A 72,089-nucleotide genomic window follows, 5' to 3' on the forward strand; every position below is an offset into this window, starting at 1 on the left:
ATCAATAAAATAAAAATGAAAAGGGAGAAGTTACAACAGACATCACAGAAATACAATGGATCATAAGAGACTACTACATGCAACTATATTCCAATGAAACAGAAAACCTAGAAGAAATGGTCAAAGTCTTAGAAATGTACAATATTCCAAGCCCAAACCAAGATGAAATAGAGAAGATGAACAGTAAATCACAAGTACTGAAATTGAAACTGTGTTTTAAAAACTTGCAACAAATAAAGCCCAGGACCAGGCTTCACAGGTGAATTCTATCAAACATGTAGAGAAGAGATAACAACTAGCTTTATGAAATTATTCCAAAACATGGAAGAGGAAGGAACATTCCCAAACTCATTCTATGAGGCCACCATGACCCTGATACCAAAACCAGACAAAGATACCACAAAAAAACAGAAGTACAGGCCAATTCCACTTATGAACATAGATGCAAAAATTCTCAACAAAACACTAGCATACAAAATCCAACAATACATTCAAAGGATTGTACATCATGATCAAGTGGGATTTATCCCAGGAATGCAAGTGTCCTTCAATATCCGCAAATCCATCAGTGTGATACACCACATTAACAAACTGAAGAATAAAAACCATATGATCCTCTCAATAGACACAGAAAAAGGCTTTGACAAAATCCAACACCCATTTCTGATAAAAACTCTTCATAAAGTAGGCATAGAGGGAACCTACCTCAACATAATAAAGGCCATATATGATGAAACCAGAGCTAACATCATTCTCAATGGTGAAAAGCTGAAAGAATTCCCTCTGAGATCAGGAAAAAGACAGGGATGTCCATTCTTGCCAATACTATTCAACTTATTTTTGGAAGACCTAGCCACAGCAATCAGAGAAGTAAAAGAAATAAAAGGAATCCATGTCAGAAAGGAAGAAGTAAAGCTATCACTATTTGCAGATTACATGATACCATACCCAGAAAATCCTAAAGATGCTACAAGAAAACTCTTAGAACTCATCAATGAATTTGGCAAAGAACACCAGCCTGAATGGTGCTTTGCAATGAAAAGCAACCCTTGCATTTTTCCCACTTAATCCTCTCTTCTAACTAAGGTGATGGAGCTGTTCCACTAAAATTCTCTGTTGGCACTACATTTTTGCAGTTGGCTTCAGTAGCTTGAAACCCATTCAAAAAGTGTTCTCTTTCTGGAGAAGCATTTTTTGGTATTAAAAATATGCTCTTTTCCAAAATGGGGCAAAGTTGCACATAGCAATTCTAGGGCAATCAGCACAGCACAACAATTTCACAATGAAAAAAAGAAAAAAAGAGAGAGTCTTGAAGCTTCCAACTTGGAAAGTTTACTCCATTTAGTGAAGGAACTTCAGTACCACTTGTGGTTTGCAATGAAAAGGAACCCTTGCCTTTTTACCACCTAAGCCTCTCTTCTAACTAGGCTAATGGAACTGATAAACTGCCAAAATTATGTCGGCCCTAGGTGTTTGCATTGGGATTAAGTAGCTTGTAACCAACTCCAAACATGTTTTCCTTTCTGGAGAAGCCTGATTTGGTATGAAAATTTGCTCTTTCACCAACAGGGTCAAATCAGCACATGGAGATACAAATGATACAATGATACAAAACAAGAGGCTTGAAGCTTCCAACTTGCAAAATATACTCTACTCATGCAAAGAAACCCAGACCAAATGGGGTTTTGCAATAAAAAGCAATCTTGGTCTTTTAACAACTCTTGTAACTAGGCCAAGAGAGACACTAAACCTGAAGCTAAGTGGGCACTAGGTGTGTTCAGAGGGCTTCAGTAGTTTGAAATCCACTCCAATTGTGTTCTCCTTTCTAGAGAAGCATGATTTTGTAGGAAAGTGTATTCTTTTCCCAAATGGGGCAAAGCAGCACATAGCAATGCTAGGGTAATAAGTCCCCTTTATCAGTATCATATATGAGACAAAACAAAAAACTTGAAACTTCCTACTTGCAAAGTATACTCCACTCAGTGATAGAACACCCAGCCCCATTGGTGTTTTGCAATGAAAAGATACCTTTGCCTTTTCACCACCTAGGCCTTTCTTCTAAATAGACTGATAGTGACAGTACCCTGCCAAATGCTCTGTAGGCACTAGGTGCATGCTGTGGGCTTCCAAGACCTGAAACACATGGCAATCATATTCTTCTTTCCTTTTTCAGCCTGATTTGGTTAGACAAGTTGGTTTTTTTTCCCCAAACAGGCAAAGCAGCACATAGCAATGTTTAGGGTATCAGCACCCACATAGAAATCTCAGAAATGACACAAAATTAGAGACTTGAAACTCCCTTCTGGAAAGGATACTCCACTCAGTGAAAGAACACCATCCACAATGGTGTTTCACAATGGAAAACAATCCTGGCATTTTTAAATTTTCTTCTAACTAGGCTGATAGAGACAAAAATTCCAAAAACCCTGTGGGCACTAGGTGTTTGCACTGGGGACCAATAGCTTGAACCCCATTTCAAATGTGTTCATCTTTCTGGAGAAGCCTGATTTGGTAGGAAAAATGTCTTTTCTTAAAAGGGGCAAAGCATCAGATTGTAATGTTAGGGTGATAAGCCCCCCATAGAAATCTCAAAAATGGCAAAAAATAAGTGGTATGAAGCTTCCTGTTTGTAATGTAAAATCCACTAAGTGAAAGAAGATTAGCTATGATGGTGGTTTGAAATGAAAAGCAACGCTTGCCTCTTTTCAACCTAGGCCTCTCTTATAACTTGGCTGATGGTGTTGCTCCACTGCCAAATGCTCTGTGGGCACTAGCTGTTTGCACTGGGCTTTATTATCTTGAAACCCACTCCAGCATGTTCTGTTTTCTGAAAAAGGATGCTTTGGTAGGAAAAAGTGCTTTTCTCTCACACACAGGGAATGAAGCACATGACAATTCTAGGGTGATTGGCACCCCATATCAATCTCACAAATACCACAACACATTGCTATTGAAGGTTCTAACTGACAAAGTACACTCTACTCTGTGAAAGAACACCTGTACCATTGGTGTTTGGCAATGAAGAGGAACACTTGCCTTTTTACCACATAGGACTTTTTTCTAATTAGGCCGATGGAACCACTAAAACTGCCAAAACTATATCAGCCCTATGTTTTTTGCAGTGGACTTCAGTATGTGCAAACCCACTAAAAATGTGTTGCCCTTCCTGGAGAAGCAAGTTTTGGTAGGAAAAGGTGCTATTCTAACAAATAGGGAAAGTAGTACATAGTGATTCTAGGGTGATCAGTGCCCCATAGCAATGTCACAAATGACACAATACAAGAGGCTTGAAGCTTCCAACTTGCAGAGTATATTCCACTCAGTTAAGAACAGAGACCCATAGGTAGTTTGCAATAAAAATGGTCCCTTGCCTTTTTATTACCTATGCCTCTCTTTGAAATAGACCAATAGAGCTGTTACACTACCAAATGCTCTCTCTCTGTGGGCCCTAGGTGTTTGCATTGGGCTTTAGTATCTTGAAACCCACTCCAAATGTGCTCTCCTTTCTAAAGAAGTCTGATACTATTGCAAAAGTTGATCTTTTAGCAAATAGGGCAAAGCAGTACATAGTGATGCTAGGGCAATTAACCCCACATAGCAATCTCACAAATGACACAACATGAGACTTGAAGCTTCCAATTGGCAAAGTACACTCCATTCTATGAAAGAACACCAGACCCAATGGTGGTTTACCATGAAAAGCTACCTTGACTTTTACACACTTAGGCCTTGATCGTAACTAAGCTAATGCTTCCAACCCACTGTCAAATTCTCTCTGTGCCCTATGTGTTTGCACTGAGGTTCAGGAGCTTGAAACCCACTGTAAGCATGTTTTCCTTTCTGGAGAAGCAAGCTTAAGTAGGAATTGGCACTCTTGTCACACACAGGTAAAGAAGCACATAGCAATGGTAGGGCAATAACCACCTGTTAGTAGTCTCACAAATCAAAAAAAGAGGCCTAAAACTTCCTCCTTGAAAAGTGTACTCCACTCGGTGAATGAACACCAGCCCCATTGGTGGTTTGCAATGAAAAGCAACCCTTGATTTTTCCCAGTTAGGCCTCTCTTCTAACAATGGCAATGGAGCTGCTTTTCTGCCAAAAGCTCTTTGGGCACTAGGTATTTGCAGTGGGCTTCAGTAGCTTGAAACACAGTCCAAACATCATCTACTTTATAGGAAAAGTTGTTCTTTTCACAAATAGGGCAAGTAGCCAAAAGCAATGCTAGAGTGATAAGCACCCCATAGCAATTTCACAAATGACACAAGAGGCTTGAATATTGCTACTGGAAAAGTTGACTCTACTCAGAGAAGGAACAGGACACATAATGATGGTTTTCAAGGAAAAGAAACCCTGGCATTTTTCCCACCTAGGCCTTTCTTCTAACTAGCCCCGTGGAGACTCACCCACCAAATGCTCTGTGGGCACTAGGTGTTTGCAATGAGGTTCAATAGATTGAAACCCACTCTAACATGTTCTTCATTCTGGATGAGACTGATTTGGTAGGAAAAGTTACTTTATTCACAAATGGGGCCAACAGCACATAGTGATGCTAGGACAATAATCACCTAGGAACACAATGACGCAAAACAGGAGGCTCAAAGATTCCAACTTGCTAGGTACACGCTACTGAATGAAAGAACACCAGCCAGAATGATGGTGGGCAATGAAAATGAACCCTGGACTTTTTCTCACTTAGGCCTCTCTTCTAACTAGGCCAATGGAGCCGTTCCCATGCCAAATACTCTGTGAGCACTAGGTGCTTTCAAAGATCTTCAGCAGCTTAAAACCCATTCCAAACTTGTACTTCTTCTTGGTGAAGCCTGCTGTGGTAGGAAAAAGTTGTCTTTTCACACAGGTGGAAAAGGTGCACAGAGCAATGCTAGGGTGATAAGTCCCTTGTGGCAATCTCACATATGACACACAAGAGGCTTGAAGCTTCTTTCTTGCAAAGTATACTCCACTCAGTGAAAGAATACCAGCCCCTATGGTCATTTGTAATTAAAATCAATCCTGGCCTTTTTACCACCTAGGCCTCTCTTCTACTAAGGGCTAAGGGACCTCTCCCTTGCCAAAAGCTCTGTGGGAATTAGGTGTTGCCTCATTAGGCATTAGGCAGTTGGCCTCATTACCTTTAAACCCACTCTGAACTTGTTCTTCATTCTGGTGAAACCTGATTTGGTAGGACAAGGTGCTCCTTTCACACATGGGGAAAATTAGCACTTAGCAATGCTAGAGCAATAAGAGCCTAAAGGCAATATCACAAATGACACAAAACAAGAGCTTTGGTGCTTCCTACTTGCAAAGTAGACTCCATTAATTGAAAGAATACCAGCCTCAATGGTGCTTTGCAATGAAAAGCAAACACAACCTTTACAACACCTAGGCCTCTCTTCTAACTAGGCTGGTGGAGGCCCTCCCCTGCCAAATGCTCTGTGGTACCTATTTGTGTGCAGTGGCCTTCAGTAGATTGAAAACTGAAACTGACAGCATTAACAGCCTGAATCTAGTGAGAACAGAGTTTGGCACTTGAACCCACATGAAGGGACATAAAACCAGATTGGGACTTGAATCTATGTGCTGGGACTTGAACACAACCTAAAGCTAGACTGGGATTTAAACCCACAATTTTAAATTAGAGTTACCTTGTTTGTGGATTCACTAAGATTCAGGTTCTTTACACATCCACACAGAAATAATACAGCAGGAAACAAAGTGATAGGCAAGAAACAGATTTATTATGATAGGATGCTTATAAGTGATGCAAGCTGGAGGCAAGGAAGCTCTGCCCAAGGATGCTGTGGGCCACAGTTTTATCATTCAAGGGGCATAGGGCTTGGAAAGGACCACCTATTACTTTCCAGGAGTAGTAGCTCCTGCTTAGTATCAGATAAGATATATATTCAAATCAGCTGAAAGTTGTCTTCAAAGTCTTGCCCTTGGTCTGAATCTGAACACAGGCCTCATCACATCCCCCACCCTATGATCTGAGGCAACTCTTACACACCACTAATTAAGCAAGCCTGCCTTATTCTGATGGCCTTCTTGAACTTACATGGTTCTCTGGATATCCCCCAGGTTTCCCTCTTTATCTACAATCCCCTATTGGGATATCTACAACCATCTGTGCCTACACTATCCCTATCAAAACTACACCAAATATTCTAATTTCTGGAGAAATATGATTAGGTAGGAAAAGGAAATATTTTCCCAAAAGGGGAAAAACAGCACATAATGATGCTAGGGCAATAAAGGCCCCACATAGCAATCTCACAAATGACACAATACAAGAAACTGGTAGCTTCCGACTTGCAAGGTATATGCCATTCCATGAAAGAATACCAGCCCTAGTGGTTGTTTGCAATGAAAAGAAACCCTTGCCTTTTTCCCACTTAGGACTCATTTATTACTAGGCCAATGGTGCCACTACCAAGCCAAAATCACTGTGGGTACTATCTGTTTGCTGTGAGCATCAGTAGCTTGAAACCTACTGCAAACATTTTCTCATTTCTGGAGAAGCCTAATTTGGTAGGAAAAGGCACTTCTTTCCCATAGGCTGAAAAGCAGTACATAGTAATGCTAGGGCAATATGCTCCTCAAAGCCATCTCAAAAATGACACAAAAAAAGAGGCTTGACAATTCCTCCTTGCAAAGTATACTCCACTCAGAAAGAACACCAGTGCCAATGGTGCTTTTATTTTTTTTACCATTCATATATATATATATATTTTTCTGCTGTACAGCATGGTGACCAACTACACATACATGCATACATTCCCTTTTTTCACATTATATGTTCCATCATAATTGATTAGACAGAATTCCCGGTGTTACACAGCAGGATCGCATTGCTAATCCAACCCAAGGGCAATATTCTGTATCTATTTACCCCAAACTCCCAATCCCTCCCACTACCTCCCTCTCCCCCTTGGCAACCACAAGTCTATTCTCTAAGTCTATGATTTTCTTTTCTGTGGAAAGTTTCCTTTGTGCCATATATTAGATTCCAGATATAAGTGATATCACATGGTATGTGTCTTTTTCTGACTTACTTCACTCAGTACTAGAGTCTCTAGTTCCATCCGTGTTGCTGCAAGTGGCATTATTTTATTATTTTTATGGCTGAGTATTATTCCTTTGTGTGTTTATACTTCATCTTCCTGATCGAATCATCTATCACTGGACATTTGGGTTGATTCCATGTCTTGGCTATTGTGAATAGTGCTGCAATGAACAAGCCAGTGCATGTGTCTTTTTTAAGTAGTGTTTTGTCCAGATATATGCCCAAGAGTAGGACTCCTGGGTCATATGGAAGTTCTAGGTATAGTTTTCTAGGATGCCTCCATACTGTTGTCAATAGTGGTTGTACCAGCTTACATTCACACCAACAGTTAAGGAGGGTTCCTTTCCTCTGTACCCACTCCAGCATTTGTTATTTGTGGACTTATTAATGATGGCCATTCTGACTGGTGTGAGGTGGTATCTCATGGGTGGTAGTTTTTATTTGCATTTTTCTAATAATCAGTAATGTTGAGCATTGTTTCATGTGCCTGTTGGTCATCTGTATATCTTCCTTGGAGAAATATCTATTCAGGCTCTTTGCCCATTTTTCCATTGAGTTGTTGGCTTTTATGCTGTGGAGTTGTATATGTTCCTTGAATAATTTAGAGATTAGGCCCTTGTCAGTTGCATCATTTGTCACTATTTTCTCCCACTCTGTAAGTTGTCTTTTTGTTTTCTTTTTGGTTTCCTTTGCTATTTAAAAGCTTGTCAGTTTGATGAGGTACCATTGGTTTATTTTTGCTTTTATTTCTATTGTTTTGGGAGACTGACCTGAGAAAACATTTGTAAGGTTGATGTCAGAGAATGTTTTGCCTATGTTCTCTTCTAGCAGTTTGATGGTGTCTTGGCTTATACTTAAGTCTTTCAGCCATGTTGAGTTTATGTTTGTGCATGGTGTGAGGGTGTATTCTAGTTTCATTGATTTGCATGCAGCCGTCCATATTTCCCAGCAATACTTGTTGAAAAGACTCTTTTTCCTACTTTATGTTCTTCCTCCTTTGTCAAAGATTAATTGACCATAGGCATCTGGGTTTATTTCTGGGTTCTCTATTCTGTTCCTTTGGTCTGTCTCTCTGTGTTGGTACCAGTATCACACTGTCCTGATGACTGTGGCTTTATAATATTGCCTGAAGTCTGGGAGAGTTATGCCTCCTGGTGTTTTTTTTTTCCCCTTAGAATTGCCAAAGCAACTCTGGGTCTTTTGTGGTTCCATATAAAATTTTGGATTGTTTGTTCTAGTTCTGTGAACAATGTCATAGGCAATTTTGTAGGGTTTGCATTGAGTCTGTAGATCACTTTGGATAGTATGGCCTTTTTAAAAATATTAATTTTTCCAACCCAGGAGCATGGAATATCTTTCCATTTCTTTACATCTTCTTTAATTTCCTTGATTAGTGTTTTATAGTTCTCAGCATATAAGTCTTTCACCTCCTTGATCAGGTGTATACCCAGGTATTTGATTTTCTGGGGTGCAATTTTAAAAGGTATTGTATTTTTGCATTCTTTTTCTAATTATTAGTATACAGAAATGCAACTGATTTCTGAATGTTAAACTTATATCCTGCTACTTTGCTGAATTTGTTAATCAGTTCAAGTAGTTTTTGGGTTGAGTCCTTGGGCTTTTCTGTGAATAGTTTCTTGATATCTGCATACAGTGACAGTTTTACCTTTTCTCTTCCTATTTGGATGCATTTTATTTCTTTAATTTGTCTGATTGCTGTGGCTAGGACTTCCCATAATATGTTGAATAACAGTGGTGAGAGTAGGCATCCTGGTCTATCCAGATTTTATTGGGAAGGTTTTCAGCTTTTCTCCATTGAGTATTGTATTTGCTGTGGGATTGTCACAAATGGCTTTTATTATGTTAAGGAATGTTCCCTCTATACCCTCTTTGGTAAGTTTTTATCATGAAGGGATGTTGGACTTCATCAAATGCTTTTTCTGCATCAATTTAAATGATCATGTTGTTTCGACTTTCCTTTTGTTAATGTGGTGTATAGCATTGATTGATTTTTGTATGTTGAATGATTTTTGTGATCCTGGGCTGAATCCCACTTGATCTTGGTGTTCAATCTTTTTGATATTTTGTTGGATTCGGTTGGCTAAAATTTTGTTGAGAATTTTGCATCTAAATTCATCAAAGATATTGGCCGATAGTTTTCTTTTTTGGTGGTGTCATTGTCTGGTTTTGGAATTAGGGTGATGGTGGCTTCATAGAATAACTTTGGGAGTGTTCCTTCTTCAACCTTTTGAGAAAATATAAGCAGGTTGGGTATAAGTTCCTCTTTGTATGTTTGGTAGAACTCTCCCGTGAAGCCATATCATTCTGACATAAAAGGAGAAATTGATGGGAATACAATCATAGTAGGAGATTTTAACTCCCCACTGACATCAATGGACAGATCTTCTAGACAGAAAATCAACAAAGCAACAGAGATTCTAAGAGAAACAGTAGAAAAGTTAGAGTTAATCAACATTTTCAGGACATTACATCCAAAAATATCAGAATGTAACTTCTTCCCAAGTGCACATGGAAAATTCTCAATAATTGATCACATATTGGAGCACAAAGCTAACCTCAACATATTTGAGAGTATAGAAATTATTTTAAGTATCTTCTCTGACCACAGTGACATGAAAGTAGAAATCAACCACAGGAAAAGAAGTGAGAAAAAACTACTCCATGGGGACTTAACAACATGCTACTAAAAACCCAGTGGGTCAATGAGGAAATCAAGAAGGAAATTTAAAAATACATCAAGACAAATAATAATGAAGATACAACCACTCCAAATCTATGGGATGCTGCAAAAGCAGTGCTCAGAGGAAGTTCATAGCAAGACAGGCCTTCCTCAAAAAAGAAGAAAAATCTCAAATTGACAACTTAAGCCAGCACCTGAATGAATTAGAAAAAGAACAAGCAAAACCTAAATTTAATAGAAGGAAGGAAATCATAAAGATCAAAGAGGAAATCAATAAAATAGAGATTCAAAAAACAATAGACAAAATCAATAAACCAAGAGCTGCTTCTTTGAATAGGTAAACAAAATAGACAAACCTCTGGCTAGACTCACCAAGAAGAGCAGAGAAAAAACCCAAATAAACAAAATCAGAACTGAAAAAGAAGTCACAACAGATAATAAAGAAATACAAAAAACCATAAGAGAATACTATCACAAACTATATGCCAACCAATTTGAAAATAAATGGTGCTTTTCAATGAAAAGAAACCCTTGTCTTTTTCCCACCTCAGCCTCTCTTCTAACTAGGCCAATGGAGTTCTTCCCCTACCATATGCTCTGTGGGCACTACCTGTTTGCAGTGGTATTCAATAGATTGAAAGCTGAAATTGACAGCTCTAATGGCCTGATCCTAGCCAGAACATATTTTGGGACTTGAACCCATGTGCCAAGACTTGAATACAATATAAATGTAGACTGGGACTTACACATTATTAAATTTGAGTTACCCTGTGTCTGGACTCACTAAGATTCTTGTACTTTATGCATTCCCACAGAAGGAATTCAGCTATAGACAATGTGATAGGCAAGAAACAGATTTATTAGGATAGGATGCTTGTAAGTTATGCAAGCAGGCATGTAAGAAGTTATACCCAAAGATGCTATGGGCCGCAGTTTAATCATCCATGGGGTGTGGGGCAAGGAAAGGCCCACATCTTTTCAGGGCATTGTAATTTCTCCTTAGGTACCAGATAAGATGTATATTCAAATAAGCTGAAGGGTGGTCTTCAAACACTTGCCCTTGGTCTGAATCTGAATGCAGGCCTCATCCCATCCCCACCCAATGACCTGAGGCAATTCTCCCACTCCACTATTCATGCAAGGCTGCCTTATTCTGATGGCTTCCCTCAACTTAGTGGTCTCCCAACATCCCCCAGGTTTCCCTCTTTGTGTATGATCCCCTATTGGGACTTCTACAACCACCTGTGCCTACTCTATCCCTATCAAAACCATTCCAAACATGCTCTCCTTTCTTGAGAAGCTTGATTATGTATGAAAAAGTGATCTTTTCCCAAATGGAGAAGGGCAAAATATAAAGATGCTAAGGCAATAAGAGCCCCAGAGCAATCTCACAAATGACACAAAACAAGAGGCTTGAAGCTTCCTACTTACAGCTATACTCAACTCCATGAAAGAACACCTGCCCCAATGGTGGTTGCAATGAAAAGCAACCCTTGCCTTTTTCCCACCTAGGCATCACTTATTACTAGGCTGATGGAGCTGCTCCCCTGAAGAATTCTCTTTGGGTACTAGGTGTTTTAGTGGGCTTCAGGTTCTTGAAAATCACTGGGAATATGTTCTCTTTTCTGGAGAAGCTTGCATTGCTTGGACAAGTTGCTCTCTTCCCAAACATGGCAAAGCCACTGTTAGTGATTTCAGGGTGATAGGCACACCATAGGTTTTTTTGGGTTTTAAGGTACTGAAGTCCACTGCAAACACCTGGTACTTACAGAGCATTTAGCCAGGGAATGGCTCCTTTGCCATACTTAGAAGAGAGACCAAGGTGGTAAAAATGCCAGGGTTGCTTTTAATTGCAAAGGACCATTCTGGCTGATGTTCTTTCACTGAGTGGAGTAAAATTTGCAAGTAAGTAGCTTCAAGCATCCTGTTTTTTGTGATTTGTGACATTGCTATGGGGCCCTTATCACCCTAGCATCACTATGTACTGCTTTTCCCCATTTGGGAAAAGAGCAAAATTTCCAACCAAAGCAGCCTTCTCCAGAGGGAGAATATATTTGCCCTGGGTTTCAACCCGTTGAAGAGCACTAAAACACCTAGTGCCTGCATGGCATTTGGCAGGTGAGTGGCTCCTTCAGCTTACTTAATAAGAGAGGACTTTGTGGGAAAAAGGCAAGGGTTGCTTTCATTATTAACCACCACTGTTGCTGGAGTTCTTTCACTGAATGGTGTCTACTTGCAGTTAGGAAGCTTCAAGCCTCTTGTTTGTGTCATTTGTGAGTTTGCTATGGGGCTCTTATCACCATAGCATCACTATGTGCTGCTTTTCCCTGTGTGGGAAAGAGCAACTTTTCTGACCAAATCAAGCTTCTCAAGGTAACAGAACACTTTTGGAATGAGTTTCAAGCTACTGAAGCCCACAGTTAACACTAGTCCCCACAAGGCTTTCAGCAGTCATGAAGTTCCTTTGGCCTAGTTAGAAGAGAGGCTAGGTGGGGAAAAGGCCAGGGTTGCTTTTCATTGCAAACCACTTTGGGGCTGGTATTCTTTCATCGAGTGGAATATACTTTGCAAGTAGGAAGCTTCAGCCTCTTGTTTTGTGTCATTTGTGAGATTACTATGCAGCACTTATCTATCTAGCATTACCATATGCTGCTTTTCCTCATGTGTAAAAAGAACATTTTAATCTACCAACTTAGGGTTCTCCAGAAAGGAGAATATGTTTGGAAAGGTTTTCAAGCTACTTAAGCCCATTTCAAATACCTAGTGCCCATAGAGCTTTTGGGAGGTGAGTGGCTCTATTGGCCTTGTTAGACGAGAGGACTCTGAGGCAAAAAAAGACAAGTGTTATCTTTCATTGCTAACCACCACTGGATATGTTGTTCTATCAACAATTGGAGTATACTTAACCAATAAGACTGTCATTTGTGAAATTGCTATGGAGCACTTTTCATCCTAATATCACTATGTGCTACTTTTCCATGTGTGTGAATAGAGCAACTTTTCCTATCAAACCAGGATTCTACAGAAAGGAGAACATGTTTGGAGTGGGTTTTAAGCTATTGAAGGCCGCTGAAAACACCTAGTACCCACAGAGAATTTCCTCAGGGAGAGGATCCATCAGTCTATTTAGAAGAGGCCCAGTTGGTAAAAAAGAAAATGTTGCTTTTCCTTCAAAGCACAATTGGAGATGGTGTTCTTTCACTGAGTTGAGTATAGTTTGCAACTTGGAAGTTTCAAACTTTTTGTTTTGTTTCATTTGAGAGATTTGTATGGGGATTTTATCACCCTAGCATCACTTTTAACTGATTTTCCCCATGAGGGAAAGCAGCACCTTTTCCTACCAGAGAAGGATTCTCGGACCTCATGTTTTGAGCATGTTTCAAGCTACGAGGCCCACTGCAAACACCTAGTGCTCACAGAACATTTGCCAGAGGAATGGCTCATTTGGCCTAGTTATAAGAGAGTCCTAGGTAGGAAAAAGGCAAGTGTTGCTCTTTATTGCATACCAACATTGTGGCTGGTGTTCTTTTACTAAGTGAATTATACTTTGCATGGTGTAAGCTTCAAGCCTCTTGGTTTGTATGATTTGTAATATTGCTACTGGGCACTTATCACCCTAGCATTCCTAGCTGCTGCTTTTCCCGTGTGTGTAAAGAGCAACTTTTCCTACCAAATCAGTGTTTTCCAGAAAGGAGCACCAATTTGGAGTTGGTTTCAAGCTACTGAAGCCCACTGCAAATACCTAGTGCCCACAAGTCATTTGCAGTTGTGCAGCTCCTTTGGCATAGTTAAAATAAAGTCCTAGTTTGGAAAAAGGCCAGAGTTCCTTTTATTTCCAACCTAATATTGGGGCTGGTTTTCTTTCACTGAATGGAGTACACTTTTCAAGTAGGAAGCTTCAATTGTCTTGTGTCATTTGTGAGACTGCTATTGGGTGCTTATTGCTCAATAATCGAGATGTACTGCTTTTCCCAGTTTGTTAAAACTGAAAATTTTCATACCAAATCAGGCTTTTCCAGAAAGGAGAACATGTTTGGAGTGGTCTTCACTCTACTGAATCCCAGTGCAAACACCTAGTTCCCACAGAGCATTAGGCAGTTGATAGACTCTAACAAGATAGAAGAGAAACCTATTGGGAAAAAAGACAAGGGTTGCTTTTTATTGCAGATCACCATTAGGGCTTGTTTTCTTTAACTGAGTGTAAAAAATATATTGTAGGAAAGAAACTTCAAGGCTCTTCTTTTGTGTCCTATATGAGATTGCTTTGGGGTGCCTATTGCTCTATCATGGATATATATGTGCTCCTTTTCCCAGTTTTTTTTTTTTTTGTCTTTTTGTCTGTTTAGGGCCACACCCATGGAATATGGAGGTTCCTAGGCTAGGGCTCTAATCTGCCAGCCTACACCAGAGCCACAGCAATGCCATATCTGAGCTACGTCTGAGACCTACACCACAGTCCATTGTGACACCAGATCCTTAACCCACTGAGCGATGCCAGGGATTGAACCCACAACCTCATGTCTTCTAGGTGTATTTGCTTCCACTGCACCACAATGGGAACTCACCCAATTTGTTAAAAGACCAACATTTCCTACTAAATCAGGCTTCTCCAGAAAGGAGAACATGTTTGGAGTGTGTTTCAAGCCATGGAGGCCCAGTGACTACTCATAGTGCCCAAAGACCATTTTGCAAGGCATCAGCTCCATCAGCCTAGTTATAAGAGATGCTAGATTGTAAAAAGGCAAGGGTTACTCTTCATTGCAAACCACCATTGGGGCTGCTTATCTTACACTCAGTGGAGTTTACTTTGCAAGTAGGAACCTTCAAGTCTCTTGTTTTGTGTCATTGTTAGTTTGCTGCATGCCGCTTATCACCCTAGCGCTGTGAAGTGCTGCTTTCCCCATTTAAGAAAAGAGCAACGTTTCTGACCAAAAAGCCTTCTCCAGTTAAGAGAGCATGTTTGTAATGGGCTTTAAGCTACTGAAGCCCACTGCTAACACCTAGTGCCATAAGGCATTTGGCAGGGCATTGGATCTATCTGCCTAATTAGAAGAGAGGCCAAGTTGGGAAAAAGGCAAGCATTGATTTTCATGGCAAATCAGCATTGGGGCTGGTGTTCTTTCACTGAGTGGAATCTACTTTGTAAGTTTTAAGCTTCAAACCTCTTTTTTTGTATCATTTGTGAGATTGCTATGGGGGAGTATCAAAGTAGCATCACTATGTCCTTCTTTTCCATGTTCATGGAAAGAGCAACTTTTCCTACCCAATCAAGCTTATCCATAAGGAACACATTTTGAATGTATATCAAGTTACTGAAGCCCTCTGCAAACACCTATTGCTGAAAGAACATTTGTCAGGGGAGTGGCACTTTTGGTCTATAATGGAGGCCTAGGTGGCAAAAAACCCAGGGTTGCTTTTCAATGCAAACCATGATTAGGCCAGGTCTTCTTTCACTGAATGGAGTAAACTTTGCCTGTTGGAAGCTTGAAGCATCTTATTGTTTTCATTTGTGAGACCACCATGGGCAATTATCACCCCTACATCACCCTGTGCTTCTTTTCCACTTTTGGAAAAAGCAACATTTCCATCCTGATAAAGGTTTTCAAGAATGGGGAACTCGTTTGGAGTGGGTTTCAAGCTTCTGAAGCCCACTGCAAACATCTAGTGCCCACAGAACTTTTGGCAGGATAGCAGGTCCATTGGCCTTGTTTTAACAGAGGCCAAGGTGGGGAAAAGTCAAGGTTTGCTTTTCATTGTAAACCACCATTGGGGCTGTTCTTTTTCCACTGAGTATAAGTTACAATTAGGCAGAATCAAGTCTCTTGTTTTGTGTCATTTGTGACACTGCAATGCAGGGCTTATCACCTTAATATTGCTATTTGGTGCTAGCCCTTTTATGAAAAGAGAAACTTTTCCTACCACATCAGGCAACTGCAGAAAGGAGACATGTTTCAAATGGGTTTCAAGATCCTGAAGCCCTCTGTAAACACCTAGTGTCAACAGAGTTTTGGGGTGTTTTAGCAGCCCCAATAGCTTAGTTAGAAGGGAAGCCTAGGTGGTAAAAAGCCCAGGGTTGCTTGTCATTGCAAACCACCATTAGGCCTGGTGTTCTTTCATTGAGTACAGTATACTTTTCAAGTTGGAAGCTTCAAGCCTCTTTTATTTCATATGTGAGTTTGCTATGGGGTGCTTACCTCCCACGCATCACTCTGTCCTGCTTTTCATCATATGGATAAAGAGCAACATATCTTTCCCAATCAATGTTCTCCAAAAAGTTTGCAGTAACTTTCAAGCTTCTGAAGGCCACTGCAAAAAACTCCGGCCCACAGAGCACTTTGTAGTATAGCAGGTCCATTGTCATGGTAATAAGTGAGGCCTAGTTAGGAAAAATGCAAGGGTTGCACTTCATTGAAAACTATGATTGGGGCTGGTATTCCTTCACTGAGTGGTGTTTACATTTGCAAGTAGGAAGCTTCAAGTCACTTGTTTTGTGTCATTTTTGAGATTACTATGTGGTGCTTTACCCTCTTTGGTAAAAGAGCAAATTTTCATACCAAATCAGCCTTCTTCAGGGTGGAGAACACTTTTTGCATGGATTTCAAGGTACTGAAGCCAAGTGAGAAAACCTAGTGTCCATAGAGCATTTTATAGAGTAGCAGCTCCATCTGCCTAGTTTGAAGAGAAGCCTATGTGTTAAAAATGCAAAGGTTCCTTTTCATGACAAACTACCAATGAGGCTGATGTTCTTTCACTGAGTGGAGTATACTTTGCATGTCATAAGCTTCAAACCTCTTGTTTTTTTTGTCATTATTGAGATTTAAGTGGGTACATTATTATCCTAGCATCACTATGTTTTGTTTTGCACTGTTTGGGAAAAGGAAATATTTCATGCCAAAAAAGTCTTCTCTAGGAGCTCCCATTGTGGCACAGTGGAAATGAATCCTCTTAGGAACCATGAGCTTGAGGGTTTGATTCCTGACTTCAGTCAGTGATTTAAGGATCTGGCATTGCCATGAGCTATGATCTAGGTCACAGATGCAGCTTGGATCCTATGTGGCTGTGGCTGTGGCATAGGCTGGAAGCTATAGCTCAGATTTGATCTCTGGCCTTGGAAAATCCATATGCCATGGATGTGGCCCTAAAAAAAGCAAACAATAATGCTTCTCCAGAAAGAAGACACTTGGAGTAATCTTCAAGCTACTAAAGCCCACTTCAAATACCTTGTGCCCAAAGAGCAATGACAGGTAAGCAGCTCCACCCACCTAGTTAGAAGCAAGTCATAAATGGGGAAAATGCATGGGTTGCTTTTCATTGCTTTTCATTTCATGGCTCCCATTTTTATAAATGGGAAAAATGCACGGGTTGCTGTCATAAATGGGAAAAATGCATGGGTTTCATTTCAACTCCACTAAGTTACATAACACTGTAACTTAGTGGAGTTTACTTGGGCAATATGAGGCTTTAAGGCTCTTGCTTTGTGTTGTTTGTGAGACTGATAAGTGGGGCTGAGTGCCCTAACATTGCCATGTGCTGCTTTGACAGGTTTGGGAAAAGAGCAAGTTTTCATACCAAAAAAAAGATTTCTACAGAAAGGAGAACATGTTTGGAGTGGGTTTCAAGATACTGAAGCCCCTGCAAACACTTTGTGCCCATAGAGATGTCACAGTGGAGCAGCTCCATCAGCCTTGTAACAAGAGAGGTCTAATTGTGAAAAAGGCAAGGGTTGTTTTCATTGCAAATCACAATTGGGTCTGGTGTTCTTTCATGGAATGGCATATACATTGCAAGTAGGAAACTTAAGCCTCTTGTTTTTTGTCATTTGTGAGATTACTATAGGGCCCTTATCATCCTAGCATCACTATATGCTGCTTTGATCTGTTTGGGGAAAGAGCAAGTTTTCCTACCAAATAAGGTTTCTCCAGAAAGGAGAACACATTTGGAGTGGATTTAAATTGACTTAAGCCCACTACAAACACCTAGTGCCCACAGAGCATTTGGTATGGAATCACCTTATTGGGCCTTGTAAGAGAGGCCTAGGTGGGAAAAATACAAGGGTTGCTTTTCATTGCAAAGCACCATTGAGGCTGCTGTTCTTTCACTGACTGGAGTATACTTTGCAAGGAGGAATGTTTAAGCATCTTGTTTTGTGACCTTTTGGAGATTGATATTGGGTGCTGATTGCACTACCATAGCTATGTGTTACTTTTCCCACTTTCTGAGAAGATCACATTTTACTACGAAATAATGATTCTCCAGAAAGAAGAACAAGTTTGGAGGGGGTTTCAGGCTACAGAAGCCCACATCAAACACCTAGTGCCCACAGTGTTTTTGAGCATTTTAGTGATTCCATCAGCTTATTTAGAAGAGAGTCCTAAGTGGTAAAAAGCAAGGGTTCCTTTTCATTGCAAACCACCAGAGGGCCTAGTTTTCCTTCAATATTTGGAGTATACATTGATTGTTTGAAGCTTCAAGCCTCTTGTTTTGTGTTATTTGAGAGACTGCTATGGAACAATTATTGCCCTAGCATTGCTCTGTTCTTCTGTGTTATATTTGGTAAAACAGCAATTTTTTATACCAAAAAGGGCTTCTCTAGAAAGTAGAACACATTAGAGTGGGTTCCAAGCTACTGAAAACAACTGCATTTGGCAGGTGAACAGCATGATTGGACTAGTTACCAAAGAGGCCTATTTGTGATAAATGCAAGGCAGAGAAAGGCAATGGTTGCTTTTAATGGCAGAGCACCATTTTAGCCTGTGTTTTTTGTCTGAGTGGAGTCTACTTTGTAAGTTGAAAGCTTCAGACTCTTATTTTGTGTCATGTGTGTGTTTACTTTGGGGCCATTTTTGCTGCACCATTACTATGTGCTACTTTTCCATGTTTTTTAAAAGAGCACCATTTCCTTCCAAAAAAAGCTTTCACCAGAAATAAGGTCATGTTTGGAGTGGGTTTTAAGCTTCCAAAGCCCACTGCAAACAGGTAGTGCCCACACCACATTTGGCAGTGGAGCAGTGATATCAGCCTTGTTAGAAGATAAGCCAATTAGGAAAAAGGCCAGGTTTGCTTTTCATTGTCAAGTGTCTTACAGCATAGTGTTCTTTCACTGAGTGAATTATACTTTGCATGTTAGAAGCTTCAAGACTCTTGGTTTGTGTCATTTGTGAGATTGCTATGGGGGTCATCTCCCTAGAATCACTAAGTTCTGCTTTTCCCCATTTGTGTGAAGATGGCCTTTTCACATGAAATCATGCTTCCCCAGAAGGGGGAAGACATTTGGAGTGGGTTTCAAGCTATTGAAGCCCAGTGAAAACAACTAGTGTCTATAGAGTATTTGACAGGGGAGCCGTACCATTGGCCTAGTTAGAAGAGAGGGTTAGTTGGTAGAAAGGTATGGGTTCTATTTCATTGCAAACCACCTAGGACTTGGTGTTCTTTCACTGTGTCAAGTATACTTTGGAACTTGATAGCTTAAAGACTCTTGTTTTGTGTCCTTTGTGATATTGCTAGGGGATGCTACTCCCACTGGCATCACCTTGTGCTTCTTTTCCCGATTTGGGAAAAGACAAACATTTCCTTACAAATGAGGGTTATCCATAAAGGATAGCACATTTGAGGTGGGTTTCAAGCTACTGAAGCCAACTATAAAAACCTAGGGCCCACAGAGCATTTTGTGGTGGAGCAGCTCAATTGGCCTAGTTGGAAGAGACGCCTAGGTTAGAAAAAAGAAAGGGTTGCTTTTCATTTCAAACCACCATTTTATGCTTATATTCTTTCACTATGTAGAGTTTACATTGCAAGTAGGAAGCTTCAAGCTTCTTTTTCTGTATGCCATTTGTGAGCTTGCTACAGGGACCTTATCATCCTAGACTCGCTATGTGATGCTTTTTCACTATGTGAAAAGTGCAACTTTTCCTACCACATCAGCCTTCTGAATAAAGGAGAACACATTTGGATTGGGTTTCAACCTACTGAAGTCCACTGCAAACACTTATTGCCCACAGAGCATTTGGCAGGTGAACAGATGCATCAACCTAGTTAGAAGAGCATTTTAGGTTGTAAAAAAGAAAGGGTTCACTGTCATTGCAAACTACCAATTGGGCTTGTGTTCTTTCATGAGTGCAGTATACTTTGCAGTAGGAAGTTCCAAGCCTGCTTTTTTTTTTCATTTATTAGACAGCTCTGTGGTGCTAATCACCCTCACATCACTATATGTGGATTTGCCCCTTTTGGTAAAATAGCATATTTTCATACCAAAAAAAAGGCTTCTTCAGAAATGATAACAGTTTTGGAGTGGGTTGCAAGCTACTAAAGCCAACTGCAAACCCTAAAAACCTAGTACCAACATAGTATTTTTTAGTGGAGCAGGTCCACTGGCCTTTTAGAAGAGAGTACAGGGTGGGAAAAAGACAAGAGTTTCTTTTCATTGTAGATCACCCTTTGGGCTGATGCTCTTTCATTTCCTATTTCCAAGTAGGAAACTTAAAGTCTCTTGTTTTGTGTCATTAGTGAGATTGTTATGGGGCTCTGATCACCCTAGAATTGCTATGTTCTGCTCTCCCTGCTTGTGAGAAGAACTCCTTTTCCAATTAAATCATGCTTCTCCAGGAAAGAAAATGTATTTGGTGTAGGTTTCAAAATCCTGTAGCCCACTGCAAGCACCTAGTGCCAAGAAAGCATTTCACAGGGGTGAGGTTCCATCAGTGCTAGTCAGAAGATAGGCATAGGTGTGAAAAAGGCAAGGGTTGCTTTTCATTGCAAGTCAAAATTGTGACTAGGGTTATTCCTCTTGTGGAGTTTAGATTTCAAGTTGGAAGCTTCAAGCTTCTTGTTTCGTGTCATTTCTGAGATTGCTATTAGGAACCTTTTGCCTTGGCATTGTCCTGGCATTCTTTTCCCCATTTGGGAAAAGAGCAACATTTCCTTCCAAATCAAGATTCTACAGAAAGGATAACACATTTGGAGTGGGTTTCTAGCTGTAGAAGTCCACTGCTAACACTGAGTGCCCACCGAGCACTTGGCAGTGCAGTGGTTCCCTCTGCCTAGTCAGAAGATATGCCTGAGTGGTAAAAAGGCAAGGGTTCATTTTCATTGAAAACCACCATTGGTGCTGGTGTTCTTTCACTGAGTTCAGTTGACTTTTCAGGTAGGAAGCTTCAAGCCTCTTGTTTTATGTAATTTGTAAGATAGCTATATGGCACTGATCACCCTCATATCACAATAGGCTGCTTTGACTCTTTTGGTAAATGAGCCAATTTTCACACCAAAAACATGCTTCTGCAGCAAGGGGAAAATTTTTGGAGTGGGTTTCAATCTCCTGAAGCCCACTGTAAACACCTAGTTCCTACAGAGCATTTAGAAGTGTTGCATGTCCATTAGGCTAGTTAGATGATATGCCTAGATGTGAAAAGGTCAAGGATTGTTTTTCATTACAAACCAATACTGTGGCTATTATTGCTCCACTGAGTGGACTTCGTGTTGCAAATTTGATACTTCAAGCTTCTTTTTTGTGTGTGTCATTTGTGAGACAGCTATGGTGAAAATATGGCCCTATCATCACTCTGTGCTACTTTTCCCCATTTGGGAAAAGGGCAACATTTCCTTCCAAATCAGGATTTTTCAGAAAGGATAACACAATGTAGTTGGTTTTGAGCTTCTGAAGCCCACTACAAATAGGTAGTGTCCACACAGCATTTGGCAGCAGAGGGCATCCATCAGCCTAGTTAGAAGAGAGGCCTAGTTGGGAAAAAGTGAAAGGTTGCTTTTCATTTCAGACCACCAATTGGGATGGTGTTTGTTCACTAAGTTAAGTTTACTTTGCATGTAGGAAACTTCAAGCCTCTTTTTGTCTCATTTGTGAGATTTATATATGGGGCTTATTGCCCAAACATCACTATGTGATACTTTGCCCCATTAGCTATAAGAGCATTTTTTCCTACCAAATAAGGCTTCTCCAGTAAAGAGAACAAGTTTTGAGTGGGTTTAAAGCTACTGAAACTCAGTGCCCACCAAATATTTGAGAGTTTAGTGGTACCATTGGCCTAGTTATAAGAGATGCCTCGGTGATAAAAAGGCGAGTGTTTCTTTTCATTGCAAACCACCATTTGGGATGGTCTTTTACTGAGTGGAGTATATTTTTCAAGTTGGAAGCTTGAAGCTTCTTACTTTATGTCATTTGTGAGATTGCTATATGGCACTCTTCACCCTAGCATCTCAATGTGTTTCTTATGCCATTTGGGAAAAGAGCATTTCATCCAAAATCAGGATTCTCCAGAAAATATAACACTATTGGAGTGGGTTTCAAACTACAGAAGATCACTGAAAACACCTAGTTCCCACTGAGCCTTTGGCAGTTAGAGTGGCTCCATTGGCCTATTTAGAAGAGTTGCCTAAGTGGTAAAAAGGCAAGTGTTCCTTAACATTGCAAACCAACATGGCACTGGACTTCTTTTACTGAGTGCATTTGACTTTGCAGATAGGAAGCTTCATGTCTCTTTTGTTTGTCATTAAAAAGAAAGGAATTACTTCACTCGGTATGAGAGTCTCTAGTTCCACTCATGTTGCTTCAAATGGCATTATTTTTTTCTTTTTTGTGGCTGAGTAGTATTCCATCATGTATATATACCACATCTTCCTAATATAATAATCTGTTGATGGATATACTGTACAGTAGAAGAAAATGTATTGGGGAAATAACAACTGATTACAATTAAGACTACTTAATAAGAAAAAAAAAGAGAAAAAAGAAAAGAAAATTTATGAAAAGATAGTTTAAAAATTTATGAAAATTTATGAAATTTATGAAAATTTATGAAAACTTATGAAAAGATAGTTTAAAAACTATGAAAATCTAGCTTTTCTTAGCATTTCATAGCTATCTTTTTTCATATGCGAGATAGCTATGTGGCACTGATTACCCTTGAATCACTACATGCTGCCTTGCCACTTATGGTAAAAGAACAGATTTTCATACCAAAAAATCTTCCTCCAGAGAGGAGAACACTTTTGGAGTGTGTTTCACATTATGGAAGCTAACTACAAAAACCTGGTGTCAACAGAGAATTTGATAGTGGAGCAGCTCCATCACCCCAGTTAGAAGAGAGTCCTAGGTGGGAAAAATGCATAGGTTGCATTTCATTGCAAACCAACATTCAGGCTGGTCTTCTTTCTCTGAGTGAAGTTTACTCTGCAAGAAGGAAGTTTTAGTCCTCTTGTTTTGTTCTTTCACTAGTGGATTATATTTTCAAGTTAGAAGCTTCAAGCCTCTTGTTTTGTATCATTTGTGAGATTGCTATTGGTCACATATTCCCCTAGCATCTCTCTGTACTGATTTTCCCTTTTTGGGAAAAGAGCAACATTTCCTTCCAAATAAGGCTTCTCCAGAAAGGAAAACACATTTTGAGTGGATTTAAAAATACTGAAGCCCATTGCAACCACCTAGGGCCCACTGAACATTGGGAAGTTGAGCGATTCCATTGGCCTAGTTAGAAGAGGTGCCTAGGTGGTAAAAAAGCAAGGGTTGCTTTTCATTGCATACCTCCACTGGGGCTAGAGGTTCACTGAGTGCTGTTTATTTTCAAGTAGGAAGCTTTAAGCCTCTTTTTGTGTGTGTCATTTGTGAGATGACAATGGGGGGCTTATCACCCCAGCATTGCTATGGCCTGCTTTTCTCTGTTTGTGAAAAGAGAAACTTTTCCTACAAAATGGGATTTCTCCAGAAAGTAGAAAATGTTTGGAGTGGGTTGAAAGCTATCAAAGCCATTTACATAAACCAAGTGCCCACAGAACTTTGGGCATTGTAGCAGCTGTATCAGCTAAGTTAAAAGACAAGCCCCAGCTGGGAAAAGGCAAGGGTTGCTTGTCATTGCAGATCACCAATTGGGCTGGTGTTCTTTCACTGAGTGGAGTATACTTTGCAAATAGGAGGCTTCCAGCATCTTGTTTTGTGTCATTTATGAGATTGCTGTGGGGCACTGATCACCCTAGACTCAATGTGCTGCTCTCTCTGTTTGTGAGAATAGTGCCTTTTCCTACCAAATGATGCCTCTCCAGGAAGCAAGACACATTTGGAGTGGGTTTCATGCTCTTTAAGCCCACTGCATACACCTAGTCCCAAAGAACACCTAGTAGTGTCGCAGTTCCATTGGCCTAGTTAAAATCAAAGCCTAATTTGGAAAAAGGCAATATGAACTTTTCATTGAAAGCCATTATTTGGGTTGGTCTTCTTTCACTGAGTGGAGTGTACATTGCAATTTGGAAGCTTCAAGCCTCTTGTTTTGTGTCATTTGTGGAACATATCACCATAACATTACTCTGTGGGATTTTCCACATTTGGGAAAAGAGAAACATTTCCTTACAAATCAGAGTTCTCCAGAAAGGAGAGAAATTTCTGACTAGCTTTCAAATTTCTGAAGCCCAATACAATAGCTAGTGCCCACACAGCATTTGGCAGTTTTGCAGTTCTTCCAGCCTATTTAGAAGAGAGGCCTAGTTGGGAAAAAGGCAAGGGTTGCTTTTCCTTGCAGATCACCAGTTGGGCTGGTGTTCTTCCACTGAGTGGATATTACTGTGCAAGTAAACTTCAAGCCTCTTGTTTCATGTTATTTGTGAGACTGCTATATGGGGTTTGTTGCCCTAACATCACTATGTGCTACTTTACCCTGTTTGGGTAAAGAGCACATTTCCCTGCCAGATCAGCCTGCTGCAGAAAGGATAACAGGTTTGGAGTGGGTTTCAAGCTACTTAACACCAATGCAAACACTTAAGGCATACAGAGCATTAGGCAGGCTAGTGGTTCTATCAGTCTAGTTAGAGCAGAGGCCAAGGTGTTAAAAAGGCAAGAGTTGCTTTTCATTGTAAACCATCAATGGGGCTGGTGATTGTTAATTGAGTAGAATAAACTTTGAAAGTAGGAAGACTCAAGCCTCTTGTTTTGAGTCATTTGTGAGATTGCCCTTGGATGCTATGATCACCATAAAATTGCCATGTGCTGCTTTGTCCCATTTGGGGAAAGAGCAACTTTTCCTACTAGATCTGGCTTCTCCAGAAAGGAGAACATGTTTAGAGTGGGTTTTAAGCTACCTAAACACACTAGAGATACCTAGTGCCTACAGTGCATATGGGAGTGTAGGGGATACTTTGGCCTATTTAGAAGAGTTGCCTAGGTGAGAAAAAGGCAAGTGTTCATTTTCATTGCAAACCACCAATGGGATTGATTTCCCTCATGTAATGGAGTAAACTTTGCAAGCTCAAATCTTCAAGCCTCTTGCTTTGTTAGATTGTGAGATTGCTACTGAAGTCAACTGCAAACACCTAGTGGCCACAGAGCTGTTTGCAGTTTTAGTGGCTCCATCTGCCTCTTAATAAGAGAATACTAGGTTGTAAAAAGGCCAGAGTTGCTTTTCATTGCAAAGCACCACTTTTCCTGATGTTCTCTCACTGCATGTAATTTATTTATCAATTTATAAGTTTCAACCCTCTTAGTTTGCGTCATTTGTGAAATTGCTATGGGGCACTTTTTGCACTAGCATCTCAGTGCTTTTTTTCCCATTTGGGAAAATAGAAACATTTCCTTCCAAATCAGGTTTCTCCAGAAAAGAAAGCACATTTGGAGTGGGTTTCAAGTTTCCAAAGCCAACTACAAATAGCTAGTGCCAACATAGCATTTGGCAGTGGTGTGGCTCCTTTGGCCTAGAAGTAAAACCTAGTTAGGGAAAAATCAAGGATTGCTTTCCATGGTAGATCATTGGGCTGTTGTTCCTTCACTGAGTGGAGTTTGCTTTGCACGTAGGAAACTTCAGGCCTCTTGTTTTGCATCATTTGTGAGATTGCAATTGAGGGCTTATCACCCTCCAACACATCACATCATTATGTGCTACTTTGCCCCATTTTGTAAAAGAGCAACATTTCCAACAAAATAAGGCTTCTGCAGAGAGGAGATGCTTGGATTGGGTTTCTAGCTACTGAACCCCATTGCAAACACTTAGGGCACACAGAGCATAGGCAGGCTAGCAGCTCAATCAGTCTACATAGAGGAGAGGCCAAGGTGTTAAAAAGGCAAGGGTTGCTTTTCATAATAAATCATCAATGGGGCTGGTATTCATTAACTGATAGAATATCATCTGCAAGTTGAAACCTTCAAGATTCTTTTTTTATGTCATTTGTGAGATTGCTATGGAGCACTTATCATCCTAGCATTTTTCTGTGCTACTTTTCCTCATTTGGGAAAAGAGCAACATTTCCTTCCAAATCATACTTCTCTAGAAAGGAGAACACGTTTTGAGTGAGTTTGAAACTACTGAAGCCCACTGCAACCACCTGGCATCCACTGAGCATTTAGCAGTGGAGTGGCTGCATCGGCCTCATTAGAAGAGATGCCAAGTGGTAAAAATGCATAGGTTCCTTTTCATTGCAGACCACCATTGGTATTCTCATGTTCTTTCACTGAGTGGAGTGTACGTTGCAATTTGGAAGCTTCAAGCCCCTTGTTTTGTGTCATTTGTGAGATTGCTATTGGCAAAATATCACCCTAATATTGCTCTGTGCTAATTTCCTCATTTGGGAAAAGAGCAACATTTCCTTCCAAATCAGAGTTCTCCAGAAAGGAGAGAAACTTTTGACTGGGTTTAATGCTTCTGAAGCCCAATACAAATAGCTAGTGCCCACACAACATTTGGCAATTGTGCGGTTCCTCCAGCCTAGTTAGAAGAGAGGCCTAACTGGGCAAAAGGCAAGTGTTGCTTGTCATTGCAGATCACCAATTGGGCTGGTGTTCTTCCACTGAGTGGAGTTTACTTTGCATGTTGTAAGTTTCAAGCTTCTTGTTTTGCATCATTGGTGAGATTGCTATTGGCAACATATCACCCTAACATTGCTCTGTGCTAATTTCCTCATTTGGGAAAACAGCAACATTTCCTTCCAAATCAGAGTTCTCCAGAAACTAGAACATATTTGGCATGGGTTTCAATCTACTGAAACCCAATACAAATACCTAGTGCCCATAGAAATTTTGGAAGGTTTTAGTGGCCATATCAGCCTAGTAAGAAGTGAGGTCAAGTTGTAAAAAGGCAAGGATTCCTTTTCATTGAAAACCACCAATTAGGCTGTTTTTTTTCACTGAGTGGAGTGTACTTTTCAAAATTTTGAAGCTTGAAGGCTTTGGTTTTGTGTCATTTGTGAGATTACTATGGGGAACTGAATGACCTATCATCACTCTGTGCTGCTTTAACCCATTTGTTAATAGAGCAAATTTATGCCAAAACAGGCTTCTCCAGAAATGAAAAGAAGTTGGAGCTGCTTTCAAACTCCTGAAAGCCAAGGCAAACAACTAGTGCCCAAAGTTCATTTGGTAGGGATTCAGCGCCATTGGCTGAGGTATAAGTGAGTCATATGTGGTTAAAATGCAAGGGCTGCATTTCAAAACAAATCACCACTGGGGCTTGTTTTCCTTAACTGAGTGGATTTTACATTACAAGATGGAAGCTTAAAGGCTTTTGCATTTTGTCATTTGTGAGATCTCAATGGGGAACTGACAGCCCTAGCATCGTTATGTGTAGCTTTTCCCCCATTTCATAAAAGACCAAATTTACTTTTTTTGCGTGCGCATGGATCAAACTTTTTTTTCTTATTTTTTCCCACTGTACAGCAAGGGGATTGAGTTATCCTTACATGTATACATTATTTCCCACCATTTCTTCTGTTGCAATATGATTATCTAGACATAGTTCTAAATGCAACTCAGCAGGCTCTCCTTGTAAATCTATTCTAAGTTGTGTCCCATAACCCCAAGCTCCCAATCCTTCCCACTCCTTCCCTCTCCCATCAGGCAGCCACAAGTCTATTTTCCAAGTCCATGATTTTATTTTCTGAGGAGATGTTCATTTGTGCTGGATATTAGATTCCAGTTATAAGTGATCTCATATGGTATTTGTCTTTGTCTTTCTGGCTCATTTCACTCAGTATGAGTTTCTCTAGTTCCATCCATGTTGCTGCAAATGGTGTTATGTCATTCTTATTTATGGCTGAGCAGTATTCCATTGTGTATATATATCACTTCTTCCAAATCCAATCCTCTGTCAATGGACATTTGGGTTGCTTCCATGTCCTGGCTATTGTGAAGAGTGCTGCAATGAACATGCGGGTGCACGTGTCTCTTTTAAGTAGAGTTTTGTCCAGATAGATGCCCAAGAGTGGGATTGCGTGGTCATATGGAAGTTCTATGTATAGATTTCTAAGGTATGTCCAGACTGTTCTCCATAGTGGCTGTACCAGTTTACATTCCCACCAGCAGTGCAAGAGGGTTCCCTTTTCTCTTCAACCCCTCCAGCACTTGTTATTTGTGGATTTATGAATGATGGCCATTCTGAATGGTATTAGGTAGAATTTCATGGTAGTTTTGATTTGCATTTCTCTTATAATCAGGGATGTTGAGCATTTTTTCATGTGTTTGCTGGCCATCTGCTGGGAGCCACAAAGTGGCTAAGAAGAATAATCCTGCGTGAGACCTAACTGTAAGCAAAGCTACAGCAGAGGCTGAAGAAACTGAAGCTGCAAAGCAGTTTCAAAGAATCCCCCAGGTGATCCTGTTTAGTAAAAATTTCTGAAATATGATTTCCTCTTCCATTCTTGCGCTTCTTTTCTGTCTGATGCTTATGTGTGTTTTGAGTCATTCTTGGCTCATAATATGGGAACTTTCACAAATTCCTGAGCTTCCACCCAAGTATGGGCCATTACCTACTTATAAACCTAAGCCCTTGTCAAATAGGTTGAAAAAAATTGAACCATGCATAAAGAACTTTCCTAAGAATGGGAAGTTTCCCTTGAGAGGAGTAATAGTAAATATTATGCAGAACTGCCATGTAAGCCTGGAGATCTTTGTTGGACTTTGATCTGTCCCCATGGAGACAGGTTAGGGGGTGGTTTGGGTGTTGCCCATTGGCCCAACAATTGTGAATATTATAAGGCAAGATATTTTTTCCTATAATAAACACTACCTGTTGGGACCCAGCAGGTGGAAATTATTATTATAATTGGCAAGATTCTTTTGATATATAGATTTTATAATTAATAAAGATTTTATAATAGATAAGGTTTATTTAAGACAGTTTATGTTCGCACAACCTGCTAATGGTCTGAGGTCAGCCTGACCTCGAAAGCAAGCCATGGGTGAATACCCCACTCCCCATCAATGGCTATTCATGCCGGCTAGAGGAGCACAATAGGTAGCTTAGGCAAGAATATCTATCACCTTATGCCAAATAATTGTTAAAGTAAAAATTAGATACCTATTATTCTGCTTGCTATTTACTTATTTTCTAAGAATAAAAGTACAGTTTGTACATAGTCTTTATTTAAAATCTAAACTAAAAGAATAGTTTGGAATAATAAATTAACATATATTGTTGTTTGTATAATCATGCATAAGAGTAAAATGTATAAAAGCTGATGCTCTCCTTTCAATAAACGGATCATCTGCAGCACTTGCTGAGGGAGTTGGCTCCAATTCCTTCCGTGCCTCTTTGTAGCACCTCCTCCTGTTCGTCATCTACTGGCTGCTGGGGCTGGACCTTGGCAGCCATCTCTATATCTTCCTTGGAGAACAGTCTATACAGGTCTTTTGCCCACTTTTCCATTGGTTGATTGTCTGTTTTGCTATTGAGTTGTATACATTGCTAATATATTCTAGAGATTAAGCCCTTGTCAGTTTCATCATTTGAAACTATTTTCTCCCATTCTGAAAGTTGTCTTATGCTTTCTTTTTGGTTGCCTTTGCTGTGCAAAACCGTTTCAGTTTGATGAGGTCCCATGGGTTTATTTTTGCCCTTATTTCTGTTGCTTTGGGAGACTGACCTGAGAAAACATTCCTGACGTTGATGTCAGAGAGTGTTTGGCCTATGTTTCCTTCTAGGAGTTTGATGGTGTCTTGTCGTATATTTAAGTCTTGCAGCCATTTGGAGTTTATTTTTGTGCATGGTGTGAGGGTGTGTTCTAGTTTCATGCAGCTGTCCAGGATTCCCAGCAATGCTTGCTGAATAGGCTTTCTTTTTCCCATTTTATGTTCTTGCCTCCCTTGTCAAAGATTAATCGATCATAGGTGTCAGGGATTTTTTCTGGGTTCTCTATTCTTTTCCAGTGTTCTGTCTGTCTGTTGTGATACCAGTACCACACTGTTTTGATGACTGTGGCTTGGTAGTATTTCTTGAAGTCTGGGAGAGTTATGCCCCCTGCTTGGTTTTTGTTTCTCAGGATTGCTTTGGTGATTCTGGGTCTTTTGTGGTTCCATATAAATGTTTGGGTTGTTTGTTCTAGTTCTGTGAAAAATGTCAGGGGTCATTTGATAGGGATTGCATTGAATCTGTAGATGGCTTTGGGTAGCATGGCCATTTTTACAATATTGATTTTCCCAATCCAGGAACATGGAATGTCTTTCCATTTCTTTACCTCTTCTTTGATTTCTTTGATTAAAGTTTTATAGTTCTCGGCATATAGGTCCTTTACCTCCTTGGTCAGCTGTATTCCGAGGTATTTGATTTTGTGAGGTGCAATTTTGAAAGGTATCGTATTTTTGTATTCCTTTTCTAATGTTTCATGGCTGGTATACAGAACTGCAACTGACTTCTGAATGTTTACCTTATATCCTGCTACTTTGCTGAATTTATTAATCAGTTCCAGTAGTTTTGGAGTTGAGTCCTTAGGGTTTTCTATGTATAGTATCATGTCGTCTGCATACAGTGACAGTTTGATCTCTTCTCTTCCTATATGGATGCCTTTTATTTCTTTTGGTTGTCTAATTGCTGTGGCTAGGACTTCCAAAACTCTGTTGAAGAGCAGTGGTGAGAGTGGGCATCCCTGTCTTGTTCCAGATTTGAATGAGAAGGCTTTCAGTTTTTCCCCATTGAGGATTATATTTGCTGTGGCTTTATGATAAATGGCTTTGCTTATGTTCAGGAACGTTCCCTCTATACCCACTTTGGCGAGGGTCTTGATCATGAATGGATGTTGGAGTTTGTCAAATGCTTTTTCTGCGTCTATTGAGATGATCGTGTGGTTCTGACTTTTCTTTTGGTAATGTGGTGTATGGTGCTGATTGATTTGCGTATGTTGAACCATCCTTGTGAACCTGGGATGAACCCAACCTGGTCATGGTGTATAATTTGTTTGGTATGTTGTTGGATTCGGTTGGCTAAGATTTTGTTGAGAAGTTTTGCATCTATATTCATCAATGATATTGGGCGATGGTTTTCTTTTTTGGTGGCATCTCTGTCTGGTTTTGGAGTGAGGGTGATGGTGGCCTCATAGAATGTCTTTGGGAGTATTCCTTCTTCTTCAACCTTTTGAAAGAGTTTAAGGAGGATGGGCCCCAATTCCTCTTTATATGTTTGATAGAATTTGCCTGTGAAGCCCTCTGGTTCTGGACTTTTATTTGTAGGGAGTGATTTTATGACCTCTTCAATTTCATTTCTAGGGATCGGTCTGTTCAGTTGGTCTGTTTCTGCTTGATTCGGTTTTGGCAGGGTGTAAAATTCTAGAAAATTGTCCATTTCTTCCAGATTGTCAAACTTGTTGCCGTATAGTTGTTCATAGTATTCTCGTATGGTTTTTGTATTTCTGCAGTATCCGTTGTGATTTCTCCTTTTTCATTTCTAATTTTGGTTATTTGGGTTCTTTCTCTCCTCTTTTTAGTGAGTCTGGCCAGGGGTTTGTCAATTTTGTTGACCTTTTCAAAGAACCAGCTCTTGGTTTTATTAATTTTCTCTATTGTTTTGTGAGTCTCTATATTACTGACTTCCTCTTTTATCTTTATGATTTCCTTCCTTCTGCTGACTTTAGGCCTTTTTTGTTCTTCTTTTCCTAATTCGTTTAGGTGGAGGGTTAAGTTGTCAATTTGGGATCTTTCTTCTTTTTTGAGAAAGGCCTGTATTGCTATAAATTTCCCTCTGAGCACTGCTTTTGCAGCATCTCATAGATTTTGAGAGGTTGTGTCTTACTTATCATCTGTTTCAAGGTAGCTTTTAATTTCCTTCTTGATTTCCTCGTTGACCCATTGGTTTTTTAGTCGCCTGCTCTTTAGTCTCCATGTAGTAGATATTTTCTCTTTCCTTTTCCCATGGTTGGTTTCTAACTTCATGGCATTGTGGTCAGAGAAGATACTTGAGATCATTTCTATGCTCCTAAATTTGTTGAAGTTAGCTTTGTGTCCCAATATGTGGTCGATTCTTGAGAATGTTCCATGAGCATTTGAGAAGAATGTGTATGCTGATATTTTTGGATGTAGTGTCCTGCAGATATCAATGAAGTCTAACTTTTCTATTGTTTCCTTTAGGATCTCCGTTGCTTTATTGGTTTTCTGTCTAGAGGATCTGTCCATTGCTGTGAGGGGGGTATTAAGGTCTCCTACCAAGCTTGTATTCTCATCAATATCTCCCTTTATGTCTGTTAATATTTGTTGAATGTATCTGGGTGCTCCTGTATTTGGGGCATATATGTTGACGATAGTAACATCCTCTCCTTGGATGGATCCCTTAATCATTAAGTAGTGTCCTTCTTTGTCTTTCTTTTTGTCTTTTGTTTTAAAGTCTATTTTGTCTGATATGAGTGTTGCAACTCCTGCTTCTCTGTCATGTCTATTGCAGTGAAATATTTTTTCCCCACCCTTTCACTTTTGATCTATATGTATCCTTTGTCCCAAAATGACTTTCCAGTAGGCTGCATACTGATGGTTTTTGCCTTTTTATCCACTCAGCCACTCTGTATCTTTTGATTGGAGCATTCAGTCCATTGACTTTTGAAGTGATAATCGATAGATGATTATTTACTGCCGTTTTGAACCTCGTTTTCCAGTTGATTCTATGGTTCTCCATTCTTCCTTTTTTTCTTTGGTTGGATAGTCTCCAGTTATATTCTGCTTGAGTTTTTTGTTTTGTTTGTTTGTTTTTCATTTTTTGCGAATGCAATGTTTGGTTTTAGCTTGTGGTTGCCCTGTTTTTTACGTATGCTAACCCCTTCTTTAATTGTGTGTTTTAACTTGATGGTCATGTAGGTTCAAATACTTCATTACTATATTAAATTTAAGAAGAGAACCATACAAACAAAAAATTAAAATTGCCTATTTATTTCCTAGCATCCCTTGCCCACATTTTATGTTTTTGATGACTCTTTTTTTTTCTTTTTAATTTTATTTTGTTTGAAGCATGTGCATGATTAAATCTATATGCTGGCTTATTTGAGTGACTGTTCTGATTGTGCTTTCCTCAGTCCTGGTTCTTCCTCTTCTTTTTCTTTCTTTTTTCTTCCCTTTCATTCCTTCCTTTCTTATTGGTTTAGAGAAGCCCTTTCAGTATTTCTTTTAGCCTGGGTTTTGTATTGCTGTATTCTTTTAGCTTTTGTTTGGTGGAAAAAATTTTATTTTTCCTTCTATTTTAAATGATATTATTGCTGGATAGCGTATTCTAGGTCGAATATTTTTTTCCTTTTAGCACTTTAAATATCTCTTGCCATTCCCTCCTGGCCTGTAGTGTTTCTGTAGAGAAATCAGCTGATAAGCTTATGGGGGTTCCCTTGTAGGGAACATTCTGCTTTTCTCTTGCTCCATTTCGGATCCTCTCTTTATCACTAACTTTTGCCATTTTTATGATGATGTGTCTTGGTGTGGCTCTATTTGGATTCAGTTTGTTTGGGGCCCTCTGTGCTTCCTGTATCTTGATACCAGTATCCTTTAGATTTGGGAAGATTCCAGGGATAATTTCTTCAAATATATTTTCCATTCCCTTATCTTTTTCTACTCCTTCTGGAATTCCTATTTTGCATAGATTGGCCCACTTTATATTATCCCATAGGTCTCTTATGTTGCTTTCATGTTTTTTCATTTGGTTTTCTCTCTGCTGACCTGATTTCCATTATTCTATCATCCATATCACTGATTCGTTCTTCTGCATTATTCATTCTGGTTTTTACTGCCCCTAGTTCAGTTTGCATCTCTGCCAATGAATTTTCTAATTTTTCTTGGCTCCTCCTTATATTTTCTAGGTCTTTTCTGAGGGTGTCTTAATTACTGTCCATATCTTCTCTTAATTCCTTCAGTATTTTCTCACTATTTCTCTTTTAAACTCCAGATCTGTCAGACTGCAGAGATCTGTTTCATTATTGACTGCTTTAGGTGAGTTCTCCTGTTGGTTTAACTGGGGGTGGTTTCTCAGCTTATTCATCTTGCTGTTGGTTTCCTTTTCCTGGGGGAGTTGTACCTTCTGTGGCTGGGCAGCGTTTGCCTTGTCATTGCTGTGGAATGTTTCCTGAGGGCTGGCATTGTTGGTCAGTCTTCTTTGAGGTAGTGTGGCTTTTCTGGAGTGTTGAATAGGGCTAACAGCATCTCTTTGAAGCAAAGGAGGACATCCTGAGGGCAGACAGGACTGGGAGAGCCACACCACGATGGGAGCATATTTCATTCCGTCAGGCAGAGCTTGTTCTGGTGTTTTTAGGCTGTGGGGTTCTTGCTCGTGGTTGGTGGTATTGAGCAGCTGTTCTGCAGGAGTGCAGCACTCCCCGAGGCCTGGAGAAGCTATCTGGGTCACTGAGAACCCTAAAGGCTCTTCCCTAGGGCAGCCTACCTCAGAAGGACTGTCTGAGAATGTAGGCAGATCTTTTCACAGTCTGGCCAAGCTTGTTATAGCTTTTCTGGGCTGCAGATGTTCCTGCAGAGAGGTGGCAGTCCTTTGCAGCTCTTCTGCAATAGTTCAGCTCCCCCTGAGTTTTGGGCAGCTAGCTGGACCACTGCGAGCCCCAGAGCCTCCTCCCCAGTTCAGCCCAACTCGGAAAGACTGGCCTAGAATTAGGTAGATCTTTTAACAGCCCAGCCAGGCTTGTTGTAGCTTTTCTGGGCTGCAGGGGGTCCTGCAGAGATCTGGAAGTCCTATGCAGTTGTTCTGTAAGAGTTTGCCTCCCCCACCCCCCTGAGAGCTGGGGCAGCTAGCTGGGCCGCTGAAAACCCAGGAGGCTCTTCCCCATGTCAGCCCAACTCGGAAAGACTGTCCAAGAATTAGGCAGATCTTTTCACGGCCCAGCCAGGCTTGTTGTAGCTTTTCTGGGCTTCAGGGAGTCCTGCTTGGAGCTGGCAGTCCTATGCAGCTGTTCTGTGAGAGTTCAGCTCCCCCTGAGTGTTTTGGCAGCTAGCTGAGCCACTGTGAGCCCAAGGGTCTCCTCCCCATGTCAGCCCAACTCAGAAAGACTGTCTGAGAATTAGGCAGATCTTTTCACGGCCTGGCCAGGTTTGTTGTAGCTTTTCTGAGATGAAAGGTGTCCTGCAGAGAGCTGGCAGTCCTATGCAGCTGTTCCACAAGAGTTTGGCTCTCTCCGAGAGCTGGGGCAGCTAGCTGGGCTGCTGTGAACCCAGGAGGCTCCTCCCCAGGTCAGCCCAACTCAGAAAGACTGTCTGAAAATTAGGCAGATCTTTTCACGGCCCAGCCAGGCTTGTTGTAGCTTTTCTGTGCTGCAGGCCTTTTCTCAGGGGTTGGTGGTGTTTGGTGCTGCTCTGCAGGGGTGTATCCCCTCCAAAGGTCAAGCAGGCCTGTGCAGGGACAGTGGTAGGCTTCAGGCAATTGTTGAGGCCAGCCCTCCCAGATGGCATGCAGCCCAGGTCCGGATGGCAGGAGGCGCTGGTATTCTTTTACTGAGTGGAATAATCTTTGCAAGTTTGAAGTTTCAAGCCTCTTGTTTTGTGTCATTTATGGGATTACTGTGGGGCGCTGTTTACCCTAGCTTCACTATGTGTTGCACCTTTTGTGAAAATGGCAAATTTTCATACAATAGAGTGCTTCTCCAGAAAGTAGAATACATTTGGAGTCAATTAAAGGTGCTGAAACCAACAGCAAAAACCAGGTGATCATAGAGCTTTTGGTGCTTGAGCAGCTTCTTAGGCCTAACTATAATGGAGGACTATTTGGGGAAATGGCAACATTTTTCTTTGCAAACCATCATTTGGGCTAGTGTTCTTTCACTCAGTGAAGTATACTTTGCAAGTTTGAGGCGTCAAGCCTCTTGTTTTCTGTCACATTTAGGATTGCTATTGTGTGGTGATCACCGTAGCATTGCTGTGTGCAGCTTTTCCATGTTTGTGAGAGGATTGCCTTTTCCTATGAAATCATGCTTCCCCAGAAAGGAGAACAAATTTGGAGTGTGATTCAAGCTACTGAAGCCCATTGCAAACATCTAATGCCTACAGAGCCTTTCACAGAATGATGGCTATATCAGTCTTGTTATGAAACAGACCTAGGTGGCAAAAAGTTTAGGATTGGATGTCATTGCAATGCTCTATTGAGGTTTGTGTTCTTTCACAAAGTTGAGTATATTTTCCAATTTGGAAGCTTCAAGCCTCTTGTTTTGTGTCTTTTTTGAGATTGCTCTAGGGAAAATTTCACCCTAGCATCACTATGTGCTCCTCTTACTGTTTGTGAAGAGATTACTGTTTCCTTCCAAATCAGCCTTCCCCTAAAGGACAGGACATTTGGAGTGGGTTTCAAGATTCTGAAGCCCACTGCAATAGCTAGTGTCAACACAGCATTTGGTAGGGGAAGGGTTCCATCTGACATTTTAGAAGAGAAGCATATGTGGTAAAAAGGCCAGGGTTGCATTTAATTGAAAACTACCAGTGGGCCTGGTGTTCTTTCACAGAATGGAATATACTTTGCAACTTGGAAGCTTCATGCCTCTTGTTTTCTGTCATTTTTGATATTGTTATAGGGCCATTTTTGCCATAGCACCACTATATGCTCCTTTTCCTCTTTGTGAAAAGAGCACTGTTTTCTTCCAAATCAACCTTCCCCTGAAAGAACAGCATGTTTGGTATGAGTTTCTAGCTTCTGAAGCCCACTGAAACAGCTAGTTCCCACACAGCACTTGGAAGGGGAGGGGTTACATATGACATGTTAGAAGAAAAGACTAGGTAGAAAAAAGGCCAGGATTGCATTTGATTGCAATCCACCATTGGGCCTGGTGTTCTTTTACAGAATGGAGTATACTTTGCAATTTCAAAGCTTCAAGCATTTAGTTTTGTGTCATTTGTGATATTGCTATAAGGAATTTATCATCCTAGTATTGCTCTCTCCTGCTTCTCCCTATTTGAGAAAAGAGCATCATTTATTTCCAAATTGGTCTCCTCCAGAAAGCAGAACAGGTTTGGAGTGTGTTTGCTTTGCAAGAAGGAAGCTCAAGGCTCTTGTTTTGTTTCATTTTTAAGATTGCTATGCCAGGTTTATTGACCTAGCATTGTGAAGTGCTGCTTTACTCTGTTTTGGAAAAAGAGCAACTTATTTTACCAAAATCAAGCTTTTCCTGAAAGAAGAACAGATTTTCAGTGGGTAGCAGGCTACAGAAGCCCACTACAAACAATTAGTGCCCATAGAGCATTTGGCAGGTGAGAGCTCCATCTGCTTAGTTATAACAGAGAGGTGGGTAAAAGCCATGGGTGGCTTTTCGTTGCACACCACCATTGGGGCTGGTTTTCTTTCACTTACTGGAGTTTACTTTGAAAGTAGGAAGCTTCAAGGCACTTGTTTTGTGTACCTTGTGAGATTGCTGTTGGGTGATGATACTAGGGCATCACTTTCTTCTGCTTTGCTCCTCTTTGGAAAAGAGAAAATTTCCACACCAAAACAGGTTTTGCCTAAGTGGGAAAAATGCAAGTGTTGCATTACATTTTAAAGCACCATTGCAGCTGGATTTCCTTCACTGAGTGGAGTATACTTTGCAAGTTGAAAGCTACAAGCCTCTTCTGTCTTTGTGAGATTACTAAGAGGCACTAATTGGCCTGGTATAGCTATTTGCTGCTTTTCCTGTTTGTGAAAAGAGCAGTTTCCTTCCAAATCAGCTTTCCCCGGAAAGAAGAGCATGATTGGAGTGTGTTTCAAGTTTCTGAAGTCCACTGCAAACAGCTAGTGCCCACACAGCCTTTGGCAGAAGAGCAGCACCATTGGGGTAGTTAGAAGAGAAGCCTAGGTGGTAGAAAGGCAAGGGTCTCTTTTCAGTACTAAGCTCCAATGGGGCTTTGTTCCTTCACTGAGTGGAGTATACTTTGCAAGTTGGAAGCTTCAAGCCTCTCATTTTTTGTCATTTGTGAAATTGCTATGGAGTACTTAGCACCTTATCATTGCTCAGTGCTGCTTTTCCCAAATTGGGAAAAGAGAAACATTCCCTTCCAAATAAGGCTTCTACATAAAGGAGAACATCATTAGAGTTTGTTTCAAGGTACTGAAGCCCACTTTGAACACCTACTGCCCATAGAGCATTTGGCAGTGTAGTGGTTAAATCTTACAAGTTATAAGAAAGGCCTAGGTTTGAAAAAGGCAATGGTTGCTTTTCATTGCAAAGCACCATTGGTGCTGGTATTCTTTCACTAAGTGAAGTTTACTTTTCCAGAAGGAAGCTTCAGGCCTCTTGTTTTGTGTCATTTGTGAGATAGCTATGGGGCTTTGTTTGCCTTAGCAATGCTATATGCTGCTTGGCCATGTTTGGTAAAAGAGCAACTTTTCCTACCAAATGAGGCTTCTCCAGATAGGAAAACACTTTTGGAATGGGTTTCAAGCTACTGAAGCCAAGTGAAAAAACCTAGTGCCTGCAAACATTTTAGAAGTGGAGCATCCATTTCAGACTAGTTATAACATAGACATAGGTGTGAAAAAGGCAAGGAATGCTTTTCATTGCTAACCATCATTTTGGCTAGTGTTCTTTCACTCAGTGCAGTACATTTTGCAAGTAAGAAGTTTCAAGCCTCTTTTTTTGTGTCATTGTGAGATTGCCTTGGGGCGTTGATCAACTTGCATCACTCTGTTCTGCTTTTACCCATTGTGAGAAGAGCTTCTTTTTTTATGAAATCATGCTTCTCCAGAAATGAGAAGACATTTAGAATGAGTTTCAGGCTCCTGAAGCCCACTGCAAACACCTAGGCCCCACAGAGTTCTTGACAATTTTAGTGGCTTCATCAGTCTGTTTAGAAGAGAGGCCTAGGTGGTAAAAAGTCAAGGGTTCATTTTCATTGCAAACAACCATTGGGGCTGGTGTTCTTTCACTGAGTGGAGTATACTTTGCAAGTTTGAAGCATCACTCTTGTTTTGTGTCATAGTTGGATTGCTATGTAGCACTGATCACCCTAGCATATCTATGTTATGCTTTCACCTTTTGTGAGATGAGGGACTTTTCCTAAAAAATCATGTTTATCCAGTAAGGAGAACATGTTTGGAGTGGCTCAAGCTACTGAGGCCCACTTCAAACATCTAGTGCCCACAGAGCATTTATCAGTGCAACAGTTCCATCAGCCTATTTAGAAGAGAAGCCTATATTGGAAAAATGCAAGTTTTCCTTTTCATTGCAAACCACCATTGGTGCTAGTTTCTTCACTGACTGGAGTTTATTTTGCAAGTTGGAAACTTCAAGCCACTTGTTTTTTTTTCACTTGTGGGATTTATTGGGGGGGCACTTATCACCCTATCCTTGCTATGAGCTGTTCTGCCACATTTAGGAAAACAGCAAATTGTCATATAAAAAAAAGGATGCTCCAGGAAGTAATACTCTTTTGAAGTGTACTTTAGGATACTGAAACCAACTGCATAAACCTAGTGCCCAGGGAGCATGTGGCAGGTGAGAAGCTCCATTGGCCTAGTTATAAGAGAGGCATAGGTATAAAAAAAAAAAAGGTTGCATTTCATTGCAAAGCACCATTATGGATTCTGTTCTTTCACTGAGTGATATTTACTTTGCTGGTAGGAACCTTCAAGCATCTTGTTTTGCATCATTTGTGAGATTGCAATGAGGCCATTTTTGCCCTATTGCTATGCACTACTTATCCCCATTTGTAAAGAGAGCACTGTTTCCTTCCAAATCACTCTTTCCCAGAAAGAAGGTCATTATTGGAGTGAGTTTGATGCTTCTGAGGACCTCTGCCTACAGCTAGTGCCCACACAGCATTTGGCAGGTGAGCCAATCCTTTGGCCCAGATAGAAGAGAAAGCTTGGTGGGAAAAAGACAAGGGATGCATTTATTTTTTATTTATTTTTTCTTCTTTATACTTTTTTTATTACTCAAATGAATTTATCACATCTGTATTTGTATAATGATCATAACAATCCAATTTCAAAGGATTTCCATCCCACAAAACAAGAAAACTGCCTCCTGCGGAGACCATAAGTTTTTCAATGTCTGTGAGTCAGGGTCTGTTCTGCAAAGAAGTTCAGTCTGTACTTTTTCAGATTCCACATGGCAGTGAAAGCATTTGATGTCGGTGTCTCATTGTAGGGCGGACTTCACTTAGCATGATAATTTCTAGGTCCATCCATGTTGCTAAAAATACCGGTATTTCACTCCTTTTAAAGGCTGAGTCATATTCCATTGTGTATATGTACCACATCTTCTTGATCCACTCCTCTGTTGATGGACATTTAGGTTGTTTCCAGGTCTTGGCTATTGCAAAGAGTGCTGCAATGAACATCGGAGTACATGTGTCTTTATGAGTCATGGTTTTCTCTGGGTAGATGACCAGGAGTGGGATTGCTTTCCACTACTCTTCAAAATAGTTTTGGAAGTCCTAGCCATGGCAATCAGAGAAGTAAAAGAAATAACAGCAATCCCAATTGGAAAGGAAGAAGTAAAGCTATCCCTATTTGCAGATGACATGATACTATACCTAGACAATCCTAAAGACTCTACCAGAAAACTGTTAGAGCTCATCCACAAATTTGGCACAGTCGCAGCATACAAAATTAATACACAGACATTGATGGCATTTCTATACACTAACAATGAAAGAGCAGAAGGAGAAATTAGGGAAGCAATCCCATTTACCATCGCATCCAAAAGAATCAAATACCTAGGAGTAAACCTACCTGAAGAGTCAAAAGACCTGTACTCTGAAAACTATAAGACACTGAGGAAAGAAATCAAAGAGGACACAAATAGATGGAAAGACATACCATGCTCGTGGACTGGAAGAGTCAATATTATCAAAATGACTATAGTGCCTAAGTCAATCTACAGATTCAATGCAATCCCTATCAAATGATGAAGGACATTTTTCACAGAACTCGAACAAAATATTTTAACGTTTGTTTGGAAGCACAAAAGACCCAGAATAGCCAAAGACATCCTGAAAAAGAAAAATGGAGCTGGAGGAATCAGGCTCCTGGACTTCAGACCATACCACAAAGCAACAGTCATCAAAACCGTATGGTACTGGCACAAAGACAGACATATAGATCACTGGAACAGGATAGAAAGCCCAGAATTCAACCCACACACCTACAGCCAATCCATCTATGACAAAGGAGGTGAGAATATGCAATGGAGAAAGGACAGCTTGTTCAGTAACTGGTGCTGGGAAAACTGGACAGCCACATGTCAAAGAATGTGATTAGAACACTCCCTAACACCATACACAAAAATAAACTCCAAATGGATTAAAGGCCTAGATATAAGACCAGACACTATCAAACTCTTAGAGGAAAACATAGGCCAAACACTCTCCGACATAAACCACAGCAAAATCTTCTCACATCCACATCTTAGAGCGTTCACAATAAAAACTAAAAGAAACAAATGGGACTCAATAAAACTTCAAAGTTTCTGCACAGCAAAGGAAACCCTAAACAACACAATAAGACAACCCACATAATGGGAGAAAGTCTATGCAAGTGAATCAACGGACTGGGGATTAATCTCCAAAATTTATAAACACCTTCTGCAGCTCCATACCAAACAAAAACAAAAAAACAAAAACACAATCCCATCCAACAATGGGCAGAAGGTCTAAACAGGTGCTCCTCCAAAGAAGACATACAGATGGCCAAAAAACACATGAAAATATGTTCAACATCAATCATTATTAAAGACATGCCAATCAAAACCACTATGAGGTAGCACCTTACACCAGCCAGAATGGCCATCATCCAAAAGTCTACAAACAATAAGTGCTGGAGAGGGGGTGGAGAAATAGAACCCTATCACACTGTTGGTGGGATTGTAAATTGGTACAACCACTGTGGGAAACAGTATGGAGATTCCTCAGAAAGTAAACATAGAACTACCTTTTCATCAAGGGATGCTTTTAATTGCAAACCTCTATTGGTGCTGGTCTTATTTCACTTAGTGGAATTTACTTTACAAGTAGGAAGCTTCAAGCCTCTTGTTTTGTGTCATTTGTGAGATGGATATTCTGGTTGTTTTTTCACCCTAGCATCACTATCTGCTGCTTTGTGCCCTTTGGAAAATGACCAACTTTTCCTACCAAATCCAACTTCACCAAAAAGAAAAAAAAATGTTTTCAGTAATTTTCATGCTACAGAAGCCCACTATAAGCACTATAAGCACATCACGCCCAAAGAAGTTTTGGTCAGTTCCATTGGCCTAATTAAAAGAGAGGACTAGTTGGGAAAAAGGCAAGGGTTCCATTTCATTGTAAACCACTATTGGGGCTGGTGTTCTTTCACTGAGTGGAGTTTATCTTACCAGTAGGAAGCTTCAAGCCACTTTTTTTGGTCATTTTTGAGATTGCCATATGGCAGCAATCCCCCTAGCATCTGTTGTGCTGCTTTGCACCTTATAGCAAAAGAGCAAATTTTCACACCAAATCAGGCTTCTCTAGAAAGGAAAACACTTTTGGAGTGTGTTTCAAGCCACTGAAGCCAACTGCAAATTCCTAGTGCCCAAAGAGCTTTTGGTAGTGGAGCAGCCACATTGGCCTTTTTATAAGAGAGACATAGCTTATGAAAAGGCAAGGGTTGCTTTTCATTGCACACTACTATTGGGGCTTGTGTTTTTTCATGGAGTGGAGTATACTTTGCGGGTTGGAAGCTTCAAGCATCTTGTTTTGTGTCATTTGTGAGATTGCTCTCTGGTGCTGACCAACCTAGTATCACTGTGTTGCTTTCCACTTTTGTGAGAACTCCTGTCCTAAAAAATTATGTGTCACCAGAAAGGAGAACACATTTGGACTGTGATTCAAGCTACTGAAGCCCACTGCAAGCACCTAGTGCCCACTGGGCATATGGAAGAGGAGCAGCTCTATCGGATTTTTTTGAAGATAGGCCTATGTTGGAAAAATGCAAGGTTTGCTTTTCATTGTAAAACAACATTGGGGCTAGGATTCCTTCACTGAGTGGAGTTTACTTTGCAAGTAGGAAGCTTCAAGCCTCTTGTTTTGTGTCATTTGTGATATGGCTAAGAGGTGCTGATCACCCTAGCATCACTAAGTCCAGCTTTCACTTTTTGTGAGAAGAGTGTCTTTGCCTATGAAATCATGCTTCTCCAGAAAGGAGAACACATTGGAGCAGGTTGCAGTCTCCTGAAGCCAACTGAAAATACCTAGTGCTCACAGATTCCTTGATAATTTTAGAAGCTCTACTGACCTATTTAGAAGAGGGTCCTAGGTTGTAAAATGGCAAGTGTTGCTTTTCATTGCAAATCACCATTGGGGCTGGTGTTCATTCACTGAGTAGGTTTTACTTTGCAAGTAAGAAGTTTTAGGCCTCTTGTTTTATGTCATTTTTTGAGATTGCATTTTGGAGCTAATTCCCCTAGCATCGCTAGGTGCTGCTTTGACACTTTTGGTAAAAGAGCAAGTTTTCATACTAAGTCAATCTTCTCCAGAAAGGAGAATACTTTTGGAGTGGGTTTAGAGCTGCTGAAGCCAACTGCAAAACTTTAGTGTCCACAGAGCTTTTGGTAGTGGAGCAGCCCCATCTGCTTATTTATAAGAGAGGCTTATGTTGGATAAAGGCAAGGGTTTCCTTTCATTGCAAACTTCCAGTGGGGCCGATATTCTTTCACTGAGTGTAGTTTACTTTGTAAAAAGGAACTTCAAGCTTCTTTTTTGTGTCATATGTGAGATTGCTGTGGGGTGTTGATCAAATTGCATTGCTCTGTACTGCTTTTCCCTATTTGTGAGAAGAGCACCATTTCCTATGAAGTCAGGCTTCTCCAGAAGAGAGAACATGTGTGGAGCATGTTTCAGTCTCCTCAAGCCCTCTGCAAACACTTTGGACTCATAGAGTTTTTGAAAGTTTAAGGGGCCCAATCAGCTTAGTTAGAAGAGAGTCCTAGGTGGTCAAATGGCAAGGGTCATTGTTCATTGTAAACCACCAATGGGGCTGGTGTCCTTTCCCTGAGTGGAATATATTTTGCAAGTTTGAAGCTTCAAGCCTCTTGTTTGGTGTTATTTGTGGGATTGCTATGGGGCGCTATTCACCCTAGGGTCGCTCTGTGCGACATGTGGGAAAATAACAAGTTTTCATACAAAATAAGGCTTCACAAGAAAGTAGGGAAGATTTGAGTGGGTTTCAAGATACTGAAGCCAACTGAGAAAACCTAGTGCCAAGAGAGCATTTGACAGTGGGGTAGCTCCACTGTCCTAGTTACAAGAGAGGTCTATGTGGTAAAAATGAAGGGTTGTTTTTCATTGCAATGCACCATTTGGGCTTGTGTTCTTTCACTGAGTGGAGTCTACTTTGCTAGTATGAAACTTCAAGCCTCTGGTTTTGCATCATTTTTGAGGTAGCAATTGGACCCTGATTGCCCTAACATCACTATGTGCTACTTATCCCCATTTGTAAAAAGAGCACTGTTTCCTTTCAAATCAGCAGTCCCCAGAAAGGACATCATGTTTGGAGTGGGTTTCAATCTTCTGAATCCTACTGTAAAGAGCTAGTGCTTGAGCTCCCATTGTAGCACAGCAGAAATGAATCTGGCTAGGAGCCATTGGGTTGCAGGTTCAATCCCTGACCTTGCTCAGTGGGTTAAGGATCCAGCATTGCTGTGAGCTGTGGTGTAGGCTGCAGACAGGGCTCTGATCTGGCATTGCTGTGGCTGTGTAGGCCAGCAGCTGTAGGTCCAATTAGACCCCTAGCTTGGGAACCTCCATATACTGCAGATGCAGCCCTAAAAAGACAAAAAAAGAGAGCTAGTGCCCACATAGCATTTGTCAGGGCAGCTGCTCCTTTGGACTAGTTAGAAGAGAAATTTAGGTGTTAAAAATCAAAGGCTTGCTTTTCATTGCAAACCACCATTTATGCTGCTCTTATTTCACTGAATGGAGTTTACTTTACAAGTTGAAAACTTCAAGCCTCTTGTTTTGTGTCATTTGTGAGATTGCTAGTGGGGTATTTTCACCCTAGCTTTGCTATGTGCTGCTTTTCCCTGTTTATGAAAAGAGCAACTTTTCCTACCAAAAAAGGCTTTCCAGTAAGGAGAACACATTTGGAGTTGGTCTCAAGCTACTGAAGTCCACTGCAAACATACAGTGCCCACAGAGTTTTTAGAAGTTTAGCAGCTCCATTGATCTTGAGAGAAGAGAGGCCTATGTGGTAAAAACCGAGGGTTGATTTTCATTGTAAACCAACATTGGGGCCAGTGTTCTTTCACTGAGTGCAGTATACTTTGCAAGTTGGAAGCCACAAGCCTCTCGTTTTGTGTCATTTGTGAGATTGCTATTAGGTGCTGATCACCCTGGCATGACTATATTCTGCATTCTCCATGTTTTGAGAAGAGTGCCTTTTTCTAAAATCATGCTCTTCAGGAATGAGAACATGTTAAAAGTGGGATTCAAGCTCCTGAAGATCACTGCAAACACCTAGTGTCTAAAGAGTATTTGGCAGGGGAGAAGTTCTATCAGACTAGTTAGAAGAGAGGCCTAGCATGGAAAAAGGCATGGGTTGCTTTTCATTACAAATCACCATTGGGGCTAGGTTTCCCTTGCTGAGTGGAATTTTCATTCCAAGTATGAATTTCAAGACTCTTGGTTTGTGTCATTTGTGAGATTGATCTACTGGGCTTATTGCAGTTTGGGAAAAGAGAAATTTTCCTACCAAATCAAACTTCTTCCAAAAGGAGACCATCTTTGCAGTGGGTTTCAGGATACAGAAGCCAACTGCAAAAACTTAGTGCCCAAAGCACTTTTGGCCCTAGGTGGGAAAAAGTCAATGTTTGCATTCATACCATTGGGGCTGGTGTTCCTTCTGAGCTGAGTTTACTTTGCATGCAGGAAGCTTCAAGCCACTTGTTTTGTGTTATTTTTGAGATTGATATATGGCTCAGATCCCCCTAGATTTGCTATGTGCTGTTTTGCCCCCTTTGGTAAAAGCAAATTTTCATACCAAATCAGGCTTCTCCAGAAAGGAGAACATGTTTGGAGTGGGTTTCAAGCTACTGAAGCCAACTGCAATGCACCACTGGCCACAGAGCTTTTGGTAGTGGAGAAGCCCCATTGGCTTAGTTATAAGAAAGGAATAGGTGGGAAATAGCCAAGGGTTCCTTTTCATTGCAAAACACCAATGGAGCTGATGTTGTTTCACTGAGTGCAATATACTTTGCAAGAGGGAAGTGTCAAGCATCTTTCTTCGTGTCATTTTTGAGATTGCTATGGGACATTGATTGACCTGCATCACAATGTTCTGCTTTTCCCTGTTTGTGAGAAGAGCACCTTTTCCTGTGATATCTTGCTTCTTCATAAAGCAGACCACGTTTTGAACATGTTTTCTGTCTCCTGAAGCCCACCACACATAGTTGGGGCTCACAGAGTCCTTGACAGTTTTAGTGGCTCCATCAGACTTGTTAGAAGAGATGACTAGGTGGTATAAAGGCAAGAGTGCCTTTCATTGCAAACCACCAATGGGGCTGGTGTTCTTTCAATGAACCAGGTATACTTTGCAAGTTTGCAGTCTCAAGCCTCCTGTTTTGTGTCATTTGTGGGATTACTATAGGGCACTGATGGCCTAGCATTACTATGTGCTGCTTTGCCCTTTCTAGTAAAATACCAAATTTTCATATAAAGTAGGCTTCTCCAGAAATGAGAGCACTTTTGGAATGAGTTTCAAGATACCGAAGCCAACTGCAAAACCCTAGTTCCCAAAGAGCATTTGGTAGGGGAGCCGGTCCATTGCCCTATTTAAAAGAGGGGCCTGTATGTATTTCATTGCAAACCACCATTGGTACTGGATTTCTTTCACTGAGTGGAGTTTACTTTGCAAGTAGAAAGCTTCAAGCCTCTTGTTTTATGTCATCTGAGAGATTGCTCTGCTGGGTTTTTCACACTAGTATCACTACATGCTGATTTAGGCTGTTTGTGAAAAGATCAAATTTTGGTACCAAATTAAGCTTCTCCAAAAAAGGAGAATAATTTGCAGTGGGCTTCAAACTACTGAAGCCAACTTCAATGCACTAGTGCCCACAGAGCATTTGATAGTGGAGTAGGCCCATTAGACTAGTTATAAGAGAGTCATAGGTTATAAAAAGGCAAGGGTTTCTTTTCATTTCAAACCACAATTGGGACTGGTGTTCTTTCCCTGAGTGGAGTATATTTTCCTAGTTGGAAGATTCAACCCTCTCACTTGTGTCATTTGTGAGATTGTCCTTCAGCACAGATAACCCTAAATTCAGTATATGCTTCTTTCCCCTATTCTTTTTTTTTTATCCAACACACCTCATCTTTTCCTTTATTATTATTATTATTATTATTATTATTATTATTATTATATGTTTCAGTGTTCTTTTTTTATTTTTTTATTTTCCCACTGTACAGCAAGGGGGTCAGGTTATCCTTACATGTATACATTGCAATTACAGTTTTTCCCCCACCCTTTCTTCTGTTGTTGAGAAGAGTGCCTTTTCCTAAGAAATCATGCTTGTCCAGGAAGCAGAAACCTCTGGAGAGGGTTTCAACCAACTGATGCCAACTTCAAAAACCAGTGCCTACAGAGCATTCGGCAGGGGATCAGATACATCAGGCTAGATAGAAGAGAGGCCTAGGTGTGAAAAAGGCCAGGGTTGCTTTTCATTGCAAACTTTCATTTGGGCTGGTGTTCTTCAACTGATTGGAGTATACTCAACAGGGAAGAAGTTTCAAGTGTCTTGTTTGGTGTCATAAATGAGATTGCTATGGGGTGCTCATCAACTTAGCTTTGCTATTTGCTGCTTTTCCCCATTTGGGAGAAGAGCAACTTTTCAGACCAAATCAAGCTTATCCAGTTAAGACAATACTTTTGGAATGGGTTTCACACTACTGAAGCCCACTTCTAACTCCTAGTGCCCACAAAGATTTTGGTAGTTTTAGCAGATCCAATGGCCTAGTTAGAAGAGAGGCCTATGTGGGGAAAGGCCATGGTTGCTTTTCATTGCAAACCACCATTGGGGATTTTGTGTTTTCATTGAGTGCAGTCTACTTTAAAAGTAGGAAGCTTCAAGCCTCTTTATTTGTGTGATTTATCAGATAGTTATGGAGTCCTTATTGCTCTATCCCTGCTATATGATGCTTTCCCCTATTTGTGAAATGAGTGCCTTTTCCTTCCAAGGCAGATTTCTCCAGAAAGCAGAACATGTCTTGAGAGTCTCTCTGTCTACTGAAGCCCACTGAAAACGCATGGTGGTGTGTTTGCCCCATTTGGGAAAAAAGCTCACAGAATATTTGGCAGCATATCATCTCATTCTGACTTGTTTTAACAGAGGGCTAGGTGGGAGAAAGTCCAGGCTTGCTTTTCATTGCAAAACACCATTGAGGCTGGTTTTATTTCACTGAGTGGAGTATACTTTGCCTTTAGGAACCTTCAAGCCTCTTGTTTTTTGTCATTGTGAGGTTGTTCTTCAGCAGTTTTGACTATAACTATGTGCTTCTTATACATTTTTGTGAAAAGAACAAATTTTCCTAATGAATTAGGCTTCTTCAGAAAGGATAACATACCTTGAGTGGGTTTCATGCTGCTGAAGCTCACTGCCAATACCTAGGGCTCAAAGAGCATTTAAGGGGAGCGGTTCCTTCAGCTTTGTTATAGCAGAGGCTGAGGTGTGAAAAAGGCAAGTGTTACATTTCATTGCAGACCACGACTGTGGCATCTGTTCTTTCATTGAGTGGAGTCTACTTTGCAAGTAAGAAGCTTCAAGCCTCTTGTGTTTTGTCATTTGTGACATCGCTATGGGGGGATTGTTGCACTAGTATCACTATGTGCTGCTTTGCCCCATTTGGTAAAAGAGCAAAATTTAGTTCCAAACGACAGTTCTCCAGAAATGAGAGCATGTTTTACTGAGTTGAAAGCTTCTGAAGCCCAGTTCAAAAAGCTAGTGCCCACACAGCATTTGGCAGGTGAGAGGCTCTATCAGCCTAGTTAGAAAAGAGGTCAAGGTGGTAAAAACTAAAGTGTTAATTTCATTGCAAACCAGCATTGGGGCTGGTCTTCTTTCACTGAGTGACTTTGATTTGAAAGTAGGAAGCTTCTTTTTTGTCATTTCTGAGAAATCTATGGGGCTTCTATCATCCTTGCATCTCTATCTGCTGATTTGACCCTGTTGGTAAAAGAGCAAAATTTTCATACCAAATTAAGCTTCTCCAGAAAGAGAAGATATTTGGAGTGGGTTACAAGCTACTGAAGCCCACTGAAAAAAACCTAGTGCCCAAAAAGTATTTGGTGGATTTAGCCAGAATATCAGCCTATTTAGAAGAGAGGCCTAGGTAATAAAAAGGAAAGGATTCATTTTCATTGCAAACCACCAGTGGAACGTGTGTTCTTTCACAGATTCGAGTGTACTTTGTCAGATGGAAGCTTCAAGACTCTTGTGCTGTGTCATTTGTGAGATTGCTGTGGGGCACTGATTGTCCTTAATCACTATGTTCTGCTTTTCCCACTTGTGAGAAGAGTACCTTTTCCTACCGAATCATGCTTCTTCAGGAAGAACACATTTTGTGTGCATTTAAACTTACTGAAGCTCACTGAAACTTCCTAGGGCCCACCAAGCATTGGCAGGGGAGTGACTCCATCAGACTACTACTCCATCAGTTAGAAGAGAGGCCTACATTGTAAAAAGGCCAGTGTTGCTTTTCATTGAAAACCTCCATTAGGTCTGTTGTTCTTTCAAGGAGTGGAGTATACTTTGCATGTTGGAAGTTTCAAGAGTCTTGTTTTATGTCCTTTGTGAGATTGAAATTGGGTTCTGATCGCCCTAGCATCACTATGTACTTCTTTGCCCATTTATGAGAAGAGAGCCTTTTCCTAGTAAATCATGTTTGTCCAAGAAGCTGAACACATTTCAACCTACTGAAGCCATGTGCAAAAACCTAGTGCCCATTGAGTTTTTGGGAGTATAGTGGCTTATTTGGGCTAATTAGCAGAAAGGCCTAGGTGAGAAAATGGCAAGGGTTAATTTTCATTGCAAACCACCAATTGGGCTTGTTTCCTTCACTTTATTGTGTAAACTGCAGGTTGGAAGCCTAGAGCCTCTTGTTTGGTTTCATTGTAAGATTACTATGTGGTGATGACTGCCCTAGCATTGCTATGTTCTTCTTTGACCTGTTTAGGAAAAGAACAAATTTTCATACCAAAAAAGTCTTCTCCAGAAAGCAGAACACTTTCAGAGTAGGTTTCAAGCTACTGAAGCCAACTGCAAAAATTCTGTACCCATAGAGCATTTGGCAAGTTTAGTGATCCATCTGCCTATTTAGAAGAGAGTCAGGTTGTATAAAGACTAGTGTTGCTTTTCATTGCAAACCACCATTGGGGCTTGTCTTCTTTCACTAACTGGAGTGTACTTTTCAAGTAGGAAGGTTCAAGCCTCTTTTTTTTGCGTCATTTGTGAGAATGCTATGGTGCACTATTTGTCATAGCATCTTTCTGTGCTGCTTTTCCTCACTTGGGAAAAGAGCAACATTTCCTCCAAATTGGCTTCTCCAGAAAGAAGAACACATTTTGAATGGGTTTCAAACTATTGAAGCTCATTGCAACTATCTAGTGCCCATGGAGCATTTTACAGGGAGCAGTTCCATCAGCCAAGTTAGAAGAGATGTCTAGGTGGTAAAAAGGCAAGAGTTGCTTTTCATTGCAACCCACTATTGGGGTTTGTGTTCTTTCACTGAGTGCAGTTTACTTTCCAATTAGGAAGCATCAAATCTCTTGTTTTATGTCCTTTGTGAAATTGCTGTGGGGAGGTTTTTGCCCCAGTATTACTATGTGCTGCTTGCTCTGTAGTTGAAAAGAGCAGCTTTTGATTTCAAATGAGGCTTTTCCAGAAAGGAGAAAATGCTTGGAGTGGGTTTCAAGTATTGAAGCCTACTGCAAACACCTAGTACCCACAGAGCTTTGGATAATGTAGTGGCTCCAGTGGCTAAGTTAGAAGAGAGGCCTAGCTGGGAAAAAGGCAAGTGTTGCTTTTCATTACAAACAACAATGGGGCTGGTGTTCATTAAGTGAGTGGAATATTCCCTGCAAGTTAGTCTTCAAGCCTCTTGTTTTAATTGTTAGACTGTCCTTGGGCACTGATCACACTAGATTTGAAATGTGCTGCTTTCCCCTATTTCTAAGAAGAGAAGAGCACATTTTCCTACCAGGTCATGTTTTTCCAGGAAGCTGAACATGTTTGGAATGTGTTTCAACCAACCAAAGCCACCTGCAAAAACCTAGTACCCACAGAACTTTTGGCAGGGGAGCAGATACATTGGCCTAGTTATAAGGGAGGCTTAGGTGTGAAAAAGGAAAGGGTCAATTTTCATTGCAAAACACCATTGGGGCTAGTATTCCTTCATTGAGTGGAGTTTACATTGCAATTAGGAAGATTCAAGCCTCTCGTTTTGTGCCCCTTATGAGGTTGCTATGGCAGGGTTATTGCCCTAGCATTGCTCTGTGCTACTTTTGCCATTTGGGAAAAGAGCAATGCTTCCTTCAAAATCAGGGATCTACAGAAAGGAGAACAAGTTTGGGGTGGGTTTCAAGCTCCTGAAGCCCACTGCAAATAGCTAGCACTCACACAGCATTTGACAGGGGATTGGTTCCATCAGCCTTGTTAGAAGTGATGCCTAGCTTGAAAAAAGGCAAGAGTTTCTTTTCATTGCAAACCTTCTTTCACTGAGTGGAGTTTACTTTGTGAATAGGAAGTTTCAAGCCTCCTTTTTTGTTTCATTTGTAAGATTTCTATGGGATCCTGATCATCCTAACATTGCTATGTTCTGCTTTGGCCATTTTGGGAAAAGAGAAAATTTTCATACCAAAAATTGCTTCTCCAGAAAGGAGAACACTTTGAAGTTGATTTTTAGATACTGAAGCTATCACAAAAGCCTAGTGTCAACATATCATTTCTTAGTGGAGCAGTTCCATTACCCTAGTTAGAAGATAGGCCTATGTGTTAAAAATGGAGGGGTTCCTCTTCATTGCTAACCACCATTGAGGCTGGTATTTTTTCACTGAGTGCTGTTTCCTTTCCAAGTAAGAAGGTTCAAGCCTCTTTTATTGTTTCATTTCTGAGATAGCTATGGGGCCCCTATTGTCCTAGCATCTCTATGCTGATTTGACCCTATTATTATAAGAGCAAATGTTTACACCAAATCAGGCTTCTCAAGAAAGGAGAACAGGTTTGGAGTGGGTTACAAGCTACTGAAACCACCTGCAAACACCTAGTGCCCACAGAGCCTTTGGAAGTTTTAGCCATTTCATTGGCCTAGTTGGAAGAGAGGCCATGGTTTGAAAAAGGCAAGGGTTGCTTTTCATTGCAAAAATGCAATGGGACTGGTGTTCCTTCACAGAGTGGAGTGTACTTTACCAAGTATCTTGTATTGTGACATTTGTGATATTACTATGTGGGGTTTATAATCCTAGCATCGCCATGTGCTGCTTTGCCCCATTTTCTAAAAGACCATCTTTTCCAACAATATTAGGCTTCTCCAAAAAGGAGAGAACATTTGGAGTGCATTTCAAGCTACAGAAGCCTATTTCAAACACCTAGGGCCTACAGACATTTGGTTGTGTAGTGGTGCTATCTGACTAGTTAGAAGAGAGGCCTAGGTAGTAAAAAGGCAAGGGTTCCTTTTTATTGCAAACCATCAATAGGGCTGCTGTTCTTTAAATGAGTAGAATATACTTTGCAAATTTCAAGCTTCAAGCCTTTTGTTCTGTGTCATTTGTGATATTGCTGTGGGGCACTAATTGACCAAGAATCCCTATGTACTGCTTTCCCTGTTTGTGAGAAGAGTACCTCTTACTAACAAATCATAGTTCTCTAGGAAGGAGAACACATTTCAAGTGTGTCTCAAGTTACTGAAACCCACTGCAAACACCTAGGGCCGATATAGTTTTGCAAGGTTTATCAATTCCTTCAGCCTAGTTAGAAGAGAGACCTAGATAGTGAAAAGACAAGTGTTCCTGTTTATTGCAAAACACCAATGGTACATGTGTTCTTTCACAGAGAGGAGTGTACTTTGCCAGTTGGAAGCTTCAAGACTGTTGTATTGTGTCATTTGTGAGATTGCTATGAGGCACTGATCACCCTAGAATCACCATGTCCTTCTTTCACCATGTGTGAGAGAAGAGCCTTTTTTCCTACCAAAGCATACTTCTCCTAAAAGGAGAATTTTTAGTTGGTTTCAAGCTACTGAATCCCACAGAAGACACCTTTGTCCAACAACTTTGGTAAGTTTAGTGATTCCTTCAGCCTACTTAGAAGAGAGGCCTAGGTGGTGAAAAGGCAAATGTCCTTTACTTTGTGGAACACCAATGGGACGTGTGTTATTTCACAGATGGGAGTGTACCTTGCCAGTTGGAAGCTTCAAGACTATTGTGTTGAATCTGTGAGATTTCTATGGGACCCTGAAAACCCTAGAATCACCACGTGCTTCCTTCACCATGAATGAGAAAAGAGTGCTTTATCCTACCAAAGCATGCTTCTCCAGAAAAGAGAAAAATATGGAGGGGGTTTCAAGCTACTGCAACCTACTGCAAAAGCTAGTGCCCAGAGAACATTTGGCAGTGGAGCAGCTCCATCTGCCTAATTAAAAGAGAGACCTAGGTGGGAAAGTGGCAAGGGCTCCTTTTCATTGCAAACCACCATTGAATCTGGTCTTCTTTCTTTGAGTTGAATTTACATTGCAAGTAGGAAGTGTCAAGCCTCTTGTTTTATGTCATTTATGAGATTTCTATGTGGGGCTGATGGCCCAAGCATCACTATAAACTGCTTTTCCCCTTTTGGGAAAAAAGCACCTTTTCTTAAAAATCATCCTTCTACAGAAAGGAGAAGATTTTGGGAGTGCGCTTCCAGCTAGGGAAGTCCACAGCAAACACCTAGTGTCCAGCGAACATTTGGCAGGGAAGCACCTCTTCTGGTCAAATTAGAAGGTAGGTCTAGATGGTAAAAATACAAGGGTTCCTTTTCATTGCAAAACATAGATGGGCTGGTCTTCGTTCACTGAGTGAGTTTGCTTTTCAAGTAGGAAGCTTCAAGCCTAGTTTTGTGTCATTTGTGAGATCGTTATGGGGGACTTAAAGCCCTATCATCACTATGTGCTGCTTTGCTCATGTTGGGAAAAGGGCAACTTTTCCTACAAAAATCTGATTCTCCAGAAAGGAGAACAGGTTTAGTGTGGGTTTTAAGCTATTGTAGCCCACTGAAAACATCTAGTGCCCACAGAGCATTTGGCATCATACTGCCTGTATTGGACTAGTTATAATATAGGCCTAGGTGGTAAAATGCAAGGGTTCCTTTTCATTGCAAACACCAGCGGGGCTGGTGTTCATTCAATAAATTGAGGATACTTTGGAAGTAGTAAGCTTCAAGCCTCTTGTTTTGTGTCATATTTGAGAATGCTATTGGGCCTTAATCACCATAACATGAATCTGGGCTGCTTTTAGCCACTTGGGAGAAGAGAAACATTTCCTTCCAAATCAGGCTTATCCAGAAAGGAAAACACGTTTGGAGTTGGTTAAAAGCTACTGAAGCCCACTGGAAATACCTAGTGCCCAGAGAGAATTTGACAGTTGAGTGGCTCCATCGGCCATGTTAGAAGAGAGTCCTAGGTAGTAAAAGGGCAACGGTTCCTTCTCATTGCAAACCACCAATGGGACTAAAGTCATCACTCTGTGCTGCTTTTCCCCATTTGGCAAAAGACCATCATTTCCTTCCAAATAAGGGTTCTCCAGAAAGGAGAACGTGTTTGGAGTTGGTTTCAATCTACTGAAGCTCACTGAAATCACCTAGTGCCCACAGAGCATTTAGCAAACTGGCAGTTCCATTTGATTAGTTAGAAGGCAGGCCTGGGGTAAAAAGGCAAGTGATCCTTTTCATTGCAAACCACCATTGGGCCTTGTGTTCTTTCACTGAGAGGAGTAAATTTTGCAATGAGGAAGCTTCAAGCCACTTGTTTTGTGTCATTTGTGAGATATCTACTGGGTGCTGATAGCTCTAGCATCCCTATGTGCTGCTTTGCCCCATTTGGGAGAAGAGCAAATTTTCATACCAAAAAAAGGTTTCTCCAGAAAGGAGAACACATTTGGCATGGGTTTCAAGCTATTTCATCCCAGTGAAATCCCTAGTGCCCACGGAATATTGGGCAGTTTTAATGGTACTCTCAGCCTAGTTAGAAGAGAGACATAGGTAGGAAAAAGGCAAGGGCTGCTTTTCATTGAAAAACCACCATTGGGCCTGTTGTTCTTTCACTGATAGGAGTACACTTTGCAAGTAGGAAGTTTTACTCCTCTCATTTTGTGTCATTTGTGAGATTGTTATGGTGTGTTGATCACCCTAACATTTCTATGTGCTGCTTTCTCCATCTGTGATGAGTGCCTTTTACTTCCACATCATGCTTCTCCAGAAAGGAGAAGAAATTTGGAGTGGCTTTCAAGCCACAGAAGCCCACTGCAAACACCTAGTGCCCACTGAGGTTTTGGCTGTTTTAGTGGCTCCCTTGGCCTAGTTAGAAGAGAACCATAGGTTGTAAAAAGGCAAGGTTTGTTTTTCACTGCATACCACTTAGGGTGCTGGTATTCTTTCACTGAGTGGAGTATACTTTGCAAGTTGGAAGATTCAATCCTCTGTTTTTTTTTTTTTCTTTCTTTCTTTCTTTCTTTTTTTTTTTGTGAGCTTCCTATGGCGTTCTTATGCCCTAGCATCTCTATGTACTGCTTTTCTCCATTTGAGAAAAGAGCAATATTTCCTCCCAAATCAGGGTTCTTCAGAAGGGAGAACACGTTAGGAGTGGTTTTCATTCCACTGAAGCTCACTGTAGACACCTAGTATCCACAGAGCATTAGGCAGGTGAGCATCTCCATTGGCTTAGTTATAAGACAACCCTAAGTGGAAAATGGTAAGAGTTGCTTTTCACTGCAAATCCCCATTGGGCCTGGTGTTCTTTCACTGAGTTCAGTATAATTTTCAAGTAGGAAGCTTCAAGCCTCTTGTTTTGTGTCATTTTTGAGATTGTTTTGGCGGGGTAATCACCTTATCATCACTATATGCTGCTTTTCCCCATTTGTGAGAAGAGTGCCTTTCCTAACAAATCATGCTTCTCCAGAAAAAAGAACATGTTTGAAGTGGCTTTAAAGCTATTGAAGCAGAGGGAGGCAAGATGGTGGAAGAGTAGGGGGATGTGCTTGCCCTCTCCCACAAACACAACAACAACAAAAAAAACACATCTACATGTTAAATGACTCACACAGAACAGCAACTAAATGCTGCCAGAATAACTTAAACCTCCAAAAATGGCAAGAATATCATGACATAACTGGTTAAAACAAGAGAAAAGTGGAGAGTTAGAGAAGGGGAATCAGGACCAGACTGGTGCTTCCAAAAGGGAACTGTGAAGGAGAAAGAGAACACACACCCTTGAAAGTCACCTAATCAATGGAAACATCAACTGAGTTGGAGGGATCTCCAGACACTGAGAAGAGTGCAGGAGTATGTCTGAGATCTGAAAAGCAGAGTGAGAGCCAAACAGATCATCTGAACTACTGGCACAGTCACAAAAACCTGAGACACTCAGATGGGGGCTGGGCATCGAGACCTAGGCTCCAGAGGTTAGTCCCTGGGAGCAGGCTGGGGTTGGCAGTGTGGAGACAGCCTGAGGAACTAGGAAGTGGTGCATCATGGGTGGAGGGAGCAATATCCTAAGGGCTTGGGAGTGGAAAGCCACAATAGAGGGAACCTGGGAGAAGATCTGGACTGGCAGGAGAGACAAGGCACCAGTGTTGCAGAGGAGGAGGGGAAGGCTGCCATAGAAAATTCCTTGTGCCCCAGCATGGTTGCCCACCAGCTAGCAGAGAGCAGTGCTTCCCAGTGCATCCCCCCTCTCCTACCCCATGCACAACTGACCTGAGGCCACCTGCCATCCTGGATGGATGGCCTCAAAACTCATGGAAGCCAACCACCTCCAGGGCTTCCCCTGGTGTGGCCTGCCCACATTCTGGAGGGGCTACACTCCTGTGGAACAGCCACCTAGCACTGCCCACCACCTGGAAGAGTTCTGTGGCCCAGAAAAGCCAGAGCAAGCCCTGCCCAGCCATGAGAAGTCTGCCTCCATCGTGGTGTAGGCCTACCAGTCCCATCTGCCCTCAGGAAGTCCTCCTTTGCTTCAAAGTGACCCTGATAGCCCTGCCCACCCTCAGGAAATGTCATGCTGCCTCAAAGTAGACCAGCCAACACAGCCAGCCCTTGCAAAGATTCCACAGCAATGCCAGGGCAAGCACTGTCCAGCCAAGTGGCATGCACCTCCACCATGAAAAAGAAAACAACAAGAAAGATGAAGAAGATCAGAAACCATTCCCAGTTAAACCAACAGGAGAACTCACCTAAAGCAGTCAACAATGAAACAGAACTCTGCAGTCTGAAAGGCTTGAAGTTCAAAAGGGAAATAGTGAAAATACTGAAGGAATGAAGAGAAGATATGAACAGTAATGCAGACACCCTCAGAAATGAACTAGAAAATATAAGGAGGAGCCGAGAAAAATTAGAAAATTCATTTGCAGAGATAGAAACTGTGCTAAGGGCAGTAAAAACCAGAATGAATAATAAAGAAGAATGAATTAGTGATGTGGAAGATGGAATATTAGAAATCACCCAAACAGGACAGTGGACAGAAAAACAAATGAAAAAACATGAAAGTAATATGAGACATTTGGGATAATATAAAGCAGGCCAATCTATGGATAATAGGAATTCCAGAAGGAGAATAAAAAGATAAGGGGATTGAAAATATATTTGAAGAAATTACCGCTGGAAACTTCCCAAATCTAAAGGATACTGGTATCAAGATACAGGAAGCACAGAGGGCCCCAAACAAGTTGAACCCAAATAGGCACACACCAAGACACATTATAATAAAAATGGCAAAAGTTATGATAAAGAAAGGATCCTAAAGGCAGCAAGAGAAAAGCAAAATGTCACTTATAAGGGAACCCCCATAATGCTATGAGCTGATTTCTCTACAGAAACTCTACAGGTCAGGAGGGAATGGCAAGAGATATTTAAAGTGCTAAAAGGAAAAAATATGCAACCTAGAATACTCTATCCAGCAAGAATATTATTTAAAATAGAAGGGAAATAAAAATTTTATCCAACAAACAAAAGCTAAAAGAATATGGCAATACAAAACCCATTCTAAAAGAAATATTGAAATGGCTTCTCTAAATAAAAAAAGGGGAAGAACTAGGATGGAGGAAACCACAGTCAGAGAGCAGTCACTCAAATAAGCCAGCGTACAGATCTAATCATGAAGATGTTTATAACAAAATAAAATTAGAATGAAAAAAACAGACCAAAAAATCATAAAATTAGGGCAAGGGAAGTAAGGTAATAGATTATTTTTAAAATTTTATTATGGTAATGAAGTGTTTGAACCTACAGGACTATCAGGCTAAAACACACAATTATAGGAAGGGGTTAACATACTTAAAAAACAAGACAAGGACAAATCAAAACCAAACATTACATTCACAAAAAATGAAAAGAAAAATACTCAAGCAGAAATTAATTGGAGAACATACAACAAAAAAAGAAAGGAAGAATGGAGAATCATCGAATCAACTGGAAAACGAGGTTTAAAATGGCAATAAATAATCATCTATCGATTATCACCTTAAGTGTCAATGGACTAAATGCCCCAATCAAATGACACAGAGTGGCTGATTGGATAAAAACAAACAAACAAACAAACAAAAAAACCCTTCAATCTGCTGCCTACAAGAAAATCACCTTAGGACAAAGGACTCATTTAGATTGAATGTGAGGGGGTGAAAAAAATGTTTCATGCCAATAGACATGACAGAAAAGCAGGAAGTACAATACTCCTATCATACAAAATAGATTTTAAAACAAAGGCCATAAAGAAAGACAATGAAGGACACTACTTAATGATTAAGGGATCCATTCAAGAAGAGGAGATTACTATCATCAACATATATGCCCCAAATATAGGAGCACCCACATACATACAACAAATACTAACAGACATAAGAGGAGAATTGATGGGAGCAATCATAGTAGGAGACATTAACACCCCACTCACACCAATGGACAGATCCTCTAGACAGGAAACCAATAAAGCAACAGAGATCCTAAAGGAAACAATAGAAAAGTTAGACTTCATTGATATCTGCAGGACACTACATCCAAAAAAATCAGCATACACATTCTTCTCAAATGCTCATGGAACATTCTCAAGAATCGACCACATATTGGGACATAAAGCTAACCTCAACAAATTTAGGAGCATAGAAATGATCTCAAGTATCTTCTCTGACCACAATGCCATGAAATTAGAAATCAACCGTGGGAAAAGAAATGAGAAAAAACCTACTACATGGAGACTAAACAACATGTTACTAAAGAACAAATGGGTCAATGAGGAAATCAAGAAGTAAATTAAAAACTACCTTGAAACAAATGATAATGAAGGCACAACTTCTCAAAATCTATGGGATACTGCAAAAGCAGTGCTCAGAGGGAAATTCATAGCAATACAGGCCTTCGTCAAAAAAGAAGAAAAATCTCAAATCAACAACTTAACCCCCACCTAAATGAATTAGCAAAAGAAGAACAAAAAAGACCTAAAGTCAGTAGAAGGAAGGAAATTATAAAGATCAAAGTGGAAATCAATAAAATAGAAATTCAAAACACAATAGAGAAAACTAATAAAACCTAGAGCTGGCTCTTTGTAAAGGTAAAAAAATTGATAAACCTCTGGCTAGACTCACTGAGAGGAGAGTAAGAAACCAAATAAACAAAAATTAGAAATGATAAAGGAGAAATCAAAATGGATACTGCAGAAATACAAAAAACCATAAAAGTATACTATGAACAACTATGTGCCAACAAATTTGAAAATGTGGAAGAAATAGACAACTTTCTGGAATCTTACAGCCTGCCAAAACTGAGCTAAGAAGAAAGAGACCAACTGAACACACCAATCACTAGAAATGAAATTGAATATGTCATAAAAACAATCCCTACAAATAAAAGTACAGGATCAGGTGGCTTCACAGGCGAATTCTACCAAACATATAAAAAAGGATCTGGTGCCCATCCTACTTAAACTTTTTCAAAAAGGTGAAGAAGGAACATTCCCAAGGACATTCTATGATGCCACCATCACCCCAATTCCAAAACCAGACAAAGATACCACCAAAAAAGAAAACCATCAACAAATTTCTTTGATGAATATACATGCCAAAATTCTCAACAAAGTTCTAACCAAACGAATTCAACAACATATCAAAAAGATAGTACTCCATAAGCAAATCAATCAATGTCATACACCACATTAACAAACAAAAAGTCAAAAATCATATCATCATCTCAATAGATGCAGAAAAAGCATTTGATGAAGTCCAACACCCATTTATCATAAAAACTCTCACCAAAGTGTATATAGACGGAACATTCTTGAACATAATCAAAGCCATTTATGACCAACCCACAGCAAGTATAATACTCAATGGAGAAAAGATGAAATCCTTCCCACTAAAATCTGGAACAAGACAGGGATACCCACTATCACCACTGCTATTCAACATGGATTCGGAAGTCCTAGCCACAGCAATTAGACAAACAAAAGAAATAAAAGGCATCCAAATAGGAAGAAAAGAGATAAAACTGTCACTGTATGCAGACAACATATATTATACATAGAAAAGCCTAAAGACTCAACCCAAAAACTACTTGAACTGATCAACAAATTCAGCAAAATAGCAGGATATAAGATTAACTTTCAGAAATCAGTTGCATTTCTGTATCCTAACAAAGAAATATTAGAAAAGGAATACAAAAATACAATACTTTTAAAATTGCACCCAAAAAATCAAATACCTGGGAATAAACCTGACCAAGGATGTAAAGGACTTATATGCCGAGAACTATAAAACATTAATCATGGAAATTAAAGAAGATGTAAAGAAAGGGAATAATATTCCATGTTCCTGCATTGGAAAAATTAATATTATAAAAATGGCCATACTACCCAAAGCAATCTACAGATTCAATGCAATCCCTATCCAATTACCCATGACATTTTTCACAGAACTAGAACAAACAATCCAAACATTTATATGGAGCCACAAAAGACCTAGAATTGCCAAAACAATTCTGAGGAACAAAAATCAAACAGGAGGCATAACTCTCCCAGACTTCAAGCAATATAACAAAGCCACAGTCATCAAGACAGTGTAGTCCTGGTACCAAAACAGACAGACAGACCAATGGAACAGAATAGAGAACACAGAAATAAACCCAGATGCCTATGGTCAATTAACCTTTGACAAAGAAGGCAAGAGCATAAAATGTGAAAAACAAATTCTATTCAGCATGAATTGCTGGGAAAGCTGGACGGCTACATACAAATCAATGAAACTAGAACACACCCTCACACCATGCACAAAAATAAATTCCAAATGGCTGAAAGACTTAAATATAAGACAAGGCACCATCACACTCCTGGTAGGGAACATAGGCCAAACACTCTCTGACATCAACGTCATGAATATTTTCTCAGGTCATTCTCCAAATGCAACAGTAATAAGAGCAACTGACAAGGGCTTAATCTCCAGAATATACAAGAAATTTATACAACTCTACAGCAAAAAAGTCAAACACCCAATGGAAAAATGGGCAAAAAACCTGAATAGACCGTTTCCCAAGAAAGATACACATATGGCAAAGTAGCACATGAAAAAAAATGTGTAAACCTCACTGATTATTAGAGAAATGCAAATCAAAACTACCCTGAGATACCATCTCACACAAATCAGAATGGCTCTCAGTAATAAGTCCACAAATAACAAGTGCTGGAGGGGCTGTGGAGAAAAGGGAACCCTCCTGCACTGTTGGTGGGAATGTAAACTGGTACAGCCACTATGGATAACAGTTTGGAGATACCTTAGAAATCTATACATAGAACTTCCATATGACCCTGCAATCCCACTCTTGGGCATCTATCCGGACAAAAGTTTCCTTAAAAGTACACATGCAGTCATGTTCATTGCAGCACAATTCACAATAGCCAAGACATGGAAACAATCCAAATGTCCATCAACAGAGGATTGGATTAGGAAGAAGTGGTATATGTAAAAATGGAATAATACTCAGTCATAAAAAAGAATGACATAATACCATTTGCAGCAACACAGATGGAGCTAGAGACTCTCATACTGAGTGAAATGAGTCAGAAAGAGAAAGACAAATACCATATGATATCACTTATAACTGGAATCTAATATACAGCACAAATGAAACTTTCCACAGAAAAGAAAATCATGGACTTGGAGAAAAGACTTGTGGCTGTCTGGGGGGAGAGGGAGGGAGTGGGAGGAATCAGGAGCTTGGGGTTAATTGATGCCAACTATTGCTCTTGAAATGGATTTACAATGAGATCCTGCTGTGTAGCATTGAGAACTATGTCTAGATACTTACATTGCAACACAACCATGGGAGGAAAAATTATGTGTACCTGTATGTAACTTAGTCCCCATGCTATACATTGGGAAATAAATAAATAAATAAATAATTTTTAAAAAGCCATTGAAGCCCACTCCAAACACCTAGTGACCAGAGAGCATTTGGCAGGTTAGAGGCTCTTTCAGCCTAATTAGATTAGAGCCCTTGTTCGTAAAATGGCAAGGCTTGCTTTTCACTGCAAACCACCAATGGTGCTGGTCTTCTTTCACTGAATGCAGTTTACTTTGCAAGTAGGAAGCTTCAGGCCCCTCATTTTGTGTCATTTGTGAAATTGTTATGGGGTATTATGGCCCTAGCATTGCTCTATGATGCTATGCCCCCACTGTGAAACTAGCAACATTTCCTACCAAATCTGGTTTTGCTAGAATGGAGAAAATACGTGGAATTGGTTTCAGACTACTGAAACCCACTGCAAACACCTAGTGCCCATTGAGATTTTGGCATTTTTGGTGGCTCCATCTGCTGAGTTAAGATAGAGTCCCAGGTCATAAAAAGAAAAGTCTTGCTTTTCATTGAAAATCACTAAAGGGGCTGGTGTGCTTTCACTGAGTGGAGTATATTTTCAAGTGGAAGCTTCAAGCCTCTTGTAGTTTTTTTTTTCTTTGTGAGATTCCTATGGGATGGTCATTGCCCTAGCATTGCTCTGTGCTGCTTTTCCCCATTTTGAAAAAGAACAACATTTCCTTCCAAGTCAGGGTTCTCCATAAACAGGAACATGTTTGGAATGGGTTTCAACTAACTGAAGCTCACTAGAGACACCTAGTGTCCACAGAGCATTTGGCTGGGAAGCAGCTCCACTTGCCTTATTACAAGCTAGGTAGGTCTAGGTTGGAAAAAGGAAAGGGTTGCTTTTCATTGCAAACTACCGCTGTGTCTGGTGTTCTTTCAGTGAGTAGAGTAAACTTTGTGAATAGGAATCTTCAAGGCTCTTGTTTTGTGTCACTTGTGAGATTGCCATGGGGTGAAAATCACCCAAGCGTCATTCTGAGCTACTTTTCCCCATTTGGGAAAAGAGCAACATTTCTTTCCAAATCAGTGTTCTCCAGAAAGGGGGGCACATTTCTAATGGGTTTCAAGCTTAAGAAGCCCACTGCATACACTTAGTGACAAAATGCATTTGGCTGGGGAGCTGCTCTTTTGGCCTAGTTATAAGTAGGCCTAGTTGGGAAAAGGGCAAGGGCTGTTTTTCATTGCAAACTACCAGTGGGTCTGGTATTCTTTCACTGAGTGGAGTGTTTTTGCAAGTAGGAAGCTTAAAGCCTCTTGTTTAATGTCATACGAGAGACTGCTATAGGGTACTAATCACCCTAGTATTGCCATGTGATGCTTTCCCTATTTGTGAGAAGTGCAACTATTCCTACCAAATCAGGCTTCTCCAGAAAGGAGAACCTGCTTGTATTGGGTTTCAAGCTACTGAAACCCACTGCAAACACCTGGTGCCCAAAGAGCATTTTGCGGTGGAGTGGCTCTATTGGCCTAGTTACAAGGGAGGCCTACCTGGGAAAAAGTAAAGTGTTGCTTTTCATTGTAAACCACCACTGGGGCTGGTCTTCCTTCACTGAGTTGTTTACATTGCATGTAGGAAACTTCAAGGCTCTTGTTTTGTGTCATTTGTAGGATTGTTATTGTGCAATATGTGCCCTAGCATTGCTATGTGCTCCTTTTCCCCATTTGTGGGAAGACTGCCAGTTCATACAAAATCAGCTTCTCCAGAAAGTGAAATATGTTTGTAGTGGGTATCAAGCTACAGTAGCCCACTGCAAACACTTAGTGCCCACAGAGCATTTGGCAGTACAGAATCTCCTTCTGACAAGTTAGAAGAGAGTTCTAATTTGCAAAAAGACCAGGGTTCCTTTTCATTGCAAACCACCAATGGTGTTGGTGTTCTTTCACTGCTTAGAGTATACATTACAATTTGGAAGCCTCAAGCCTCTTATTTGCGTCCTTTGTGTGATTTCTATGTGGCTCTTATTGCCAAGCATCGCTATTTGCCTTTTTGCCCTGTTTGGGAAAGAGCAAATTTTCATACCAAAAAAGCCTCCTCCAGAAAAGACAACAAGTTTGTAGTGGGTTCCAAGCTACTGAAGCCCACTGAAAACACTTTGTGTCCACAGAGCACTGGCAAGGTTTAGTGGCTCCCAATACCTATCTAGAGGAGAGGCCTAGATGGTAAAATAGAAAGACTTGCTTTTCATTGCAAACCACCATTGGGGCTGGTGTCTTTCCCTGAGTGAAGTATAATTTGCAAGTAAGAATCTTCAAGCCTCTTGTTTTGTGCCATTTGTGGGATTTCTATTGGGTGCTGATGGCTGCAACATTGCTACTCTAGCCCATTTGTGAAAAGAGAAAAATTTCCTAGCCAATTGGTCTTTTCCATAAAGGAGAGAAATTTTGGAGTGTGTTTCAAATTATTGAGACCCACTGAAAACACCTAGTGCCCAGAGAGCTTTTGGCGATGGGGAGATCCATGGGCCTTGCTCATTACAGGTGAGGCATATGTGCAAAAAAAGGAAGCATTGCTTTTCATTGAAAATACCATATGATATCACTTATATCTGGAATCTAATATAAGGCATGAAGGAATTTTTCTACAGAAAAGAAATTCATGGACTTGGAGAATAGACTTGTGGTTGCCAAGGGGAAGGGGGAAGCGGAGGGAGTGGGATAGATTGGGAACTTGGTGTTAATCATTAATTGATGCAGACTATTGCCTTTGAATGGATTAGCAATGAGATCCAGCTGTGTAGCCCTGGGAACTATGTCTAGTCACTTATGACAGAGCATGACAATGTGAGAAAAAAACTATACATGTATGTGTAACTGAGTCACTATGGTATATAGCAGAAAAAAATAATGTATTGGAGAAATAAAAAATAATTTAAAAAATTTTAATACAATCAAAAAAATAAAAAGAAAAAAGAAAATACTACTGGGACTGGTCTTCTTCACTGAGTGAAGTACATTTTGCAATTTGGAAGCTTGAGCATGCTGTTTTGTGTCATTTGTGGGATTCCTATGGGGTGCATGTTGCCCAAGCATTGCTTTGTGCTGCATTAACACATTAGGGAAAAGAGCAACAATTATTTCCAAATCAGAGTACTCCAGAAAGGAAGAAAGGTTGGAATGGGTTATCCAGCTTATGAAGCCCACTGCAAACACCTAGTGACCAGAAGCATTTGGAAGGGTTGCCATTCTATTGGCCTAGTTACAATCAAGGTTTAGTTGAAAAAAAAGGCAAGGGCTGCTTTTCATTGCAAAACACCATTTCATCTGGTGTTCTTTCTCTGAGTGGAGTATACTTTGCAAGTAGGAAGCTTCAAGCCTCTTGCTTTTTGCACTTTGTGAAATTGCTATTGGGGTCTTATTACCCTAGCATTGCTCTGTCCTGCTTTGCCCCATGTGAGATAAGAGCACATTTGATACCAAATCAGACTTCTCCAGAAATGAGAAAATATTTGTTTTGGATTTCAAGCTACTTAAACCCCTTGTAAACACCTAAGGCCCATCAAGCAGCTCTGGTGGCCTATTTAGAAGAGAGGCCTAGGTGGGAAAAAGGCAAGGGTTCCTTTTCATTGAAAGCCATTATTGGGGTTGGTCTTCTTTCACTGAGTAGATTATGCATTGGAAGTTGGACTCTTCAAGCCTCTTGGTTTTTGTCATTTGTGTGTCCCTGATCATTGCTATGTGCTGCATTGCCTTGTTTGGTAAAGAGCAAATTTTCATTCTAGAAAAGGCTTCTCCAGAAAGGAGATCCCATTTGGAGTGGGTTTCAAGCTCATGAAGCCCACTGAAAACACATAGTGCCCACAGAGCATTTGGAAGTATAGGTGCTCCATCAGCTTCTTTAGAAGAGAGGCCTTGATGGTTAAAAGACAAGGTCTCCTTTTCTTTGCAAAGCATCAATTGGTCTGGTGTTCTTTCACTGAGTGGTGTATAATTTGCATGTAGGAAGGTTCAAGCCTCTTGGGTTGTTTCATTTTTGAGATTGCTATGGTGGGCTGATGCCCAAGCATTGCTGTATGCTTCATTGCCCCATTTGGGAAAAGAGAAAATTCAGATCAAAAACTTTTATCTAGAAAGGAGAACAGGTTTAGAGTGGGTTTCAAGCTATGGAAGTTCACCAAAAAATACCTAGTGCTCAGAGGACATTTGGCAGTGGAGTAGTTCTATTGGCCTAGTTACAGTAGAGGCCTTGGTGGGACAAAGGGAAAGGTTGCTTTTCATTGAAAACCACCATTGGGGCTGGGATTCTTTCAGTGAGTGGAGTATACTTTGCAAGTAGGAATCTTCAAGGCACCTGTTTTGTGTCATTTGTGAGATTGCTATGGTGGTGTTATTGCCCTAGCATCACTATGTACTGCTTTGCCCTGTGTTGGAAAAGAGGACCTTTTCCTTCCAAATCAGGCCTTTCTAGAGTGGAGAACATGTTTGGATTGTATTTCAAGTTCTTGAAGCTCACAACAAATACCTAGTATCCCCAGAGCTTTTGGCAGTGTAGCGCTCCACTGGCATAGTTAGAAGAGAGGCCTAAGTGGCAAAAAGACAAGGGTGCTTTTCATTTCAAACCACCATTGGTGCTGATATTTTTTCACTCAGTTGAGTATACTTTGCTTGTAGGAAGCTTCAAGCATCTTGTTTTGAGTCATTTCAGAAATTACTATGGAGTGCATATCAGCCAAGCATTGTTCTCTTCAGCTTATTCCATTTGGGAAAAGAGCAACATTTCATTCCAAATCAGGGTTCTCCTGAAAGGAGAGCATGGTTGGAATGTGTTTCAAGCTTATGAAGCCCACTGCATACACCTAGTGACCAGATGCCTTTGTCTGGGGAGCTGCTCTATCAGCCTAGTTATAAGTAGGCCTAGTTGGGAAAAAGGCAAGGGCTGCTTTTCATTGCAAACCACCATTGGGTCTGTTGTTCTTTTACTGAGTGGAGTATACTTTGCATGTAGGAATCTTCAATCATCTTGTTGTGAGTCAATTTGGCCAAGCATTGCATTATTCACCAAGCATTGCTATGTTCTCCATTTCCACATCTGGGAAGAGTGCTAGATCATACCAAATCAGCCTCTCCAGAAAGACAACATGTTTGGAGTGGGTATCAAGCTACTGAAGCCCAGTGCAAACATCTAGTGCCCAGAAAGCATTGGACAGGTTTGACAAATCCATAGTCCTCTTAGAAGAGAGGGCTAGGTTGTAAAAAGGCCTGGGTTGCTTCTTTTTGCAGAACACGTTTGGCAGAGTTCTTCCTTCACCGAGTGGAATTTACTTTGCAAGTAGGAGGCTTTAAGCCTCTTGCTTTGTGCCCTTTGTGAAATGGCTATTGGGGTATTATTGGGAAAAGAGCACATTTTCATACCAAATCAGTTTTCCAGAAAGGAGAACATGCATGTATTGGATTTCAAGCTACTGAAGCCCATTGCAAATACCTAATGCCCACTGAAAATTTGCCCTTTTAGCAGTTGTACTGGCTTATTTAGAAGAGAGGCCAAGATTGGAAAAAGGCCAAATTTTTCATTGCCAAAAAAAAAAATGGTGTGTATCTTCTCTCACTGAATAGAGTTTACTTTGCAAGTGGGAAGCTTCAAGCCTCTTGTTTTTCATCATGCGTGAGATTGCTATGTGGGGCTTATCGCCCTAGCATTGGTATGTGTTGCTTTGCCCCTTTGGGACAAAAGCAACTTTCCTATAAAATCCAGCTTATCCAAGATGGAGAACACACCTGGAATTGGTTTCAAGCTACTGCAAATTCACATGCTGCAAATACCTAGTGCCCACAGAGCTTTGGATAGGGGAGTAGCACAATTGATCTTCTCTGAAGAGAGTACTAGGTGGGAAAAATGCAACCATTCCATTTCATTGCAAACCACTATTGGGGCTGGTGTTTTTTCCATGAGTGGAAAATACTCTGCCAGATGTAAGTTTCAAGCCTCTTCTTTTTTCAAAGCTGAATGCCCTAGCATCTCTATGTGATGCTCTGCCCCATTTGGTATAAAAGAAATTTTTCATACCAAATCAGAACACTTTTGGAGTGGGTTTCAAGCCACTGAATGAACTGCAGAAACCTAGGACCCACAGAGCATTTGGTAGTGAAGCAGACACTTTGGACTTGTTATAAGAGAGACTTAGGTGGTAAAAAGGCCATGGTTGCTTTTCATTTCTATCCACCATTGGGGCCAGCCTTCTTCACTTTGAAGTAGTAGAGTTTACTTTGCAAATAGGAAACTTCAAGCCTCTTGTTTTGTGTCTTATGTTAGATTGTTATGGGGGGGGGCTTATTACCATAGCATTATTATATGCTGATTTGCCACATACGGGAAAATAGCATGTTTCCTAACAAATCAGTCTTCTCCATACAGGAGAACCCATTTGGAGTGGTTTTCAAGCCACTGAAGCCCACTGCAAACACCTAGTGCCCACAGAGCATTTGGCAGTCAAGCAGCTCTATTGGACTATTTATAAGCTCTATTTGCCTTTGGAGCAAAAATGGCAAGGACTGCTTTTCATTGCAATAAACATTTTTGCTGGTCTTCTTTCACTAAATGGAATTTTCTTTGCATGTATGGAGCCTGAAGCCTCTTGTTATATGTCATTTGAGATATTGCTATGCAGTGCTGATTGCTCTTGCATCGGTTTGTGATGCTTACCCTGTTTGCGAGAAGAGTGACTTTTCCTACCAAATCAGGCTTCTCTAGAACACAGAAGCTGTTTGGAGTAGGTTTCCAGCTATTAAAGCCCACTGCAAATACCTAGTGCCGCCTAGTTAAAAGAGAAGGCTTGCTGATAAAAAGGCAATAATTGCTTTTCATTGCAAACCATAATTGTAGCTGGTCTTCTTTCACTGAGTGGAGTTTACTTTGCAAATAGGATGCTTCAAGCCTCTTGTTTTTCATCATGTATGAGATTGTTATGCAGAGCTTATTGCCCTAGTATTGCTATGTGTTACTTTGCCCTATTTGGAAAAAGAGCAACTTTTCATACCAAATCCAGCTTATCCAGAATGGAGAACACATTTACAGTGGATTTCAGGCTAGTGAAGCCTACCTCAGTCCCCTAGTGCTCACAGATGATTTGGTAGAGGATTGGCACTATTGACCTTGTAAGAGGAGTGTCCCAGGTGAGAAAAAGGAAATGATTCCTTTTCATCACAAACCTCCATTTGGGCTGGTGTTCTTTCCATGGGTGGAGAATACTTTGCCAGTTGGAAACTTCAAGGCTCTTCTTTTTGTCAGTTATGAGACTGCTATGGGGAGCCATCACCCTAGCATCACTATGTGCTATTTGCCCTGTTTGATAAAAGAGTGAATTTTCATACAAAATCAGACTTCTCCATAAAGAAGAAAACTTTCAGAGTGGGGTTCAAGCTACTGAACCAAATGCAGAAACCTAGTGCCCACAGAGCATTTGGTAGTGGAGCAGATCCATTGGCCTGGTTAGAAGAGAGGCCTAGGTAGGAAAAAGCAAGGGTTGTGTTTCATTTAGAACCACCATTGGGGCTGGTCTTCCTTCATGGTGTGAAGTTTACTTTGAAAGTATGAAACTTGAAGCCTCTGTTTTGAGTCTTTTGTGAAATTTATATTGGCATCTCTATGTGCTGATTTGCCCCATGTGCGAAAGAGCACTTTTTTTCCTAACGAATTATGCTTCTCCATAAAGGAGAACCGAAGCTAATGAAGCCCACTGCAAATACCTAGTGTTCTCAGAGCATTTGTCAGGGTAGCCCCACTTTTGGACTAATTATAAGTGAGGCTTAGGTGGGGAAAGGGAAAGCATTTCTTTTCATTGCAAAAAAACCCATTGCTGTTGGTCTTCATTCTCTGATTAGAGTTAACTTTGCATGTAGGAACCTTGGAGTCTCCTCTTATATAACATTTGAGATATTGCTATGGGTGCTGATCATTATGTGATGCTTTGCCCATTTTTGTGAAGAGCAATATTACCTACCAAATCAGGCTTCTCCCAAAAGGAGAAGTTTTAAGCTACTGAAGCCCACTGCAAACACCTAGTGCCCACAGAGCATTGGGCAGTTTTAATGGCTTCCTTGGCCTCATTAGTAGAGAGGCCTTCATGATAAAGAAGCAAGTGTTGCTTTTCATTGCAAACCATCATTGGGGCTGGTCTTCTTTCACTGAGTGAAGTTTACTTTGCAAGTAGAAAGTTTCAAGCCTGTTGTTTTGTGTCCTTTGTGAGATAGCTATTGGGAACACTGCTATAGGCTGATTTTCCCAACTTGTGAGAAGAGGGCCTTTTCTATGAAATCATGTTTCCCCTGAAGTTAGAACAAGATTGAGGTGCATTTAAAGCTCTGAAAGCCCACTGAAAAATCCTATTGACCATAGATATTTTCACAGTTTTGGTGGCACCATTGGCCTAGTTAAAAGAGAGGAATAAATTGGAAAAATGCCTGGGCTGCGTTTCATTGCAAACCATCATTGGAGCTTGTTTTCTTTTATTTATTTGGTTTTTTAAAAATTTTGTTTTATTGTTATTTCCCCCAACATACTTTTTTCCCCCACTGTACAGCATGGGGACCTAGTTATACATACATGTGTACATATTTTTTTCTCCCATTGTCATGCTGTGTTGTAAGTATATAGACATAGTTCTCAGTGCTGCACAGCAGGATCTCATTGCTAATTATTTCCAAAAACAATCTTTGCATCTGTTAACCATAAGTTTATAATCCCTCCCACTCCCTCCCCCTCCCCCCAGGCAACCACCAGTCTATTTTCCAAGTCCATGATTTTCTTTTCTGTGGAAAAGTTCATTTCTGCTGTATATTAGATACCAGATATGGGTGATATAATACAGTATTTGTCTTTCTATTTTGTCTTCTTTTATTGAGTCAAGTTTATTTTGCATGTAGGAAGCTTCAAGCCTATTGTTTTATGTCCTTTATGAGATTTATATGGGACGCTGATCTCCATAGCATTGCTATGTGCTGCTTTGCCTCTTTTGGGAAAACACCAAATTTTCATACCAAATTAGGATTCTCAAGAAAGAGGAACACTTTTGGAGTGGATTTCAAGCTACTGAAATTCGCTGAAAACAACTAGTGCCCCAAAAGAATTTGGCAGCAGAGCATATCTATTAGCTTATTTATAAGCAAGGCCTACATAGGACAAAGGCAAGTGTTGTTTTTCATTGCTAACCACCATTGGGGGTGGCATTCTTTCACTGAGTGGAGTACACTTTGCAAGTAGGAAGCTTCAAGCCTTTTGTTTTATGACATTTGTGATAATGCTATGTTGGTGTTGTTGCCCTAACATTGCTATAGTTTCTTTGCCCACATGGAAAAAGAGCACATTTTCTAACCAAATCAGGCTTCTCCAGAAAGGAGAAACCATTTGGAGTGGGTTTCAAGATACTGAAACCCACTGCAAACATCTAGTGCCCACAGAGCTTTTGGCAGGGGAGCAGCTCTATTGGCCTAGTTACAAACAAGCCCTAGTTGGCAAAAAGGCAAGGCTTCCTTTTCATTGCAAACCACCATTAGTGCTGGTCTTTTTTTAACTGAGTAGAATTTACTTTGCATGTAGGAATATTTGAGCCTCTTGTTTTGAGTCATTTGTGAGATGTGTCTATGGGGCAATGTCCACCCTACCATTGCTATGTTCTGCTTTTC

This window comes from Sus scrofa, chromosome X (genome assembly GCF_054392235.1).
Source record: "Sus scrofa isolate SSC_HxYL_T2T_F1_AM1 chromosome X, Sscrofa_HxYL_maternal_Yorkshire_Landrace_v2.0, whole genome shotgun sequence".
Classification (NCBI taxonomy): domain Eukaryota; kingdom Metazoa; phylum Chordata; class Mammalia; order Artiodactyla; family Suidae; genus Sus; species Sus scrofa.